The following is a 72,089-nucleotide window of genomic DNA, read 5'->3' on the forward strand; positions in this document are numbered from 1 at the left end:
TGTTTCATTATTGCTAAATAAAGATCTGGTTAAAAAATGTGATGGAGTTTAATTTTGGACCTTATTTTAGTTATAAAATTATCAAGTAGTAAGAGAGTGTCGATAAATATTTTGACAATAAGATCACCTTTGTCTATGCTGGTAAAACATGTAAATCTGTTCTGCAAGTAAAGTCAACAGCTTCTGACTATGTTCGACCATGTTTTTGCTCCTTCGTTATGTTTCTTTGTTATGCAAGATAATTACACACTGGAATTTGTTTCCCTTCATACACAGTTCTGCATATGGAGAATAACAATGACCGTCAATTTGACCTCAAACCTTGTGCTTTCTAATATTGAAAATGTGTAACTTCAATAGATGACTTAAAATAATGTATATTTTTGTTCAGTTTTGTTTGCTTTGAAATTTCATATTCTGCCATAAGACTGAAATTACTTATTAATCAATTCATGTGGCTGCAGAGCTATACAAACAAAGATCTCAGTCACTCTGATCATCCAATGTTTTTAAACTCCCCTGACTTTCCTTGCTGAGTACTGAAGCAGCAATGTTACATCTAGCCGGAGGTCTAGGGAGGACCAATAGAAGACATGTTCTGATTACTGAGCTTCAATGTATAACGAAACATTAAATGCAATATTTCCATTCGCCACCCATGGCTGAGTTATTTTGACAATATCCATCTTACAGTGACAATAACGTTCTTATCAAATCTGCTCAATTAACTTAAATTTTAAACAAACAAGATGGTGTGGCAGGACAGTTTATCACAATGGACACTTTCAGCAACTGAAGTAAAACATTTTTGACACATTGATTTTTATTAAAACAAAAATATCATCTTTTGTTATTTTTCATAACATTTCCTGAATGGCACCATTTAAAGGCATACAAATGGTATTATTAACTGCAATATTTTTGATGGATTTCCATTAATAGAATCTTTATCTTGCTCTATTCAATACTTTCTAAACTACATGGTTAAGCACAGTAATCCGTTGCATTTATTTACTTGGAATCACAGACAGATCGTTCCCCATAGCATCGACCCAAACACCATTTCTAATCACACATGGTTACAAAGAAAACAGAGGCAGAGGTGGACATGATGGACAGGACGCCTAATCTGGAAGACGAGCAGGTGGCAGAGCAGGACTGAAGGAGAGGAATCATGGCAGGTGCGTCTCAGTTACTTCTCCTTCATGGCTTTCTTCTCGTCCTCCATGGCTTTCTTCTCCTCTTCAATTTCTGTGTGAATGCAAAAGAGTCAGAGACAAGAGATGGGGTCATCCTTATACAGGTGAAGGTCATCATTCCATATTCATCAGTTTTAAGTGATGAATAAGCTTTATGTAAGCTTTATGACGTTACAAGGGTTGTTTTCTCAGATTTAGACAACTCCACGCAAGGACACAAGGGACAATTGCACAACAGTGCAGTGGTTTGCAGTGTTGCACCACATCGAAAAGGTTTCGGGTTTGATCCCAGGCTTGGGTCTTTCTGTGTGGAGTGTGCATGTTGTCCCTGTGCCTGCGGGCTCTCTGGGTACTTTGGCTTCCTCCCACCATCCAAAGAAATGCATGTCAGGTTTGTTGGGGATTCCACAACTTGCCCTTTGGTGTGATTGTTGTTTGTTTCTGTGTTGGGCCTGTGATAGACTTGCTACCTCTCCAGGGTGTACCCTGCCTTTTCCCAAAGTGACACACGGACACGGACACACAGACAGACAGACAGACAGACACACTGTGTAAAAAAACATGCTCCTCTTTTTCACTGCAACATAGCAGAGCTCTCCTGTGAAATGTCACAGTCTGAAGCTCATTTAAAGCAAACATGCACCAACAGTCCCACCTGCTTCTCTGCCTCCTCACTGACATCCAAGTGAGGGCTGCATTCAGATTAAGAAAGAGCAGGAGTCAGACAGCAGGGAGCCGCTGAGCCTCTGGAGGGAAAGGATGAGCATTCTGACACAATTTAACTCCCCTCTTCCTGTTGCTGCTTCATGTTGCACCAGATCTGGAGTGAGGCTTTTATACTGTACGGTTTATCACCTGGGTCTCAACTTCATTGCTCTATCAAGCTGCTACAGTTAGTTAATTTTTTTTCCCACAGTGGTAGATAGCAGGAAGCTCCATCTGCTCATTGTAGCCTCTTGATTTATCTTGTAAAGTTGGAGAGATCTTTTGATAAGTACATATAGGTGGAGTTATGTGTTGTTTTAATAAGAAGAGGTTGAACAAGAACTTGCTCTCAGGCCGTCATACTCTTTTGTCTTAAATACATACCCTCCTTGGTTGGGAAATAGGTCTTTTCTTGTGTGTTAGTCTTCCTTAGACTTTGCTTGTTAAACTTCGGCACTTCATCAGTGACTGGGTTGCTGTCGCCCATTTTGGAAGAGGTCTAATGGAGAGAAGGTGGTGAGAGAGAGCAGAAATGATGATCCTAATCAACACTTGGATCTTGAAATGAGAGCATTACCACAATTTATGATCTGATTGACATGATAACATGCTGTCTGCAGTACATGTCCACACAGGTTATAAAGCTGCAAACAAGACAGTACTGAGCGGAACTTTGGAGTTCTGTAAGCCAGTCACAACAAATAACATACTTCATAACCTACATCCCTACAATGAACAAACAGCTCTAATGTGATGTCATGTTACACTGCAGTTATTTACAGGTATTCAGAGCCACACGTGAGACCTGATAAAAAGGAAACATGCTGTACTTGTACACCGATTTGCATTTATGCAAGGACAGTAATCGGGAAAATACTGATTGTGCACCAGGGCCAACAAAGCACATTTTCAAAATGCAAAACAACTTCCTTTTTTTTTTTTTTATTTTATCTTTTCCATACACTATTTATCAGAAACAGATATACTTTATTGAACCTAAAAATAGAAACAACAAATAGGCCCTTATGTAAGAAAAAAAAACGAAAAAAAAAAACAGCCTACATAATGCTATAATATATAGCCTTGCAACAATATAGAAAACTATGTAAAAAACAGGAGCATTAGATTACAATATGATACTGCAGCATGAGGGGAATTCATTGTGGAGTAATGTGGGCAGTGCCTGGTACAGTTTCTCACGGTCCACACCTACAGATCTGCGTTTCTGAGGACTACACAGGATGAAGGCTGCTTATTACGTGTTTAACATCACAGTACGAATGTGACAGATACAAATATTAATCACGGCCATGTACAGAGCAAGTTAGCTCGTAGTATCCAAACAGTCCCACATGCAGAGCAGTTTGCGTGCGGAGCAGGTATCTACAACCTATCCACGCTCGCTGCGGCGTAAAGGAGTAATCAGCCTACAGTTGCTACTGTACTGGCATGGCTTTATGGCCTACAGCAAAAGGTTGCATAGCAATTATGAGCCTTTGCTGCATAGGAATAATTTCTAAAACAAATAATTGTGTTTACATTACAATTCACTGCCATGATAAATGCACCTTTGAGTGCATTAGCTGATAAAGAGATGCAATTGAGAACACTTTACCTGGGTGCAGGGCTGCGCGGTGAGACTTGTCTTTCACAGGTAAGATGCGCCTGTGTATTAACCGTGCAAAGCCAACGGTTTACATAGACACAATACGCCCTTCTGCACGCCAACATGGACACTGATGCTCTGCCTTCTCATTGGCTCCCAAAGCTCGGAGGAAGAATTTTAATTGGACACGCTTGGTGTCTCGCCGCCCTCCCCTGTAACATCACAGACTGCTCTTTGGACAAAGTTCTTGTCATGCAGTGGTGAAATCATTTGTCCCTCCTTGTACCTGCTGGTGAAATGAATGAGCGGCCACTGTGGCTGATCAGAGCACTGAGCTCCTGTCATGGTTGGTAGGGATGATTTCATGTGTTTATTTTTAACACAGTACCATCTACTGGACAAACCATTATGTATGAAGTATGTAGTATTAAAACGGCAAGTACAAAATGAAACACTGACCATGTATGACTGATAAGATAAATTTATTAATGCACATTGTAAAACAAATAAATCTGTAAATAACCTTCAGCAATAACCATTACATTATTCAGTATACAGGCAATATACTGTTTTTTCACATTAAAATGGATCCATGGTTTATTAGTTTATTGAGCTACACCATAAATAAACTCACTTGATAATGTTGGTAATGAATTGGTTGACAGTACCACAGTGCTGTAAAACAGTTACATTTCTGATTCATTCAACCTGCATTGTGAGGTCTATCTACTATGGCACTTAACTGAGATTTGCACAGAAGGAAATAGTTCAGCTACGTAAACAGCAGATGGATCAGATAGAGTTTAACATTTAGAAAACAACATTTAAAAAGAAATGACAATTAAAGATTTAAAAAGGCCAGTGGTGTGTTAATAACACAAAATACATACAGTTGCTTTAAATGTCCAGAACAACAATTAAATATCAGCAACAAAAGCATACAAATACTATGGCAAAATCTGTATTAAAAAGATTAAGAAATGAAGGCACAACAGCAACAGGTATCCTGGAGTAAAAATCAACTGGCTCATCATTTGAAATCAACAGTCCTGAGAAAACAAACCATTGTCAAAAAGTCTACCTGAGATTGATACTGTATACTCCCACAGCGTATTATACAAAACCAGAAAGCCCTGCAACACAACTCCGCTACAAAATACTGTTTAAAGCAATGTTTCAAAAACAGAAATGCTATTAAGGTAGAAATAAACACAAAATACCCCAAAACCTGAAGTTTGCACTTTCCTAAGTAGGCTTGGCCAGTGCATGGTGATGCAACAAACAGAGGTCAGTTTACTACTGTGTGGCTGTACACATAACATGTGTATTTTATTACAGTGATACTGTGGAGCGGTTTTCTGTGGCTGAGTCAAACTTCCTGTGACGTGCAAAATGACTTTAAAGAAAAAAAGGAAGTTATCTTCTAAAACTATGAAAGGTTGACACCCTGCACCTCAGACACCAGGGTTCAAATATTGGCTGTTGTGTTGTCAACTTACTAGTGCAGTTTGACATATAAAATTGGCACTTTGTTGGTTTGAACCAGGTGATGGATCATGTCCCTATGACTGCACTGATGTCTATTAATACATTTTCTTTCACTGAAGACATTTTGGTGTATAAGAGTGGAGAAACTCAGGTGTAGATAATGAATTGAATAATGTCTTAATTCCATTTAGCTGATATAGTTCCAGGGTACTCGATTTGCTCACAATGGCTCATTGGCACACATCAGAAACACCAGTGCTTTTCCTACTATGATAAGTCAAAATGTCTGCAGTGAAAACAGCTTGAAAAGAGGGCACCTGCACAAAATGGGGATGATATCTTTTTTGCAGACAAATGTGCACTGAAAGAGTAACATAGTTGGTAAAAGAATATAACGCATAAAATGCCAAAAAGTCAACGTAATCTAGTCACACCATCGTGTGTCGGTGTCTCTTTAGCCTGATCGCTTCTCCTGCCTGTCATATATAGCAGTGTTGATACCCCATGTGATGCACGATCTCAGAATAACCAGCGAACCTCCTCGGTACAGCAGAGCCAAACTCCTGTGCCGAGATTTCCACAGCATCCTCCAACAGGCCGCGGCTCCTTTCTCCTTCCCTCCGACCTGTGCCTGCATGTTTGCAACAAGCACAGACAGCGGGTAAAGACCCAAGCTGATTGCCATGGACGTCAGTGTACCCGTGAGGAAAGAGGAGGTCACTGGAGAGAGCCCCTGCCCTGCCATAACAGCATACATGGGCCCCTTCAGGCCAAAGTAAAGGGCGCTGCCGAGGGTGTTGCGGACCATGATGGGCAGGAAGGCTCTGTAGTAGCCTGAAGCTATCCTCTGTGAATTCAACCTTGCAAGAATACCCTTCAAGGAAGGCAGATGGCGGTCATTTTGGCTGTTCTGCAACACATTCTGAATGCGCTCAAAGGGAGTGAAAAACAAAGCTTCAACCATACCTGCACCGAACCCAGCCAGAGCAGAGGCAGAGATAACATGTTGAGATGATGGGGCGAGTTGGTTGAAGAGTGTGTCCTGGAAGCCAAAGAGCAGTGTGCCATTCAGGGTCCTCATCAGTAATGGGGGAGCCACACCCCTGTAGAGCTTTACAGGTCCCTCTTTGAAGAGCTGTCCCACTGCCTGGCGAACTGAGGAGTTGTGGATTTGTTGACGGAAAACAGTCTTATAGACAGGGAAGACGATGAGCGTAGGAAGGGTGGACAGCAAGCTCGAGATCCCTCCATGCAAATAGCTCTGGAAACGAAACACTTGATCCCCAACACCCGCTTCATCTTGTTTACGGGCAGGACTTCCTGTCATTCTTAAAGCAAAGAAAAATTCAATTACAAATCATGTCAGGCTTGCACTGACCCAAGACAGGTTATCAAGGAATGAAACAAAGATCACAGGGTGGAAAATCACAGCCAAAGACACTAACTTAATTTATAGTGTGTGATCAGAAACATTTACTTACCTTATCGGATCTCAGAAAATGAAAGCAAAATTAAAAAAAAAACGTTCAAGGTGGAGACTATTTTTCGCGGTTCATTGCAGAAAGTTGAAGGCAGCACATGCGTCTAATCCTATTTCAATACTGCACGTGGAGAGGATTTGTATTTAATCGGGTTACGGCGGATGTCTGTGGGGTCGGCGATGTGCAGCGGTGCTAGAGAAGATGGACTGAGCAGCATCTATCTGCCCGTTTCTGATGAGCCCACTTCGTCGAGAATAAGCATTGGTCACGACTGACTTTACGTCACGTCGTCGGGGATTGGTTGCACCGTCTGTCAATCAAAGCCTTCCCGTTCTTCGGATAAAAACGTGAGAATGTTTTTCTTAGGCGTATTTTCTCCAGATTATTAAGTGACAAACTATATTTTTTTCTCACTTTGCTAACGTCGTTATTAAAGAAGCAGTTAAGGGTCACGAGTTTAATGTGAGAATGTAAACTAATCCCAACTGTGAGGACTACGTTTATTTTTCCTTCCAAATATGATCCTGTTTCAACCGGTCTATGCATTGCTAGGAGTTCAAATCTGGTAGTAAAATAAAGAATCATTTTATTTGTATTAACTTATTTAATCTTTTTAAAAATATAAATGAAGGGTTTCTAATTGTAGATAAAGTTCTCCAGGTCATTTAAAAAAGGAACATTCTCAGGAGGACATCCCATCTTTTGTGGCCTCCACCAAGGGACTAAAGGTGTAATGTATCTAATGCAATTAAAAGTATTGTTTATTTTTCCTGCTACAATAAAAACAAACAAACAAAAACATGTATCTTGTAATCCTAGTTGTATGTAGCTTTAATAGTTTGCAAAAGTTAAACCTAACCAGAAACCAGAAATAAAAGCACAATGTTCAAGATTTTACACATATTTAGTTTTATTAAGAATGCATCCTCAAATAACTGGGGCATTCATCCTACTGAAAAAATAAAACACCAAGGTTTGGATTATGCACATTAATGACAAATCTTTCCTCCAAACATACAAAAGGAAAGAAAAATAAAATGAGCAGGTGATCATTTCTGAAGGAAGCTCCAGCCTGCAGAGACCCCAAGCTAAAAACCCAACAGCTTTTCTATAGAAAGATCTTCACCGGAGACCCTTGAGGGGTAAACACTGGGCAAACCCCACTCAATGAGGGCACCTCAAGAGTTGAAAGAAACACCCTAAAATATTGTTTACAGCCTGCCAAGACACATGTAAGCTCATGATCCAGTAAGAAAACAAACAGCACAACAGGAGGGAGGGAAACAGGACTGGAGGAAAAAACATCATTTCATTTCAGACTGTTGAGGCACTCTTGGTTGAGTGGAGCTTCAGTGGCACTGTAAACTAGCTCAATACACATTCACTTCATTCATTATAATCTCTCAAACAGCAGAGGATACAACAGCAACATGATAAACTACACTCGTTCATTGTAACAAAAAAGCACTGTAACAGCTTTATATGCCAGATGCTTCTCCTGACCACTGGACCCTGCCAGGGAAATTTATATAAGCTCAACAGACTGAAATTATGTCTGGAGGGGTAAAATGGTCAGGAGAAACTCTGTATCTAAATGTGATGAAAGAAGGACAAAGTTCACAGTGGATAAATACATATTTATCCATATACAATAAATACGCCAGCCTAAATTGGTAGCTTGCGATTGCTTTGGTGCCCTTGACATGAAAGGACACCGCATGAAGGGACTCAAGTGAGGTGGGGTCAGCATTAGTAACAGACAGAAAGTTCATTCATTTTCTTTTTTCCAACATTAATTATCATCTTTGTTAATGTTTGGATTGGGGAATTCCCTCTTTTCTTATTTGGTGTTAATAGCACACGGTGGATGGTGGATCTCATTTGTTACAAGGGAACATGGCTGAACAGGTACGACACGGACTCTCCATTGTGAGTTCTACGGATGGCCTCTGCGAGGATCATGGAGATGTCAATAACCTGGGGGCAGATTAAGAATAAATTGTTACGGATAGTTACAGACAGAAAAAGTGATCACTTGCGAGTCATTTATCATTCAAACTACCAGCTTCCCAAAGACATACACATCTCATACTGAGAATTTGCTTCTTTATTTTTAAATACCGATATTTTATATCATCATTCTGTATTTTCAACAAAAATTCTGGCTCTGGCAAATGTGTTAAGACACTGATAGTGCCACCTGACCTGTATTTTGGGACAATGCTTCATCTTCTCCTCCTGAGGGATTGTATTGGTGACCACCACAGCTTCAAAACAGGCATTGTTGATGCGCGAGATAGCAGGACCAGAAAAGATGCCATGGGTTAGGATGGCATACACCTTAGTGGCACCAGCAGAAATTAGTCTAGAGGAGAAAAACAGCAAAATGCATTAGAAGTCTCCACATGACTGGATATATCTGGTAACAGAGGTCTTGGTGTGGAATTCAGTAATCATTTCTTTGTGTTATGACACGTTAGCCCACCTGCCTGTGTCTTTTGTTATATGGTAAAGTTTCAAATGTATTAATTCCAAAAGGTCAATAAAAGGGCCTTACTTGTCAGCAGCATGGCAGACTGTGCCACACGTGTCAGCCATGTCATCCACTAGAATGGCTACCCGGTCCGTCACATCTCCGACGAGGACCATACGGTCCACCTCGTTTGCCTTTTTCCTCTCCTTGTGAATAAGAGCAAAGTCCACATTCAGCCTGTCCGCTATTGAGGTGACCCTGCAAATGGAAAAGTAAAAAGGTGCATAAGTTAAAGCTTATATGCATTTACAAAAATTATTTGTGGATGCAAAATTACAGCCCTGTCAGAGAAGTCATCAAAAAGATTCATGTAAAGTAACGAAGAGATACAGTGAGGCAAAGCTACGCTCAAGGGTCGAAGGCCTGTGACAAGCAGCATACCTCTTGGCTCCTCCTGCATCAGGTGAGACGATGATGCAGTTTTTCCATTCAGGGATGTTCTCCTTGATCCATTTCAGCACAGCCGGTTCTGCATACAAGTTATCAACGGGGATGTCAAAGAAACCCTGGGAAAAGATAATAAAGACATATGCACAGGGGTTACAGGAGCTTTTGTTGACATTTATGTAAACGCAGGTTAATGGAAGTCAGATTTCTAATGTACGTGCTCCATCTATCCATTTGTTTTGAATACACATCAAACAGATTATTCAAAGGATCGAGTAATGGCATGACAGTGAGTGGGATGCACGTCTGTTTAGGTCTGCTTTTGTTCTGCTCACCTGGATCTGTGAGGCATGCAAATCCATAGTGATTATATGGTCCGCGCCTGACACCGACAACATGTTGGCCACCAACTTGGCAGAGATAGGAGCACGGCTCTGAAATGAAAACAGATCTCTTCAGTCACATGGAATAAGCGTGATAACAAGCATGGCTCATTTCTAAAAATAACACTTAACTGAGAGCTTAGCAATTCAGCTAAATTGTACCAGTCAAATATTACAAACGTTTTTCACTCTAAACATTATTACTGATCATATAAAACATGACTGAAACTTTCAATTATTTAATACATATATGAAAAAATAAGTCCTCAGTGTGTGTGTGTGTGTGTGTGTATATATATATATATATAAAATGACAAAGCAAAAAGAGGCCTTTATTTTGTTGAAGCTAAAACAGTCCAATAACTTGAAAATGAATAACTTTGGCCCAACTGCCGACCTGGATACTTCATAGTCTTGGGTAATAACAGTGTATTTAACACACAATTATATTTTAGGAGATCAAAGTGCAACAAATTCCATTCATGCAAATATGATTGAAATGTTGAAATGAGAGTAAATAACAAGCGAATGGCTACACAAGAAAGACTGATATTGGAGCGTCAGTTATTTCAGCAAAGCACACAGAAGAGGGAAAGGAAAGCAAACAAAAAGAGAAAGCAAATATGCGTTGGAGAGTGACTGCTGATGGACAATGGCTGCAAGCTTCTTGTCATGATGCTAGACGGCGAATGGCATGACAGAAGTAAGTAGACGGATATCCCTCACCCCCACCTTGTCCTTCTTGTCTTGCCGAGCGTAGGGAAAGCAGGGGATGACAGCGCTGACCCTGGAGGCCGAGGCAATCTTGCAGGCGTTGATCATGATCAGCAGCTCCATCAGATTGTCATTGATCTCCCCACAGCCACTCTGCACAATGTACACGTCTTCCCCACGTACACTTTCCCCGATCTCCACACTGGGAGAGGAGAGGAGACCAAGACAAACAAGCACTTTAGAGGCATCGTGATGGCAGGCAGGAGATAGATGAGACAGAGTAAACAATGCCTTGTGACTAGGTGTGATGTGACCAGAACAAGGGTTAAATGGAGGATACACGAGGAGTCAGAAAACGACCGCGTCAGTATGGTCTGCGTTATAACTTTGTAATCCTAGTTTGAAGCAGCTACGGTGGCATTTTTTTTTTTTTGGGTGATAATTACAGGCCAGGTTGTTGACTAGCTAGCTTGAGTTGTGAGCCACGCGTGGACTACAAGTTCCCAGTCATTCACCGTCACCGCGAAACCACGTTTCACATTAATACATGTCGCTCGGGCACATTTGCGTTGCGCCCGTGGTTACAAGCTTCTTTAAAGTCGCCAACAGAGGGCAAACAACTCACCACGTTTCTTGGTTGCTAAATTTTTTCGTCACAACCTTCCCCAGTTCCAGACCCAGGCGGTCTGCTATCTTCTGAGACAGGTCCGGATGGGAGCTCCCGCTAAATATTTTGATATTCGGCATTTTGTGGTGGTCCAGGGCGTCGTTAAGTCCACGCGGGCTACAGCTGTCGAGTCAAAAGGGTGCGGAGAGTCCAAGATAACGACCGGAAATCAACCAACAGTTGATGAGCTACTCTTACCGCGCTTTAGTGTGTTCCCCTACCTATCCACCATTATGGTCTACACATCACGCGTGCGGCTCTTCCTCCCGGGGCGGCGCACACGCTTTAACCTACGTCCGGCCGTGATGACGTCATTTCGTCCAGACGCGCATGAAAAAAACACGGTCACGTGAACGCGCCAGGGAGCTGGTTTCACCGAGGTAAGTAAAAGCGCACAAAAAGTGAGTTAATACACGGTGTTCGACAAATTGAGCTGTCACGTAGTACTTTCCTTGCTTTACGTTGTACAGCCTATAAATGATTAGTTCCCAAACTGCTCAATAAAAATGTATTTTGGCATGAAGGACGTTTTGTTTGTTTGTTTGTTTGTTTGTTTGTTTACCGTCGACGCGACCTCTCTAGTTATCACCTTCCCTGGCATGTGCGTGCCTGCGTGGCACTCTCGTGCAAATGTCTCAGCCTACAGTAGGTCTAGCTACGGTTTTTTTTTGTGTGTGTGTTGTTAAGGATGAATAACAATTAATAAATGTGGCCTTTCAGTAACACAACTAGATATCCCCCTACCATGGTCATTAATCCTAAATCTAACATGCTTTCATTTTGGCAGAGACTGTGGGCATGCACAATGGCCATGTTCAGAGACCGTGGGCATGCACAATGGCCATGTTCAGAGACTGTGGGCATGCACAATGGCCATGTTCAGGACCCCAGAGTCAACATGGTGACCTCTAGGGGCTAGAGGCAAACGTGTCTCATCCAGCTGCTGTAAAGGTCATGTAGGGAAAGTATTTTCACTGCAGACATTTTTTTCATAATGGGCAAAGCACAGATGTTAATAATGAAATGAACAATGTGTCACAGTGAACTTTGACAGTGAGACAGTGGAATCAAGCTGCCGAATTGAATTTAGTCTTCATTAATTTTATAATGCACACCTGTGCTTTTTCCTTTGTGACATGTCAAAGTGTCTTGTGAATAAAGTCCATTAACAGTTACAACAACTTACTTTTAAAGGGTTGACTGATATTTCAAATTATAGATTGTTGAGATCTGACATCCACCAGCACTTTTACTTTTGCTCAATAATCCTGTGTAAGCCTATATAAAATGTCAGCAAAACAAATCCATTTTACTTTCAACCACTGGCATTGTGTCAAGTCAGTGAGGTTTGCACTGAGAGGGAAATGGTTAAGGCAACCACAGCAGTAAGAACCTGCTTTTCAGTAACAAGGCAGAAGTCTCCTGGTAAATTATCTTTCAGTTTTGTGCGTGTAAGGTCATTTCCAAATTCTCTGACAGAGTTTATATAATATGCTTTATTGCTCTTAAAACATGAGTTAACTTTGTACACAGACAGACGACCACAGTGACGACAAGATCATTGACAGTAAATAAAGACAAGAATGAATTGGTTGCACATAGGGAAACAATGGATCAAGTCATGGCAGGCTCATCGTGTGAATGAAACACAGACTAATCCACACAGTTTAGCAAAGCAACTGAGCAATGACAACCACAGAAAATGTTTATTATAATGTTGAAATGTTCAAGTGCTGATGAGAAAAACATTGTCTGATACTTTTGTTTATAAAAATAAACATGTCCCATGCTTTATATTCATAATATATTCTTTAAAATATATGTTTTGCTATTAGTTTCTATGTTACATTACTACTATAAATAATTAGCGTACAGACATGTTTTATCTCCTATTTACAAAATAGTGAAGAGTTTGGATAAATTTGAATGTTACAAGTAATGTTTTAAAAGTGTTTCTTATTCTTTCAAATGTTTTTTTTATTTACATTTGCAGTGTAAAATTATACATTTTCATACTGAATATCATTTGCAAAACCTTAACGTATTGCCACCAAATTCTCCCATTTTTGCTTGTTTTTTTCCCCTCTTTAGAAGTGGAAAATGACCTATACATCACCCTCAATGGTCCAAGTATCTGCCCCTGAAAGTCTATTGCGTAAAGGAGAACATGCAGTACAGTGAAGGAGAAAACTCTGGATATGGTGATGGAAATGCCACATCAACAGCGAAGGGAAAACTGAGAATGCTCAAAAACACCACAGATGTGTTCTGAAACCAAGACAAAAGTGCAACAAAGCTGATATCCTGATTTCCCTTTCATATCGAAGATAAAAACTCTCAGTATAAAATAAATATTATAAGTGTGCTATATTTGCTTTCATTGATGAATATTGTGAGGGTGATGCAGAACCACACAAAGGCATATTTATATCTATAAATGAAAGCTGAATTTATTTTGAAAAATGGACAAAAAAGATGGCTCAAATATATACTAGTGATAAGACATAATTTGTCTGGAAAGTATTAAATGGATTTAGATGAACACTACCATTGACTTTTATTGTTTGTCAAATATTTAACATTTAAACTATGTACACTTCGTGGCATTCAATATCCTAACAGTAGTCTTACCACCAAACAGTCATATCCCTGCCGGGAGGGTGGATGTTTACATCATATTTAGTATTTTAACAACATTTTGGTCAGGTTCATTGGAGTACCATGCTACCATACATCCCAAAGGGCTGACCAAAACATGTTTTGCAAGAAGTCACTGTTAATTTGGCTTCACAGCACTTTCTCTTAATAGTATATCCAGTGTACGTGTTAGGCCAGCAAAACTATAAAGCCTGTCTTATTAAATGTCCAGGTATAACAAGAGGATGAGACAAAAAGAAGATATCAGACAGGAAATAATGTGTTAGTTTTATTAAAATACATAGAAAACTACTTTGTGTGTTTCTTATATATTTGCTAGATTGCACAATGTGTAACAGCACATAGAAAGCAAATTTGTTTATATAGTATCTGAAAACCTGAATAAAAACAAAGGACTCTGTTGAAATGGGTCAGCTTTAGCTTTAGCTTTGAGGAGATGAATGATGAAAAACTAGTGGTGTTGACTCAAGTGAGTTTTCAGCAGCAGGGTGAATAAAAAACACTGAATCAAACAGTAAAAGATACATTTCAACTTCAGAACTAATTTCAGAGGTTGTGCAAAACTTCTAGTGATAAGCTTACTCACTTGCAAGTATATTTAAAACTGTAATTCACAACCAGTGAGATGCAAGTGAGCTATGGTTTAGTGGTGGTGTAAAATACACTCTGCGTTATTAAGTACATTGTGGGTAGGCCTTTCTCTACAGCTGAGTGAGGTAACAGCACTCATAACTGTACAGTGGATAAGACGGTGACTTGGGTCTCTGCTACATTGTCTGCCCTGAGCAGGTGCGTTTCATACCTGCACTGTTATTGTGAGATAATGGGCCTCTGTCAATCAGTGTAGTTAAGTATGTCATACTTGTCTTTCAGTGCTTTTCATTTTCCAACACTGTCACTTACATTTTGACTCTTGGCTCAGTACGTCAGACACTGTCAACAAAGCCAACACAGCCAACAGAGATCAGTTTTGTATTACAACAGTTAGAAAATTCAACAAACAAACACATCACCACCTAACCAACCAACCCTTTGGACCACGCAATTTACAGAAGTCGCTACTTGACAGGATCTCTGAAATATTTTTGTCCAAAGTATACATTTATTTCTGATGTATTATAATGTTTTTTTTTTTTTTTTTTTTAATAGTTCTCTTAATTCAATACATTTCAAATATATTCTTCACCTTTTTTCTTCACAAAACTTTATATTATTTGCTAAGTAGACACAACTCAAATATATTACATATAAAATATTCTACTATAATGACCTATGTATATTGTGAATATTGGTATGAGGTGATTAGCCCTGTATCACCCAGTCTGTTATAGGGTTCTTATTCCATTGTGCATTAGTTTGGTGTGTCTTTATATTTCAAAACAAGATCCACAAGGCTACCTCAGGGCCTGTAAACATGGGATGGAACAGTTGCATTGCAATTTTTACTGAGGATGGTTCATTGCACGTCTTGTAAAAATTGTAAACAATAAATAAATCATAAATTTGGATAGAGGAGCCGCGCACATTCTGGACTGTTCTGATCACATCCTGGACAGATTTATTCTTACTGGGCAGGCAGAGTTTTGATGGGTCGAGTGAGTGAGCTCATGTTATTGGTGTTGGAGGAAACTTGAGGATTCACTGTCTTTGTTGGCAAGCTGCTCGAGTGCCCCATTGACTCCTCTGCTGCACGCAGAAGCAGAGTGTAGTTGATAGCTACTTCCTCAACTTTTCTCAACAGCTGCAGCCTTTGGGTTTCTGAACGAACCCCTCTCACCAATTTGATGAAGGTCTGAGTTAATTCACACAAGACTTGAAAGCTCGCTGAGACGACAGCGAGCATACGTGTTGGGCTTTTTTCAACACTTGCCACTCTCCGACATGACGCTCTGAATTCTTTGAAGCGCACTGCCAGCTCCTGCTTGTACTCTGCAATCCGTGAGGGCTGAAGACGGGCCTCACCCTCTGCTTGTGGGCTGTTGGCACACTGACGCAGGATAGCTAGCAACTCATTAGCATCCAGCTGTGCGTTTAGGAAACCGTCAGGCAAGCTGAAAGTTTTCCCCTGTAGAGCTTGCACCCGTGCTAGGCTCCCCTCCAGTGTACCACAGGCTCTCAAGTCGATCTCCTGTGTCTGTGGCTCCTCCTCTTCCTCCTCCTCTTCCTCCCCACTGCAGTCCTCTGCATTAAGAACCTGGAGTGTTTTGCTTACGACAGGAAAGGTACGCGAGTCCAACTCCATGCCGGGGAGGACCTGAAGGGGTATGGAGTATGAAAGTTCATCTTTCTCGCTGCTTTCATCTGCAGCCTCACACTTCCTGTAGCAGAAACAGAATGAGCAGCATTTATCCTTGTCATCACTGTCTTCACTGGGCAGGGTGAGCAACACCTCCGCCGCCCCTTCTTTGCTTTCACGCAGTAGTTCCTCTCCCTGAATGAAAAATACACCTTTTTTCCCTTTCCCCTCTGCTTGGTGAGACTGACTGTGGACTGGCTCTACTGGGGTGGGGAGCCTCAGCCCCGTGGCTCTCACTCTCTCCATCTCCTTCTCGAGACTTTTGGCTTTGGTCTTCACCTCAGCATACACTGGTGTGCTAGTGCTGTTATCCAGCTCTCCAATGCTGTATCGCCTCTGGAGCTTCTTATATTGTGGACCTCCCATGCAATCTGTTTGAGAAGTACAGGTGGGCAAGCAGGAGCCCTGTTCTCCTCTGGGCTCTCTTGACTCCAGGCTGGTAGATCGTATTCGTGTAGTCTTGATCTCTAAGGTCTGAGGTCTCCTTGTAGCACCTTGGGTGTGAGGGGCTTTGGAGACTGGTGGAGGAGTCTTCGAGATGGTTCTCTCTCTGCCTCTGTTTTGTGTCTCAGTCGTGGAGCCAACTGGTGTATCTGGTAGTCGCATGCCCCGACACATTCGTTTACAGTCACAACTGCGCCGTTGCTCCCTGGAGATCCCTGGGGCCTTTAGGACAGGACTGGTGCGGAGCTGACAGGCACAAGGAGTGCCTGAGGGAACAGGAGAGGATCCTTGGGGCAGAAATTCTCCCTGCGATGACTTGGGTTTCAGCAGCTCCTCTAAGAACTCTAGCTCATACTGGCGGACCTTCTGCAACTGAGCCCTTCGCTCATCTGTTTCTCTTCCGCATTCTTGCTGGAAATGTAGCTGAAAGAAGGTTTCTAAAGCTCAAGAATGGAGCACTGCGCTGGGACTTCCCCTTACCACTGCCTTGCTTCTTTGATTCTCTGGCTGGGAGAGTGGATACTTTATCTACAGAAGGGATAGGGGTTGTTGGATCATCTAAAATAGGTAAGGATTTTATGGGGCATTTCTGTGATTCAGGGTGGGATTTGCCCTGGACACTCTCAGTCTTGCTTTCAGATGCTTCTTTTCGCTCTGCTTTTACAGGCAAACGAGGGGAGTACTTGGTTTGTATTTGTGGGTTAGGCTTTGCCAAACTAGGATCTGCTCCTACTCTCACTGCATTTTCTTTGCTGTTAGCCAGCTGGAGGCCTTTGGCCCGTAGACGCTCATCATCAGTGGGGGAGGAGGATTGAAACACTACTATCTTCTGAACCTGTGGGTCTTTTAGTCTTAGTTGAGGTGCAGGCTCCTGTTGCACTGGACATGTGCAGAAAAGATCATCAACTGGCAGAAGTTCTGTGGAGCTTGAAGGCTTCATGGTCTCACTAGAGGCAGTCTCGGCATCTTGGCACATATTAGAAGGGGAAATCTTGACAGAGGCAGTTCTGTCCACTGGCAAGAGAATAGGTAAGGCTTTGTTTGTTGGGTCTTTATTAAGAGGTGCTGTTGTCCTTCCCTTTTTACCATTCGAATGATTTTGGCTCACTGTTTCCTCAGAGGAGAGGGAGAACTTCTGATCTTTACTGACTTTAGCTGTCAGTGAAGCCTCAGCCACTTTAAGTTCTTCAGGCGGCTTAGAAGGGGGATCAGGGGTGTTTGCTTTGGTGGGCTCAGAGTTTGCTCTCATATTTGTTTTTTGTTCAGTCTGAGTAGTGTCTTGATTGCCCCCCTGCTCTGTCACAACACTGAGTATTGCTGAGTCTTGGCTGGGACTGACTTTAAAGGGAACAGTTTTGCTGAGGATTACTTGCTTGGGTGGACAGCCAGCACGAATCTGACCCACAGAGAAGGCCCCAGTCCCTATGGTCTTTGCAGTGCAGCCCGGGATAGCCAAAGGAAAGTCACGGCGGCAGAGGATACGTTCCTTGTTGATATGGTGAGCCAGCAGGTAGGCCTGGTTCTGATTCTGCTTCATAGCCGATACCATCTCAGACACGTCTGTCAATTCAGAGGAGTTGGTCTCATGGCCTGAGTCCAATGACGACTCGGGAGTAATGGCAGCTAAGACAATCAGCCCTGAGAATGAAAGCAACACAATACACTGTTAGGATGATCAAGAAACACCAAATCTCACCACTGAAATCTACAAATTTGGTTATAGTGCTCTTCTGTAAAAATGTAACTTGGCATCTGTAATTGAGCATCGATTGTGTTCACAAAACAGAAAAAAAATGACTTTGGAATAGTTTTAAATGTTCTCCAAAATCTGTCCTTCACGATCAAATTGAAAGTCTCTCTCCAGACTGCATGTAACACAGGCCTTAACTCACCCAACATGAAAGTATTTCAGCTTTTACCTTTATGATATTTCATAAAGGAACAAAGAAGAGCAAATTTTCTTTTCTGATAACTAACTCTAATAAAAATGTTGGCAAATCTTTTAATAAAAAGGCTTCTTTTAGACATTTTGCAACGTTTTGTAATCGGCTATTGCTTCTTCTTTAAAGCGTATTGTTTTCAAGTTCTACGTGAACTTTATTCTAGTTTTGGACAGTGTTGTTTTGCTGCGAATACACATGCAGATTACAGAATTCCTTACAATTTCACAATTTTCATTTTTGTAATAATAAAAAGACGTTGTCCTGCAACCGTACTGTACATTCTGAAGTAGCCTGCTTTAAATGTGTACTTTGATCGATTAAAAGAGTAAAATTGTATTGAATAAGTACTGTTAATTCTGTGAGTGAGATGTGAGCCGTGGCATGACTGAGGTTGTTGACCTGCAGTCTGTGTTGGCTGTTGAGGGTGATGGGGGTAGTCCTCAGAGGCTGCCAAAGCCTCAAGCGCCTGCAACGTCGACACCAGAGCATCATCAAGCTCCTGGGCATGATCTCGGACTGTTCTTGTGGCCACATTGTCAATCATTGTCACAGGCACATCTTCCTTGGCTTGGGCTAGCTTCCCAGAGGCAACTCCAGCGCTGGCACTGGCCCGAGCCTTCCTACCTCTCTTAGGGTCATCCTCATCAGAACTATTGTCCCTGAACCCGGGTGGTGGGGCAGCAATAGCGGGTGGTGGTGGTTGCAGCTTCTCTCCTCTACCATCTACCTCCTCGTCCTCCTCTTCATTCCCGGGTGGTGGTAGGGCCATTAGGTCAACAGCACCTCCATTTCGGGAGGCACAAGCACTGGAACAATGTTTGCCCGAGCTCCCACTACTGTTCACTGCTGTTGACAGACCCTCTGCCCTAAGCCTAGCTTTGCAGGAATCACAGAAGTATCGTGAGGTTTTCTGGGATTGACCCATTGTTTGGGCTCGGATTCTGAATCCTGCATTCTCCACTGCTGGGGCCTCTAAAACCCCAGGTATTTCCTCTGTACTCTGCTGAATGGGATCTGACTTGGTGCGGGGCCGTCCAGGGGGCTCCTGAGAAATTAAGTTCTCATTGATGTCGAGTTCAGCTTCAGCCTGTGTTTGCAGCTCCTGAAATTGTTGTTGTTCTCGAAGGTGGACATGACACAGGCCTAGATGCAGAGGCTCTGCAGGTACTAAGGCCCTTGAAGACCCTGACTCCCTGTGCGAGTTTTCCCTCTCGTCCCCTCGCCGACCTCCACTTGGCAAGCTGGTTGCCCCAGAGCGTGGGTGGGCATGGTGGGAGCTTCTGTAATCTGAGGATAGAATTGTCAGAGCAGTGGAGAGTTTGAGGTGTTAAGAACTATTGGGGATGGAGAAGATCCATATGGAAAAGCAGAGGTGACAGCTGGTGGTCTCATGGATATTTGTTTCATAGATGGATGTTGAAAGTTGAAGTTTGAGGTTAGAGGGTTAAACCCTGGTGGAATGTGATGATGTGATGGTACGATTCTTCTTTAATGCGCACTACAGGTTAGTACAGCAGATGGCAGAGGAGCTGTTCTTATTTGTACAGTAAATGCTTATGATCACAGCAAAAAGTACAATTCACTGTAAAATTCCACAGTGTTAGTTATCTTATTCCATTCCAATGAGTCAAGATGGAGATGAGAGGAAAGACAGCAGAGGGCGCCATGGGATGGGAGTTCCAGGATAACCTGGTTATTATAGGTAATGATTTCAGTCAATGAAGAAGCAGTGTCCATCAATGTCCATGTAGACTGAACATATAATTAAGATCGCCAAATATTCCTTGACATACAGTGTCTAGTATGAAGCTGAAAGAAAGAAACTTTCACTTATACAACTCTAAATGTTTCACCTGAAGCTTTTAAGTTAACAGTATTATTTTCTGTAGATATACATTCATATCTATACATTTGATCTTCTTGTATTTCATACATTGATATTTTTACATTACATCACAAATTGTATGTCCATTGTCCAATCAGACCAAGTGTGTGTGTTATTAAACACCATAAGTCAAGTAGACTTACCTGCCTTGGTCAGCTGAGACTGACCGGGGGTCCGGAAGTAAATGGTCCGTTTAGGGTCTACAAACAGCTTGTAGTAGCCAGAGATGAGGCATGCAAAGTTACTGGCATCAGGCCATTCCATGAGCAGGACCAGGGGCTGTAGTGGATGGTAGGGAGGGGAATTAGGAGACTATTTAGGGGACAGGCAATGAGCATTGCCTGTTCATTTCGTAATGACCTGATGAAATAAAACTTATAAAACTGTACAGTAGTTTCTAATATATAATTCCATCATTTATGAAGTTAAAATGGAAACTTTAATGAAACCGCATTCAAAATGTATCTTGTCATTATCAGAGGAGTAGTCTTTAGAGACTCTGCTGTTGTACCTTCGCCTCATGAATTGTCACCTCCACTCGAGCCACTCCTTGGCTCTCTCGGTAGAGCTGGATCTTCGAAACCCTACTGAACTCGGCCAGAACTGTTGTGAGGTTGTTTTTCAGGTCAATCACATGACTGATGCCATGTCGAGGGCCCACCAGTAGTGTTGTAGCAGATTGTTTTTCATCCTGCAGAGGGACGCAGAAGGTTTTAGAACTATTTACACAGTATACAATTAAACCTAAACCTTTCGCAGTCCTCTTTTTAACCAAGTCCTTTAGAATGTTAAATGTGTGCATTTAAAAAACATGCTCTTTTTGTAACTACATGCACAGCTTTAAAGACATAATAAAACTGAACGCAGCAAGGGATGAAGTAAAAGAGAAGCAGATGCTCTCTTGAATACAGAGATTCAAAACAATATATTACCAGTCCAACAGTGTGGAACAGTATTCCACCAAAAGGTGGGAGGTCATTCAGTACACGCATATACTGTAGCTTTCCTTGGAGTGGAGGGACCTGTCAACAGAATGATAAAGAAGAAACGGTCATCTTTGAGAGAAATCCTCCTACTGCACTAACAATGTCCACTAGGGGGCACTGTTGAGCCACAGCTCTTGCTCATAAATTCTTATGCAACTGTTACATCTATAGGGATGAAGGGCTTGTCCAAAGGACTGGTTATCATGTGACATAACCAGACAATACAATAAAGTAATTTATCCTCTAAAGACACAGGAAAGTGTTGAGAATTGCATTTTTATTTGTAATCAATAGTATGGTAATTTGTCATACTGTTTGGTTTATATTTTCCATTCCTATAAATGTTTCATGAAAGCAGTAACCAACGTCAGGGAAAACCTTCCACACAGAAATATTTCAATCATGGAAATGGTTACAGTTGTTAGTGTCAAAATGTTTTATATGGAGAAACCTTGTTGCCGGACGGTGGTGGATGCTGGTAGGTCTTCAGCAACTGAGACAGTGTTTTACACACATTCTTCTCCTTCACTGTTGGAAGTAATGTGAGCGGAAGGAAAGGCTCTAGTCCCCACTCTTTTCTGTGACCGAGAGCAAAGAGAAAGAGCAGAAGTATACACAAAAGAGAAACACAGTGGAGTGCTTAATCAGGAAGATGTCTGTGGAGACAAAGGCGTTTTTTCATCCTATGGGAAGACACAGTGAGCCTAGGTTACATGCGCTACAACTCCTGACTTGACATGGCCACCCTAAGTCTATTAGAAGCACAGAGAATCTGTTCTGCTTCTGTGGTCGTGATAGCAGAAGCTAATTACTTGCTAGGTTGAGGTTTTGAAGAATAAATGAGCAAATTGAGTGAGAGATGTAATTTCACCAAGCAATGGATTTCTTTGTCTCATAATGACCTAGGGAAATGGTCCTTGAGTAATTTGAGTTTTTAATACTATTGGGATTAATTATTAATCATTTAGATATTATTGCATGAACAAACGTCCCTTTGGGACTCACTGATATGCTTCTCAGAATTGTTAATGAGGTAAAAAAATGCAATACATAAATTTTTGTCCACAATTTCTCAAATTTGTTTGAAGCCAATTTAGTTTGAGGACTTACTCGACATGCTTGAGAGAGATCTTCTGATTGGGCCTTGCAGAGGACACAGTGATGTAGATATGAAGTGCAGCCAATCGTAACGTGATGTCAGATTTCCAGTCCGTGCCAAAGCGCTCCTTAATGACGTCATTGCGATTCTGTGAGGACAATGAAATTATAAAGTGTTGTTTTGTACATACAGCTGATTGCAAACAGCTTTTTTAAAGTATGGAGTCCTTCTACAAATATGATAATCATTGAAAGCGATGGGCTCCCATTTAATGAGACTGGATATCTGCAGTTAATGTAAAAGTCTTTTTGGAAAGCTTGCAACAGGGCCATTGTGTCTAAAGCCTGACTATGGCATATGTACAAATTTTAACTCTAAAATTGATCAAAGAAGGCAAAGGTAAACATTATCTTATAGAAACACTAATATGAAACTGTCTGTAAGAATTTATTAGGTTTAGCTCCCCCCTCGACACCTCCTGCTCTTCGAAGAGACAGCTCTCCAACAGTATCATGAGATTGAATGACATCTGATTAAACACAGCCCTTTACCTGTATATAGAGGTACTCAAATGCAGCAGGGTCCCTTCTCAGCAGGTCTGCAGGGTCCTTGGGGAAGAAGCAGATGCGGAACAGACACTTCATCCCTTGGAAATAGGTTCTGTGCACCACCTGAGGGAAAACGACAGTATCAGCTGGATAACCACTACAACTTTGGGAGCTTTAGTCACATATCACAGTGTTGATTTCCATAAAGGAGCAGGGGAGACTGCATTCTGAATGCACCACGCGTCATCGCAATGCCTCCGTGAGTAATGTGTGAGTAACTCAGTTACTTTAGTGAAGTGAAGAATTAACAATTACATTACAACATGCATTAAGGCCCAAGTCTTACTATCAGGGTTGTCTCTGAACTCCTGGCTTTGATGTTGCCAAGGTATGCAGGCACAAGTCATACTAGTTTAGATATAAAACAGGTAGAGCAGGGGTTGTGGGTGTGAGTATTGAGGGGAGTAGTTTTGGACACCAGGACAGCCTTCCCTAGGTGTCCTGTGCATAACTTGACAAAACACTGGTGAGGGGAGGTGCCCACTTGATAACCCCAGTGAGATACTGCACACTCTCTTGTTAAGGCTTTGTATAAGGTAGTGTCTTACTTGGGTGTATGAGCACAGCATGCATAGTGTTATCATAATATCCTGTGAATTAGTGAGGCATTTGGTAGGTAAAGATAGGAAGCAATATTAATAAATCATGTGTTATTCTACAGTAATAACTTTGTATGGACTTTAAAACTAAATAGATTAAGTGTAAAATATAATATAACAGATAAAACCTGAAGTGTTATATATCCAAAATTAGTTTCATTCATTTAAACTGACACCTGTTTATGTGTAGATCAGTTTAATTTCAACTTGTAAGTCATGGTATAGCCTTGATACCAATAGTATGATTTACTTTGTTTTCATGGCAGCATGTGATTGCCACAAACAATTTTCAAAGGGCAAAAAAAACCAACCCACTAATAAAGGGAAAGCAATTCTAAAACTGTGAGATTGGATGCAAATTATAGGTTTTTTGGCATTTGGCATTTTAGCTTCCTGGATTAGTTTGAGGTGGCTGTTATTGGTTTCACATTGCTAATCCCTTAAACATACATCATTCAAACGTTTTCCCTGTTCTGGGTTTCTTACATGTGTCAGTGGCTGGTTCTCCTGCAGCAGATGCAACCTCTGATTCTGGTCCAGACCACCTGCCTCCAGCACCAAGGCAAAGTGTTCAATGTAGCGCAGTGAGAGACGGTCTTGCAGGGAGGATATCACATCCTAGAAAGCGAGAGATGAAAGCATATGAGAGACCGGAATACATTTCCACAGTAAGAATACGTTACACCACAACAAAAATATTTGATGTATGGAAGCTATTGTCACCCCAAATTCCCTACGTGTTTATGTTGTGCAGTTTTTCAAATCTATATCCATGTGAGTATTTTATGTTTAGGCTCTTCACTTTAATAATAATGTTTGTCATTTTGTGCAATAGAGCGCTTTTATAGATATTCTTTATTCTGCCCAGTGAGTGCATCCAATTTAAGAAAATAATGTCTGTATGTTGGGCTGTGCAGGGCAAACTTTTACTCTCGTGCAGATCACTATCTTTGAATGAGGTAGAGCTTTTCTCATATCCTCTTTCTAAAATGCACAGAGAACACAGAGGGGAAATTCATGGCTTATCACATTTTACCATAGGCTGTGCCTCAGGATAAGGTTTTATAATTTCTTTGCCCTGCCAGTATACAGTTTACAGTATACATTAAGAGGGATGGGCATTAAAAAGGATTGTATTGTAGTTACATGTTGCTGTATTTTAGCTATAAATCCCAATAAGGCGGCTCATTAGGAGCAGTAAAAATAATGCTTGTACACTAATGGTTTGCTTTCCATAAATAATTTAGTTGACACTTGCTGATATATTCCAAGCAATAGCTGTCCCTGAAAAAGTAGGACAAGCAGTTTTATCAATATTGACCTTTGCGGTTTGCATTAAATAAGGATGCCACACAATGCTATAGATCGCTACCTAAAACACTGCACGAAAGCCTCTTAGTTGACAGACAGTCTAATGGCCATACAACTGGGTATCCTATTGTGCCATTGATTTCATCTCTGGCATTGTATTATTGATCTGAGCTTTCGTAGTATGCTGAAATTCCATTTAATTAGGCTGACAGGAGAGAGCTTCTTCCATCTCTCCTTTAAAGTGCCTCTTTGTTTCTCCTTTTCTCCCTCACCGTGCATGAGCCGAGGAGAGATTTGTGAAATCTAATAGAGTCCATTTAATGAGTCTGCTCGGAGACGTCAGACTCATCTTTAGAGGCTGACATAGAGACAGAAATGACCTCTGTCTGACTGAATTCATTTGTTGCTTTATGACCTTAATCACATCAATGAGCTTTATCATTCCAGAAATTCAGGCTGAAGCATCATAAAATTTAAGCAGTTTTTTTCCAATGTATTTTCTAAAAAAAAAAATCAGATATAGACATTAAAGGGCTCTAAGGCTTGAATGATTTCTTGTTAAATTGTTAATTTGTGTGACAGACTTTGATGATGTGTAAGAAATCACGTGAGGAGGCTTGCCTAGATGATAGATAGATAGATAGATAGATAGATAGATAGATAGATAGATAGATAGATAGATAGATAGATAGATAGATAGATAGATAGATAGATAGATAGATAGATAGATAGATAGATAGATAGATAGATAGATAGATAGATAGATAGATAGATAGATAGATAGATAGATAGATAGATAGATAATCGCTCCACATGCAGCTTTAAACATATTTTGAGAAATTCTATTAGAAAGCTATATAAATGTATTTGTGTAATGGAAGACTCACCAAAAAACAACACAAATACAGTGTATACATTTTTCATGTATTTGTAATATGAGGCTAAATGGTAAACCCACAGTAATTGATTTCCTGAGAAATGAATTTGACGTTTTAGCAGATAAATACTCAAGAAAAGTTTTTTTTTTGCAGACAGACTACTAAGAGTGAAGCCAAAGTATGAAATTGACACTGACATAATCCACAGAGATGAGTGAAGTGTAGTTTATCACTACAGATGATCATTGCACATTTACAGGCAGTCATTTGATCCATTTTCGATATAAAAAAATATAGATTTTAGCTGCATTAAGTCAATATCACAGTGATGTTGAAATGCCGTTGCTTTTCCCATGTGCACAGCTATAGTGAATACTTACCCTAACAGTGGTACGGCTATCAAATGTAAAGGACTTAATCTGTCCATTCTCCAAGAACACCTTCAGCACATTTGGTATGAGTAGCAAGGAGTCGTCCTTGAGCATTGTCTGAAGGATTAAAGAAGAAAAAAATCCTTGGTTTAGTGAAAAAAAAAAAGTATTGTTGTGTGTGCTAATGTGCTGAAAAGGTAATCAAGAATTAATGCAATCAGATGTAATGGTTGGCCTGTGCTATTGAGTGAGAGGCAATAGAAAGTAGGGCAGAAAGAGGATGTAAGAAACAAAGATGTGTTATACGAACAATAGAGAGATACTATAAATGAACTCTGGACAGTCTGAGAAGGCGCAAAACTGTGCCCACCTCATGCATTGTATCACGATCAAAGAAAGGCTTATTCAATTTCTCTCATCTCCCCATTCAATATGTATGCCATGCAAAGAAAATTGGATGTTGGGATTGAAAGCATTCACCACAGAGTTGCGTTAGGGAAGGCGTAAGAGGAGAGGCCCGAATCAAGGTTACTGCTTTTACTCAGAGCACTCGTTAGAAGGAAAGTTATGATATGCAATTCACTTCTGTCTTGCTCAGATGTGATGTGACAGGCAGTCTCCCATCACGGTCTCCTTTAAAAAAAAAATCTTGCTGAGGGCTTTTTACGAAAATGACTTACTTCTCATTATGTAGTTTAAAAAAAAAAACACACAGTTGTGATCAGAGAAAAATAAGGTGTCTTTATGAAATAAGATAAAGCCGGCAATTTTAATGTGATATATGGCCGTGATACAGCAGGAAAAAAGCCTTGCGGCCCAAATGACCTCCATAATTCTTGGCCAAAAGAAAATCAATTTTTATCTCTTTCCTGTATTTCTCCTTCTTTTTTTTAAAATTTTTTTTTTTTTTTTAATCTGATGACGAGATTTGTAAGGGAAGTAGGCAGACATTGCTTATCGCTGCAAAGGGATGTGAATTTATTGCAACACTATATCTCAGAAGATGCATTTAGTGGAAATGGAGTGCTGTGTCCACAGCAGATGCCCGGCAGTCTGTTTTTGGAGAACTTAAGTTTTCAGAAGGCTCAACAAGCTGTTGTTCTGTGCAGATTGGAAGCGACTGAAGTCTGAGTAACGAGTAAACAGATCTCTCTCCACACTGCAACATTAAAGCGAGGGTGCACGAGTGAAGAGACACCGCAAACAGGTTTATCACTTTCCACGACAAGCCACTACCTTCATCCTTGTTAGTGAGGGTGAGTTGGGGCCAGTTTGTCACATGCAGACAAAGTATGCTGAGAGGAAAATCACAGCTCAATACCATAGCTTCATCTTTTCCCCACTTCTCTTTCTCATCAAACAGCGGGCTAGGTGGCCACCACTGATAAGCCTTCAGATGATCAATTCCTGCCTGTGGCTCCTGATCACTGAGACAGAGATTAACAAAATGTCTTGGCATCGGCTGGAGGATGGCCATTGAAACAGCTGATCGCGACCATCATCTCCTTCAACTACCTGCAACTGACTACTCGGAGTGTGAGGCTATTAAACGGTAAAATTAACTGTAATGAAAAGCAAGCTAGAGCTGGATGCCTAACACGCTTCATTGCTTTTATTCAAAGATTAGTGACTTGGTGGTTGATGTGATGAGCAATCCTGTTTCTGCTTTGCTCCATTAAATTCAGGTAAATAGAAAATAGAATGATAAAATATTTAGTTTAGTGGTTGTCGCCAACTTTTTTTTGTGATCTAGAGTTTTTTTTAAATATTAGTTCAGATATAACACAAAACAAAAAGGACACTTCAAGAAACACCCAACAACAACAACAATAACAACAAAAAAACAAGAAAAAACTAAGCAAAACAGAGCCCAGTGGTGACCCCCCGCCCCCTCCAACCCACCCTTGTTGATCTCCTTAAAGTATATACAGTACAAGCTTAAGTCCATCAAATGACATCAATCACAAAAGATAGTTATAGCAATTTCTTGATTTTGTCTGCAATCATTTCCCATGTCAAAATAGTACCAGCTTGAGCACCGTGGACTCTTTCTAATTACATTTCCATATTAAAAATATCAATATATGTGTTTATCCATTGAGCATTTATAATTTTATACAGAGTTTTCCATTTTACAGCCAGCATCTTTTTGGCGGCAATGATGCCAGTAAGTAGAATTAATCTATTCAAACAAGTTAAGTTTAATGAAGATGTATCGTATAAGAGAAGCACAGTGGGAGAGCCTGGGACAGTAACTTTGATTACATCGGATAGAATAGCACAAACCACGTCCCAGAAGAACTTCACGTCCTTGCATTCCCAATACATATGGATAGAAGTACCTGTAAGGTCATCCATGCACAAGGTGCAAATAGAGGATGACATGCGTTTCATGAGATAATTCTTCCTTGGTGTAAGATAAGTTCTATGAATGTAGTTAAAATGAATCTGCTGGTGATCTGGATTTTTAGAGGCAAGGACAATTGAAGACCATGTCGTTTTCCAGTCGAGTGAATCCTCTCTAGTGTAGTGCTCCAGCTCTTTAGTCCATACACTTACAATGGGGAGAGTTTTATAGGAATTAATCCAGAAAAGTAAATATAGTCGAGAAATCTGTCCTCTTTTTACTCTTTTGTTGTCCAGTATGGAGCGCCAGGGATGGGTAGTGAGTTCCATGGCACTCCATATGCTTTCATGGACGATCGCAGTTGGAGATATAGCAAAAAGGATGAGCTTAGTAAATTGTAAGATAATTCTAAATCATTAAAGTTGCAGAGTCCGTTCTCGTTATAAACGTTAGCAAAAGAATGGACACCTTTAGTACTCCAGTCTGGGTATGAAAATGGGACCCCCCCAGTTAAGAGAGAAGTTATTTAAGATAGGGGCATTAGGATCCCATTTACACATCCTATTGGACTCCCTCCCAGCAAGACGCCATAGTGATAAAAGGAAGGTCATCATGGGGCCCAGTTGTAGTTTGGCTCACTTTAAAGGGACTGCAGAGTAGATCATATCGTTGAGTCTATGTGGGTGGGCTTAATTACTTTCTATAGGCTTCCAGCTAGTAACAGAGTCAGGATTAAGCCAATCTGATGGTGGTCTCAAAATGAAAGACCAAAAATAATGTTTAAAATTAGAATCTGAAAGTCCATGCTCTTTGTGGCGTATGAGAGCTATCAACTTTATGCACTTTCATTTCCCATCCTAGATGAACTTAAAGACCAAAGTGAATTTCATCCCAGTAATCAGTTGGGGGTGATAAAGGTAACATGGACGAAAATAAATGTATCCTAGGTAATATGTCCATTTTAACAATTGACACATGAGCTTGCAATGACTTTGGAAGGTAAGAACATCGATGAAGATCAGATTAAATTTTATTATAGATGACCTGAAATTTTGTAATTTTGCAATACTAACTAACGATGGGAAAATGTCCACCCCCAAGTACTTAAACTGTTTGACAATTGGAATATGTTGAGGTAATGAACTAAGATCTAATTATGAGTTTAATGGAAATAATGCAGATTTCGTTCAGTTAATTTTGTAACCAGAAAGGGAACTGAATTCTGTAAACGTATCTAAAATATGAAGTAATGAGATGGCAGCTTTGTCAAAGTATAACAAAATGTGGTCAGCATATAACGATATGGAGTGAGTGGTGTTATTGAAAGTAACAGGGGTGATGGATGGGTTTTGGCGTATTTTCTGAGAAAGGGGCTCTAGGGATAAAGCAAATAAGAAGGAGCTTAGAAGGCAGCCCTGCCGCTAAGAGCGTGATAGGGTACCTTGGTTGATATAATACCATTAGCGTTAATCATTGCAGATGGATTATTATGTAATAATTTGATTAATTTAATGAAGTTTGTACCCAGATGAAAACATTGCAAGACCTCCCATAAGTACTCCCATTCTAGCTTGACGAAGGCCTTTTCTGCGTCCAGGCTCAACACAGCGCAGGGAGAAGCTATATCTTTAGCACTACGGATTACGTGGAGTAGTCGATGCATGTTATCAGATGCGAGCCGTTTCTTCATAAAACCTGTCTGGTCACAATGAATTAATTTTACTATATGGGGTTCCAAGATGTGAGCAAAGATTTTTATTTCAGCATTAAGAATAGATAATGGCCTATAATTGCTGCATTTCGTGCTGTCCTTATTGGGTTTGGGCAAAACAGCAATTAAAGCAGAATTGAAATCATTGAAAAAGGCACCCACTTCAATAGATCTAATAAATCATGGCTAAAAAATACTGTCCCATCTACTCCCAAAAAGTGAGATAAAACTCTGGGGGGGATCCCATCCCAACCAGGAGATTTGTCTGTTTTCATACCAGCTATTGCATTTTTCAGTTCAGTCAGAGTGATTGGCTCTCCAAGTTGGTCAGCTTCTTCATGCTTAAGAGCAGGAAGTTTTAAGTCCTGTAAAAAAGACTCACACTTAGCATTATCTAAAGTTATTTCAGACCTATACAGCTCAGAATAAAATGCACAAAACTCTACGTTTTTTTTTTTTGGGAACAGTTAGTAACTTCTGGTCCATCGTAATGGCCATGATATTCAAGTATTTTTCACATGTCTGCAAACTCAGTACGAGAAGGCGGCTTGGTCTGGAACCATTGTAGTAATAGTTTCTTCTCGTCCTATGAATTTGGAATTCAGCCCTGGTTTTGAATAGATTGTTAAGCTTCACTCTGAATGAAGCAATTTCCCTTTTCCTATCGTCAGAGAAACCTGCACTCAGCTGATCATGCTGTAGCTTTTGTAAATCATGCTTAAGTGACTTTATCTCGCCCAGTCTCATTCGATTTAAGTTCAAAGCTAAGGAAATAGTTGTGTTCCTTATAAAACATTTAATGCCCCCCCCCATAGGACTCGAGGATCCTGAATTACTGAATTAAGATTAAGATAATCAAGATTTTCTGAGATGAAAACCCTGAAAGTAATTCTAAAACATTTGCAATAATCATTATTTTTAAGTAACATGGTGTTAAAGCGCCACCTTGTGGCCTTGGCAGGCATGTTGGCTAGTGTAAACTGTGAGGTAATGACACTATGGTCAGACAGAGGGTTAGGAAAGAGTACCACAGAGTGTATTTCTGAAAATAAAGATGACAATAGATAATCAATCCTAGAATACGTTTTATGTCTGTTTGTATAGAAACTATATTGTTTTGAAGAGGGGTTTATGGTTCTAAATAAATCTGTGAGACTGAAATCACTTATCAGACCTTGGAATGCTACTGTAGAAGAATTAATCTGCAGATGTGGTGCACTGGATCGGTCTAGTAAGGGGTTAAGGATGTCATTCATGTCTGCACCACTAATGGCTGAGAACTGAATAAAGTCTGACTGAGTGATTCAAAGAAAGCTGAACTATATTGGTTTGGTGCATATATACAAAGAAATGCCATTTTCTGTGCATAAATGTTAGTTTTGATGAAGGCAATTCGACTATCCTCACTACCAAAACTTAATTATCATTAAGGATAGACTGCGTCTCACTAACACGAAGGCCCCGCAACTTTAGAGTTAAATGTGGCCACAGCTGCAGTATAATAGTGCCGGTTTGCCAAACGGTATTTGTCAGGATGTTGAAAATGCGATTCTTGAATGAAAGTCACGTCAATCGTATGTCTCTTGAGCCAATCTAGACACATTAAACGTTTCGTTGGACCATTTGGGCCGTTAATATTCCAGCTAACCACATGTGGCATAGTCATGAATGACAAATAAATCTGGGCAAGGTGTCATATATCTGTATATGTACAAAAAAACAATGAGGAGATCCAAATAAACCCAACCCCGTTTCAGACACTCGTAGACATGAAGAAGAAGAAAAAAAAAAGACAACAATAACAACAACAAAACATTTGAAGTTAGACAACTCTGTGGCCACTAAATAAAAGAAAAACGGCCACTAACTGGGCACCCGATCTAGGAAAGCTAGGTATAACATCAATTCTTCTAACTTCTAACTTTTTTATCTTGTTCGAGTTCTTTGTTGCTTCTGTTTGGATGGTGTTCAGGCAGCTCTTTAAACTTGACAAACTGCACCTCAATAAAGGACTGCTGCTCCTTAAGCGCCGTGTTTAGCACAGACGACAAAGCTATCTTCAGCAGCTGAAGTTTCTTGTCATCCTTTCAGGATTCGTGATAAGATTTCCTTCTCAAACCATCAGCCTTTGTTAGAAAAAAAATAAAAATCTTAAAAAGTTAGCTGTGAACAGGATGTTGAGTTAAAGAGGCGTGGAAGTGGATAATTAATTAGATGATGAGGGGAAGTGGCAAGAGCAATTGTGTTAGGCGGCCATCTTGTCTGCAGATCACACATCACCTAAAAAACCTTAGCCTGCCTTGTCTCCTGCTTTTTAATGTTGGTGTTGCCACTTGATTTAGAGTGTGAGCTCCTTTTCCCCCCATAGGTCCTTGAATGACCAGGTATTAGGGACTGTACAGAAATGATTATGGCTAAATTATGCCATAAACAAGAGCATGCTCTTTCAATTTAAGAGCATTTATTGAATATGATAAAATAATATATAACAATCTATAAATATTGTAGTATTCTCTCTCAAAAATCTCATATTGATTCTGTTACATGTACGTTGAGCGTGAGCATCGTCATCGCTGGCTTGAGTGTAATACAACCTCCTTTCTGCTTCGCTCTCGCCTATGTGTCTGTATACTTGTATTAGTGATATTGTGGTGAGGTGTGTTTGTGTGAGATTAGATCAACTCAGCTGAGGGGAGAGAGGAGGAGCAGGAGGAGACACAGGCAAAAATCACCACTCAGAGCTTGTTTTTAAGTGACAACATTAGTCTTATTTTAGCAGCATTTAACTTATTGTAGCTTCCTTCCCACAATCCCGTGACACACCTCACATCAGGTTCAGAGCTGGGGGTGCTCTTAGCCCTGCCACATCAGTGTTTTTTTGTAGCTTGAAGATGTTGGTAAGAATTTGAGTGCTCTGTCATCTGGGAAGCAGGATTGGACAATCAAAATAAACATTTATTGTGTCTGTTTTGAAAATGTTTGAGTAACTCAAAAGAGTCACAGCTTACTCTTGTGAGAATCCAAATCAGTCTGGAAAGAATATTTTCTAAGGCCAAACTGTTTGACCAAAGTGTCTCTCTGTCTCTCTCTCTCTCACACACACACACGAAGGAGAGAAGCAGTGACTGAAATAAGAGGATGGAGATACGATACTTGAAGGTTTTGATGGTTTTGAGATGACTGATCAAACAGAAAAAATGCACAGCACGAGATGGAGTGAAGGGTACCAGCTTGTGTTTGCATGCGCGTGTCACAGAGAGACTTGACAAGTTGAACTTACTGAGTCTGGGTCGCTGATGGACACTTGCTCTGAAAAGCGCACTTTTGGCGGGTTTGTTCGCAGGCGGGCCTTTTTGGCTGCACTTATGAAGGCAGACTTAGGTGACTGAGGATAAGAAAAGAGAGAGAGAGGAACTCTGAGGAGGAAGTCAGCTTTAAAGATGAGACATAAATGAAAGAAAAGCCCCTGTGACTGTCTGTGCTAAAGAGACATGTGTTGGAGAGCTGGCTAATGCTGCTGCAATGCGACAACTACAAAACTACAGACTTTAACATGAAGCTCACCTGCTGAAAGCTAAAATATGTAAAAATGTTGGTCTGACACAATAAAGATGTCAACAAACTCATAGTTATCACCATCACTTTGGCAAATCCCATCATCACTGTAGCATAATTTGTATGAATCATATGAAATCATTGTTTTGGTTTTTAGCATTTTCATGTCAGAATTTCATCTCTCTTTTTTTTTTTAATCTTCTCACAATATTGAGTTCAGTTCGTAGGCTAAATAAATGGTACATTTCAATTTTCTCCTAATGGATTGATGCATGCCAACTGGTTGTCATCACAGGGGGTCAAATATTGTAATTTTGTCACAGCCCGCTGCCGTCTCAGTTTCACACAAGGTGTCTTATAGGGTCAGGCACCAAAAAACACATAAAGTGAGGAAAAGATAATGATTTTGGTTCAATTTGACATAAATGCAATTTGGTGAGGTTTAGGCACCAAAACTACTTGGTTAGGGGTCGGATAAGATGATGGTTTTGGTTCAAATAAGTAATTTTACGTTAGCAACATTACATACATCATATACTTTATGTACGTCATATAAGTTAAATACATTACATTGTGTACCTTACGTTACTTAAAAGAAATCCACATTGACTTTTGCTTTTCTATGAACTTGAAGGGCAGTCTCCATCCAACCACCCCCAACCTCCTTCCTTGGCAACTGTGTCACTCTTTCTACTCCGTCACATTACCTCCTTTTTTGACCTGCGTGGTAATGATGCAGATGCCAAAGGGCACCTTGTGCGTATCTCTCTGACGCCAACAGCTTTGACAAAACAACAGTATTTGTTGCCCTGGGAATGAGAACAGGCGCTGCATTCACACACAGTCTTTATTTTATAAGTCACCTCATGATGATGATTATGTGCCCACTTGGAGTTGTTCTGAGGAGTTACTAGAAAGAGACTCCAGTGTGTGAAGCATAGCCCTGAATACTAATGTATGTCTGCATTGCATGGGTGTGCTCTGTTGGAGCAGAGCACCGTACAGTGTTTCTATATGATTCAGAGAAAGGAAAAGTGTTGAGACTGATGAGGAGTAACAGTAATCCTGAGGGAGAGGAACATGAAAGAGAGTGAGTGTCCCATTATACTACCTGATGGGGCTGCAGCACAGTGAGAACTATAGTGTCTTTGCAGCGTCTATGGAAAGATAACAGAGAGTGGAGTGGGTTAGATAATGCCGCGGACAGCATGGTATTTGGAGAGCTTCTACTGTTTATATCTGCCATTTTCTTGCCGTTCCTCAGCTGCAAAAAGACTGACTCATCCACAGGTTTGTAGTGATGTAAAGTGTCTCCAGCAATGAGAAACAGTTTGTTCTTTTTGATCTACCCCCTTTTACCCATGTCCTCTTTTTACTCCCCTTTGCCTGTGCTGCTGATCACCTGGCCTGGGACCCTCTCCTCCCCCCACCCTCCCTCCTGGGACAGTAAAGGATGTTACCTTACAAGGTCTATGACTCTCTCTCGGGGCGCGTCGCTCACCGTCTCCTCGTTAATGGCCAAGATCTGGTCTCCAGGGAGAAGCTTGCCAAAGGAGGGGCCGTCTGCAGATAGAATACAAAATCATACACATACAGTAAAAAGGACATTTTAATTTGAGCCATCCTATATTCTCCTTTAAGTGCCACCACTCTCTTTGTATCCGCTATCTATCTTTCTCACAGACACACACACACACACACACACACACACACACACACACACACACACACACACACACACACACACACACACACACACACACACACACACACACACACACACACACACACACACACACACACACACACACACACACACACACACACACTAACCAGCAGAGACGGAGCGTACGATGACAGGCCGCTGGCTGCCTGCAATGAAGCCAAAGCCTTCAGTCGGGTGGCGCTGAATGGTGACCTGTCGAGCTGAGGCAGGACTCAGGGTACCACTGTCCATTCCATCTTGGCTCTCCTCTAACATTGCAGTGCTGTAGAGTACAAACACACACAGAGCAGAAGGACAAATAAGCCACATGTTTTTTTTTAAATTCAGAGAATGATGAATGTGCAGTCCGTGCATAGAAAAACTAGTATCCAAGTAGCACTGTGTACCTGTCACATGCGTTCGTGTGTCCATCCTGGACCTTGGCCATCCCCTGATAGGAGGGTGCAGCATGGGACGGGGTTGCAATGCAAAGGCTGCTCTCTGTTTCGCAATCATTCACCTGCTCAAGAGAAGGGAGGCGAGAGGGGATGCAAGCAAAGGAGTGAGATGCCCTGCTTTCCCAACAGTAAAAGCACTGTTTTGTTTTCCTTTGTTGAGTTTGTCTAAGCACATCTTGAAATGCTGCTACACAGAAAACCTATCATAAATGTGAAGCTGCAAAATGTAATATTGAAGATTACGATTCCACACGTCTGCCACTATCGACGAGTTGCATTTGACTCAGCACCAGGTCCTTTATTGTATTGAGAAATGTGCAGGATTGAACCAGAAATTTAGGCGTTTACGTTGAAATATATTTGCTAAAAGTATCTAGCATTTGAGTCATGCCTTCAGAAAAACTGCAATAATCAAGGACCTGCAACTTAATGCACACAGAGGATGGAACACATTAAAACCAAACTACTGCTGTGAGCACACTCGTGCTCTTTTACAGATGCCTGTGTGGGAGGCAGTGAAAGCAAGATTACTGAAAGACTGAGTGCAAGTGTGGATGTGACATGTGGGTTTCTGTGTTTGTGGCAAAAAAATTGAAATGGAAATTATTGTGTGAGGGAAAGAGAGACAGATTTTTCTGTTCATAGCTGCAATCTAGGACTTTGATGATTGCTGACTAAAGATGAGAATCTGATTGTGCTGCAGATGGGCTAAAATAGGGAGAGGCAGATAAAGAGCATGGCAATACTGCTCAGGATTATTATGCAAGGATGCACTGTTGAGGGCAAATACCTTTCTGAGTGCCACAAGCACAGAACAAACTGTCAGTAACGGGAGGTTGAGTCACATTAGTCAATAGTCCAGATTCATATTCTTGTCACTTCTTATTTCTGATAACAGTGGCTTATGGGGGAGCATGGCTCATTTACAACTGCAGTGAGGCATTACTGATCTCTACCTTGTGTCATGGTATCAGATGAGGGTTGATGTATCAAAGATAGGCTTCATATTGAGCTCAGTCCATGACTAAAATCCATTACATTACATGTGCTTTGATTTTCAATTATACTAATAATTTAAAAATATCAGATTTAAATAAAAAATGTCTGTTTTCAGTATTAAGCTGACTTACAAAGGATCATCTGTCTGTATCAAAGGTGCACAGCGGTGACAAATGATACTGCACCACCGGGTTCTGCCTCTAAAAAGGATTACGTGTTTTTGATTGAGAATGATTATTTTCTCCTTTGATTCTTCCAGTGGATTCTGACAGCGCACTTCCGTCCCCATTTATTATTCTTTTCTCTGCCCCTCTAATATGTTACTCTTTCTACCATCTGTCTCCTTTCTCCAGTTAGTGGAAGGACACCCATTGTGTTCGGCTTTTTAAGGAGGTTGCCTCTGACTAGCTCTTTGCCAGGTATGTGTGCTCTCTGTGTGTTGTTCTAAATGTCAGAAACACATCAGTGCCTCTTCTCTAGTGCAGAGAAGGCGAGATTTATGACCTAAGCAAGTAGACAATACGAGTATCCTTGTTGTTATCTTGAATCCAGTATGACAGGAAAGTTAAATTGTGACAAAAACAAACTTAAAACAGAAAGCAGAAGTGGAAATATATCCAGACATAGGGCTGGATACTGAAATTCAATACTTTTATGGCGACGACCAAATTTGTTCGGTAGAATCCAGTGTCAAAAAATGTCTTGTCAGTCGGTACAACGCTTTGATACCTACACTACATCCACACTATCACATTTTTGTTTTAAAAAGCATTAACATTTGCTCTGTTTAAGCAGAAGTAAATCTCATCAGTGTCAGTGAGCCACAGCAGTTAACATTCGTAGCCTTTACGTGGGCGACCTTCCTACGTAGATAAAATCCCTAGCTTTCAGCTTATGGTACTTAAATTTGACATTAGAACATCTTATTTCACTATTTTCAAAGTCATTTTTTCACCATATGCCTGTCTGAGTTGCTTGTGCTGCAGTAAGGGTTCCCTGTGCTCAACCAGCAAGCTACCCTTGACATCTGTAAATTGTAGCGTCTTGCAAGAAGTTGCATGTGAGATGTTTTGGTGACATCTATTACGTTGCACTTGTAGCTACAGAAAACAACCAGGGTTACAATTCTACCTTCTAAAATGCATACAAATTAAATACTTAATGTGTAAGGTAATTTTCTTTTTCTTGAAAGAAATTTTATAAAATTGTGAAGAAAAAGTAGACGTACCAAAGTCAAGGTATCAGTATTGGTATTGGTGCCCGTTTTGTTTTAGTAGAGTCTCTACTGTAGAGTCTTTTAAGATCAAACAGAAACTGAAAGGATGCTGAAATTGTGCATTGCCACAAACCTCATTGTTAAGCAAGTCAAAGTAACTGTTATTTAATCAGAAACAGACAACATGTCCCCGTCTGTCTTTTTGTTGGACCTGCGGTTTTGTGAATACCACACAGGACTACAGATTTTATATAATTTAGACATTAGTTTTGGCATTCAAATTAAGTGGTGAGGAAGAACTGAACAGAAGGGGAGCGCGATGAAGGTAGTTGACGCACACTGAAGCTTACATGTCTGTAAAGATGAACAGTCAGAGGGGGCAACCTTTTACTGAGAGAGGACACCGAGAAATTCTGTCAAGAAATGATCCCCAAGGGCATCGGCAGGCCTGCCCGTTGCTATGACTACAGCTCTCGGTAGCTTGTTGAAGCGGATGGAGGGATAGTGGGTGGATGAGAATAGTGATGTGGTCGCTGCAAGGGGGAGCGGGCTAGCCAGACGCTGTCCGATCACCCTGCAGCCACTGTGGCTGGATGCCAGCATGTCCTCGGGCACCAGAGGTCAGGTCATCATACCTGCTCTGCTTCAGTCTGCAGTCGCTCACCAGGCCTCAGGGTGTGGAAAGAATGCCCTTTTACTTATTATTCTCCCAGGCCTCCTCTCTAAAAGGTTTATCATTAGCTTGGAGGGGAAGTGAATTTCCTTATGCTGAATTGTTTCAGTTCCAATGTGATTTGTGGCTTCGCTGCCACAAGGACAGATACAGGAGATCATCCCTGCCCACTGCAATAAGACTATACAATAAATAAACCTCTGGCCAAATCAATCTCACAACTATAACACTGTTGCACTGTTGTTTGTTTGTTGTTTGTTTGTTTAAATCTTTGCAATATTGTTTAGTTAGTTTAATTTAATATTATTCTATTTTTTATTGTATATATTATTGTGCATCGATCTATCTGTCTGTCTGTCTGTCTGTCTGTCTGTCTGTCTGTCTGTCTGTCTGTCTATCTATCTAAAATCACAGCGTATCCAGCCAGTCAGTCATTCAATCCTCACCAACCTTTGAACCAGTCCATCTGCAATCCAATGAAATCTTAATTAAGTTCATCATGTCATTTTCCTCTTTTTCTTGCTTTCTGTTGACTTTAAAATTCACATTTTCTGGGCACTTTCTCCACAATAGCTGAAGTGTCTGTGTGGCAGTCAGGAAACAGTTTGCCTAGTTCATATCAGGAAGGGTACAGAAACTGAAACATTTCTTGTTCTATAAGCATATAAAAAGGTCTTGAAATTAATTATTATGCCACATAACAGTAGAAACTATGAACTCTCTTTCTAGTCCCCATTAAAATAAAGCAGCAGTTTAATGTATTGTTGCTAATCCACGTCTGTTTATTGTTTAAATAAGAGAGGAGATCTTTACAGTAATGCGGGCAGATAGTCTGATTAAGTCATGAATTGTCTAAGATTATATGGCTAAAAAAATAAATAGTAACTGGATTAAATGCTCTGTATTATATACAGTATAATTGCATAAGTGAGGCACAATCAAAAATATACTAAGCATCACTGGAAAAAGAGTAACATAGACAGGCTCTGCAGAAATTTGCAGGACAAAAAGGCATATTAATTTAGTCTGAGAGCAAAGATGAAGGACATCTTAGCTATTGTGAATACAAATAGTAAAGGCTGAAAGCAGCAGTCCTGTTCAGGGAAATTAGACATACCACTGTGAGCCCTTGAGGAGAGGGTAAATCAGTTGCCTCTCCTGTTATTCAGTGTTGTATGAGGCTAAGAGCATTCACTCCCAGTCCCTGCTGACACACAATTTAGTTACTCAGGAGTTTTTTGTTTTTTTGTTTTAAATTCAATATATTATCTGAATTGGACTGAGACTGTCCAGTGAAAGTTGCCTCTCCTTATTAAAATAACCCGTATTATCCTAGGTTAATAGAGGATGACGTAAATACTCAAGAACTTAATTAGTAGTCACTGTTTACCATCAGAAAAGTCAGAAAATGATTTGTTCAATATTATATAAATCCTTAAAGACAAAAATCCCTTTTAAATCATGTTTAGGCCTTAACAATCCACATTTAAAGAGGTATACAGTTGGTTGACAGTTAATTTCATGTCACATTTCACAATACATCTGTGACATTTTAAATTAGATGCTGAAACGTAAATCCCTCACTTGGTAAATTAAGGCTTTATGAACACCACTAAATGCATTTGTTCACCACAAATTATGAGATTTTATTGTTACAAAATGAACAACTGGGTTTGTAGACTATGTGTATCCAAGTTCATAAAATAGGCAACTTGTCAACACACATGCTTAAAGAGGAACGTGAGCTTGATAATATTGATTAATGCATTTAGAGTAAATGAATGCAACATTCTTTCTGCTTGTGCAACATTATTTAGACCTAATTAGTTCAGGCTATTCTTACATGCTGTAGTTGCAGCTTAGCCCTGTGAATGCTGCATCTCCAATGTTGATTCGTAATTATTGTTTAATTGTTGTATTAATTATGGAATTAAAGAGTCCATTTCAGCAACAATCACCATGGCCACTTCCACATGGCTCTCTGAATTACTGTTGATGCCTGAGGAATTTTCACTTACTTTACTGTTGTGCTAATTGTTAATCTCTCTGATTAACTGCGTCTGATAAATTGCTGAATTATAAATTGTAATGTGAATCAGAGATAGAATCAACCTCAGAAACTTGGGACTTGCGCAGCACTAATTTGAAATTGAGGAAAGCCATAAGTGGCTATATATTATTGGATCACTGCCCTGAGAAGCCAGACAATAGGTGAGTACTAACACTGTGATTATGTATGAGTGACAGACAAGCAGACCTTATATCCTCTGACTGACTAAATAATTAAAGAAAGTAAAAGCGCTGAGCATCAGCAGTGGCATTTAGTGAATTTAGGGCTTAGGGATGTGTTACTTAGACTGCAGTAACTCTCCATCTTGTTTCTACAGCACTGGAGGTCATTGTCAGTGTTTAGTGATTTGCACACACACACACACACACACACACACACACACACACACACACACACACACACACACACACACACACACACACACACACACACACACACACACACACACACACACACACACACACACACACACACACACACACACACACACACTCACACACACTGCATTCTCACATGAAAAATTCAAAGCAGAGGAGTGATCCTGAAGTGAGCGTGCTCTCTCCCAGATGTTTTCTTCAACTGTAGTCCAAATGACAAAAATATTCCGAAAGTTATTCTAAATGTTAGACATATGTTAGGAATGGATTTAGATGTAATCACACCTGTGTTATATTAGACATAAGAGAGTGGAACATAGGATTATTTTCTTCGTGTTGAAAAGTTATGGAAAAAACTGACACGGAAGCAACTTCTTAATGTTGCACTCTGACGATGATCCATCTTAATGATGTGAAAAACACCACAGCAGCGATAACGAAGCAGAAAGATTATAGATCCTATTTCAATTATTACTATATCCAATTTTACATGCACATGTATTTAAAGTCATACACATATACTCCCATTCAATCACAGAGAAATCCTCTGTCAGCCTAGAGTGCATGCTGCCAACATTTTGTATCAAATGTAGCAAATCCTTGATTCTGGAGAAATCCTGTTCGGATTATGAAAGAGGCGACAGAATAATCTCCCTAGTGTACTGTGAAATGAGCCTTCCCAGACAAAGATACTCTGCCTGTCACATGTTTGGCCTCTAGGAAGCTGCATCCATGAAAGTCATTCTGGCAGCGAAGTAGCCAGTGTCTTCAATCTGTTTTCAGTTGCAAGCTGCGATAAAACTTCCCCTAAATGTCAATGCATTTGTTGTTTTTTATGGGATTTGAGATTTGTGACTTGTGGTGACAGACAGGCCTTTGCATTGAGAGAGCCAATCAAATAAAGCCATCGGCACTTGGCCTAATCCTTTTTGTCAATACAGGCTGCCCCATCCAGACTCACAGAAATACTGCAGGACTACACGACCAATTAATTCAGAGGGGGAAGTGAAGGCTGATATATGAAAGTCACTCCTGAACATCCTTTCTGATAAACTTTTCATTGTGTGTTTTATCTGCAGGATTGGATCTTTTAAAACCTCAGGCAGTCCTTTCTCAACAAAAATTGGAAGCAGCTCATTTTGCTTTTCCATCTTTATCTTTTAAGTTCCTCCTCTCCCGTCCTTCACCATTACTACACAGTTCCTTTCAGTCTATCAAAAAAGACCTATGAACTGTATCATGTGACATCTATTATTACACACTTTTTTGTACTCACAATGGCAATGACTTTAGTCTTTCCTCTCCCACGTCCTCCAACCAGCTCCTCTCATCCCTGCTGCCAGGTAAATAATAAACATTCAATCTTTGTAAGCCTCACTTGACATGTCCCCACAACTGTAATTTCTGTCCTATGATATAACTATAGAGACAAAAAGACTTGTGCTGCTGCAGGACCTACTCCCTGTCTGCCTCTGGAAGTGTTCACCTGACAAACATCACTTCATTGTTTCCTCTCTTTACACAATTGGCCTCCCAAGTTGGAGCAGATGGCATCCATTTATCAAGCTATGCTGACTGGTTTATCACTTTCCCTCCTTAAGTTGTTGCCCACCCATCGGCTCTTTGGGCTGTAACTAACCTGTAAAGTTTTTGCCTTTCAATGACAATCAACGTTTTTAGTGTCATTCAGGTCATTCACTTAAATCTTGTAGATCCGAGGAGTTTTTAAAAATGGGCCGGGGTTATGTCACCATAACTTGAGCCTTCTATTTTTGTAGGAACATTAACAGGCCCTGATAGTCTTGACCTATTTGGAGGTTACAGTGTAGAACTGTATTTGCTGAGTGAATTATGCAAGAATTAATAATAACTAGCAGCTGATAAACCCGGCTAGCAGCTCACAGTTAGTTTTGATGGCAGACAGGCCTCAATGAACCAGTTGAAGTCAGACGGCCTGGCCGACATGTTACAGAAGGTCTGACAGGTAAGAACTATACTGGGGATCTCTCCAACCAAACCGAACCAATGAGACCAAGCCAAAGCACTTTTATTGAGAGTAGCTCGTGTTTAGTATCTGCTCCGTCAACACAAACAGAATAACAAACTCAGAAAATTATCTGGAGTTGAACCTATTCTGGCTGGGGTTTTTTTGCGCACTTTGTCCTTTTTTTGTTCCCACCTTTCGTGCCCAAATGCATTCCAAAATTAATTTACATTCTTTTAATCGGCCTCTGAGACAGTTTGTTATAAGCTCTGTTGGGTAAAGGGACTCTACAGTAGTAGGTAGAATGCCAAAGAAGACCTGATTTTAGTTTCATATCTTAACTTCATCTTCATCTTCATTGTTTTAACTACTTCAGAGTTTTTGGGTCTGATTTGTGTGGAAAATTAAGTTTTACAGACAGTTAGTTGAGTTGTTGAGTTCTTCACTTGTTTTTGTCTTGCCAAGCCTTCTGGTTTAGTTGCACAGATTTGTAACTGCATCCATGGCTTTTTACAATATCTGCCTTTGTGTGCCTAGCTGCACATTTGTCTCAGTTCTGCATTTCTGAGTAGATTTTTTTTACCACTGGTTCCCAGCCATAGGTTACTGTACTTAAGGGGCTCCTTAGAGTTTAAAGTCAGTGGAGCAGCACAATTTGAAGGAAGAGAAATGATGACATGGTTAAAAAAGTAAATAAAATATGTCCACATATTTGTGTTTAGGGGGTAGATTTATTTGTGTAGGAGTGATCTTATAGTATATTTATTGTCACGGTAACCAATAAATTACACAGAATGTGTATCCCATTGATTGGACTCAGTTATAACACAACCTAAAGTCATGACTTGTAAACGCCCTGTCTTTCCCAAATTGTTTCACCCAGTTAAAAAAAAAAAAGATGATCCAAACCTAAGAAGACAATACTAAAAAAGACCAAACAAAAAAAAAAAAATCAACACATCCTGGACCACTGTCTTTTAGTAAAGAAAAAAACATTATGAAAATATCCAGAGCACATTGGAATAAAACTATTCAGGAATATAAAATGCAGTGCTTGCTCCAACCTAGTGATACGTCGTTTAGATTGCAGCCCTGGGAGAATAACAACTGAAAGGTTGTGCTTTTGATATAATAAATAGTTTTATGAAACCTCAATTAACATCAGCTCAAATGAACATATTTGGAATCTGAAAGATTTAAGTGTATTTGAGCTCTGACCGGACAGTGGGAGTAAAGGTTGGGAACCTGTGTTGGTTTGTTGATTTGGTTTGAAATGATAGATTACTGAAATTTACTTTACCAGGTTTTGTTCCTCAGAACTCCCACTCAACCACGATTACCCAGTGAAATAGCTGTAGATAACAGACTACACACGTATCTGGATTGAGACCCAAATCAAGAGCCCAGTGAGAGCAAGCAAACCAGGGGTGCTGAACTGAAAAGTTTTGGGGGAAAACAAAGAGTTGTACATGCATGCTTTGCTCACATGTGCTTTTGTTTGTCATGTGTCTCCACAAGGTATTGTCTTGGAGATTGAGATATTAGATATTGTGAACGATCTGAAAAAGTGAATAGGATTTTGAGGTGGGACTTGACACAACCTTGAGAAAGATGCAGCTCATTACTTTGATTTCTTTTCCTAATTGTATCAAGCATTGTTTTAAAGAGGGAACAAATGTACCTCTAAAAATGGATTTCATTGGAAGCTGTTAACACACTGACATCGTTTCATTCTTACCTGGACTGAACTCCCTTTACATCTCTCTGCCTCCTCCTCACTGACTCACTTTGTTTTTAGTAGCACCTCGACCAAGACAAATGAGGATAAATGATAGTGACAGCCTTTATCATACTATGTCCGACGGTGTTATCTGAACAGTATAAACAGATTTATCTACCCATGTCACACACCAATGATTAATTTACATGAATTCATAGTTCACACTTGAAGATTTGTCTGTTCCTTTATCATGTTAGAGGATAAAAATCTATCTTTAATTACACATTTTTCATGGAAAGGACAGATGACAAGATGTTTTTGTGCCAGTATCAGTTAGATTTATAACCCTAAAAACACAGGCAGACCATGCAGGCATTGGATAAAAATAATTTGGCAACTTGCAATTCTCAGTGATAATCCCAGGAAGAAAATCTCCATTTGGCACCTCCTGATGTAGAAGTATGATGAAAAAGCTACATCTGCCAGGCCAAATATTTGAAGGGCTCTTGGTTCCACTTGATCTGACTTGGCTGACCTGTTGGTCTTTGGCTTTACTACCACTCTGACTCACTCCTACATGTTTACAGTGATCATCGCTCCACATGCCCTTCACCACAACATGGAAATTGATATCCCACCTTCCATGAGTGCTAAATCTGCAGGCCAGATTAACTCCACGACCTCTCTGCTAAAGAGCAGCCAAGACTGTCACTCTGATAGGACCAAAGTTTAGATCACTACCACCCTGCTCCTATGTCTGTCTGCCTTCTCTAAGTGTCTTACATTAGTCTTTGTTTTGTTATGATAAAAATATTTTTCACTAAAGCTGAACACATAGATGACTGACAGAAAATTATTCTACAACTATTTCTGTTATCATTCAGTTGTTTTAGTCATTTACAAAACAGAAATTGCTTCTCCAATGTAAGGATTTGATGCTTTTCTTTCTTTCTTCTTGTTTCCCACAGAAATATCCAATTTTACAGTACAGTAGTGACTACAATAGTGACTACAGCAGTATTCAGCTATTTATGGTTATGTTTGAGCCCTCACAGCACTTAAGGTTTAAGGTTAGTGAAAGATGGTGATCTACATTTAATGAAAAACACCATCTTTCACAGATCTTAACCATTAACCACCGGTCTGTGGTGTAAGAGTCGAGTGTTTTGTACACCAACTGTCCACCCCGACCATCTCCTGTTGACTCCCATGCAGTCCATAAATGTGGAGCTTTGTTCAGTCAAAAAAAAAAACAACCAACAATACAATTCAACAGTGCCTCTGAGCATAATACAGCCATTGATTTCACCTAAACATATTTGGGAATAAATAATGTACATGTATAGCTGTGAAACTACAATCAATTCATTGAGAGAATAAACGGCAGATGAATTTCTAATAAAGTTAATGGCATTCTCAATTCCCAAGAACATCTAATCAGGAAATAAACTCTGGAGTATTCTGATTCATCTGTATTACCTTATTATTTCTATTATGTTTAGCCTCAAGTGTAGAGCACAATGTTGTAAATTGAAGTGAAACAATTAATCAATTAATCGACTAGTCAATCAGCAGAAAATTAATTGCCAACAAATTTGATTACCACTTAGTTGTCATTTTGTCATTGGTTAATCTTTCTCAATGTTGATAATTTGTTGATTTTCTCTGGTTGATATCATTGTAAAAACATGTTTGGCTGTTGGACCGAGTGATGGACAAAACAAGACATTTAAATAGTTCAGCTTGAGCTCTGGAAAATTGGGATGGGCAGCTTTTACTATTTTCATACATTTTTGTAGACCAAATGAGTAATCAGTTATTTAAAAAGATAACTGCCAGATGAATGAGTTATAAAAATAATTGTTAGTTGCAGCCCTGGACTCTGAGCTCCGATAGTAACACAGTGCCTTGTACCTACTATACTTAAGATCAGCTGTTGTTGACCACTTTCACAGTCTTTGAGTGTAGTTCAGAGTTTTTTTGTGTCTGCACCATTAGTAGTGACAGTTGAGCCCCCACAGCTCAGCAGAGACCATTTCTCACTGTGGCAAAACTGTGTCTCAGCGCAGGTTTCGCCTAAAGCCAGAGTCAGCTAAACACATAGTACCTTTGCTGTTCATCGAGCTGAAGTGTTTCACGCAGACAGATGTACAAATATGGTTTGGAGAAGAGGGACAGTGAGCTGTGATGGATTAGCATGGTGATTAACAGCCAGTCTGTCACAGAGAGATAGGTGGCAGAGGTTAGCCAAACAGATGTTTGTCTTCTGCAGGTCACTGAGCAGGATCCTCCTTGATAAAAGGTGGATGAGGTTAAGAAATGCCGCTCATCTATGAAATAGCTTGTTAGGACTTTCCCTTACTTCCCTGGCCATAAAGAAAATGTTTGTAGAGGGCATGGGGCAGACTTTAATGTATCCCCAAAAAGGTCATAAATATGATGGCAAATGTGACAGTTCTGTCTGAGGAAAGCCAAAACAATGTAGGCATTTTCCTTCATTTATCTACATTGGACTCATAACTCCATAATTATAAGTCATCTTTACTGTGAACAAGAGAATTTGCACATTACCGCCTTTTAATTAAAATTGAGAATTTTGAATGTTTTTTGAGGGTGTTGCATCCCTGTGATATATTACATAGTGCCATATAGTATTAGCTGCATTTACTGTCTAGCAGCAAGGAGAGGCTTTTAGATTGAGGGAACCAGCCAAGTGCAGAGCTGCATCTCCATAACACTGGGGTTTGATGACTATAGAGGCAATCTCTTTAACCTTCATTTTGAGTCCGTTTTATATCCATCCATGAAACAGCACATGTGCTGGTTTGCTGAAGGTCAATTACCTACAGTATCTATGAGAGGCAGACACACAGAAAAAACATTACAAAAAATGACCCTGCGTGATGTGCTGAGTCAGACGTTTGCTTGTTACTGCAATAAATATAAATCAACGTGAAATGAAGAGGAAAAAGAGCAAATAATGCAAACCATGCGGAGTTATTGACAAAAAAAAAGATAATATCCTTACATGTGAGAACCACCAATCTGTTATATAGCTTCACACTGACAGTTCTGTTTGTCTGTGTGCATGAATGTAATTTAATGTGCTTGTGTTCTTTTAAATTATAGTGCGGTGGTGCGACAGAGCTGGAGTAGAGAATTAGTTAAAACAACTAAATGAAGCTACAGGGCAGTAAAAAAGAAAACATAAAAATATGCCAAATTAAATGTGGGGGCACAGAAGTAAGCGATGAAGAATATTTTCTAAGTGAAAACAGCTCATATTCCAATAAGCTTCTTCAAGGAGGAGAGGCAGTTTCCCTGGCTGGTTATTTTGAATCTATGTTCTCAGGCTGGAGAGGTTCCACTTGACTGCATTTGATTCATCAGTCAGGCTGAAAGGAGAAAGCCAAGTCTGCATAGCCTTATTCTCTCCTCAAAGTTTCACAAGCTGCCTGCGCTCTGACAGGACTCTGAATTGTTACTCTACCGGCTGTGCGCCTGCGCCAACTTTCATCCCTGATCTATTGCTTGTTATTTACCCCCCTCTAACCTTTCAAGATGTATAAATACTGTAAATAAGAAAGAAGTTTTAAGTTTTGGCAGTGAGACCAAGTTACCACCAAAAGCTAATATTCCTGACCTTTACAAAATCAATTCTAGACTCCATGTTTTTTTTGTTCAAAGAGTCTGTAAATGAGACCATTACAGTTGGCTTTGACCATAGCTTTCGCATGCACAGGAAAAATGGCATGATTAGCCGCTCAGGTCCAGCAGCCTGTAGCCAGTTATACCATCCATTTGCCCACAGCTGAAAACTGAGAGGCATAGTGGCTGTGACAGCAGCAGAGCGGCTCTGTCTCTTTGCTGTCACCCTTCAGTGAAGCACACAGTTCTCAGCAGCTCGCCTGACAGCGGAACGACACAGACTGACATTCTTCCTCGACAAAATACAGCATCGCTGCTTCCTCCTCCTCCTCCTATCGCTGTTACCCATGAGATATCACCCACACGCCCCTTCCAACTCCGCCCTTTTGTGACTACCAATAAAGTGGTCCTCTCCCGCAGTCTGCAGCATGAGGCTCATTTCCCATACCCTCCACGTATTTGTGTATCTGCCTAATGTTCATTTCACACAGAGTAAACACATTTTCTGACTCAGGCACACTTCTACAAACCCTCTTTCTGTAATATTATTTTTTTTGATTGTGCTTAACTGCGCAAGTGATGTTACCAGCCCCTTTGTTCTTTTCCACACAGCAACATAAGAGGCCAACTAGAGAATATCAAACAGCTTGTCTGGCTGGCACAACACTATTTCCCTTAAATTTCATTAACATGTAATAATGAGAACTACTGGACACACCAGCACAACTTTTCACTAACCCCAATATCTAGTTTGACCTCTCTTCTCTGCCCCATTATCACATTACTTATTGAAGTGCATCTTCTGTGCTGCTTTCCCAACAACTTTTAGGCCAAGAGAGTGCTTGTGTGTATTGATAAGGCCCCACGCTCCACTGGGGATTGTTTCCAGTCGTTGCATTCCAATTGGCGTAGACTTTGGCGTAATTTTGAAAGTATTGGAGCGGCATTGCCCACCATATACTTTTATGTTTTACGTCAAAACTCTAGCACTGATGCTATTGTTGGAACTGCTTAATGCCCTCGCACTGTTTAGAGTGGCTGAGCAAGCCTTAATGCAAACAGGGTTTCCAGACTATAATCATGGCAAAGACTGAAGCGGTGAGTAACAGTGCCAGGCTAAGTGATTCTACCTGTTCTGAAGATTATACATCACTTGGTAAAATGTAAGAGTTGCTCCATGAGTGGAGCATGTTAGTTGTGCCTGTCATAGGGCTCTACACCTCAGGTTCAGACCACGGCAAGGGGTTGATTTGTAACCCAGGCTCCCCGCTGTCTGACTCTGGCTGATCTCGGAGCTTCTGTAACAGCTCTCCCTTACTTTCTTTCCTTCTGTCTCTGTCTCTCAAGGCTGAGTTATCTAGTGGTGGTATGTTTTAGTGGGTGCGCAGCGAATACCAAGTGGCTGTGCCATCAGGGTGTGTAATTATCTAGTCTGCTGAGCTACTGTGCTCCCGCTGCCTGCACACTTGTGTCCAGCAAGGCCCCACTCCTCTCCTGCCTCTGCCTTGGACCAGAGTCCACTGCTGTGCAGCTGTTTTGAGGCTTTTGTTTTAATTTGACAGTATAGTTTTCAGCTCCATTTCATATTTAAACACATTACCATAGAATGAAATCCAGACAACAATGTTTGCCATTACATGTTTGTCAATGCAAATTAGTTGTATGTTAATGTAATGTAGGAAACAGGAGTGGAGGGATCTCCAGTGACAGTTAGGAATCCGAACAACTGAGTGACTGAACTGAAACACACAAACATATACAAAAAGAAAAATCGTAGAGTGTCAATTAACTGAGAGCTACTCTTTAAACTCTGCTGCCATGGTAACAATAGAGATTTGTCATGCTAGTACACTAATCATGTGTCTGAGTTGTTTGAGTATCATTTTGTTGTTTACAAGACCCCCTTGAAACATGATTTATTTGAAAGGGTTTATTCTAATCAAGGTGATTGATAGTGGAGAAAAACAGCCAATCCTCATCCTATATACACAACACAGGCCTACTCTTCGTTTCAAAGTTACGCCAAACTTTAACTGATGCCGTGGAACCATCATCAAATCCTGTCTCGAGGAAAAAAAGTAAATCTTTCTGCCCTCATCAAAGTTTGTTCGTCGTTATATTTTGATTCATTCGTACCGATTAGGTTTTCACATTTAAGTATGGTAACGGGTACTCAAAAAGAAAACAAACACTGTTGCATCAAAGCTGCTTGATAAGGAAGATTGTATCGACTCAAGACGATTTTAATCTTATCTTTGATTTGGAAAAATGGTCCAGGGACTTTGTTGCTCTCCATAATATGCTGTCTGCTGTTTGCTGTTCTCACCCTCAGTGTGGAGGAAATGAATAAATGCTTGGCTGCTCTTTGTGGTTTAATCCATTTAATGCACCCTGGGCAAAGGAGAGAAGAGAGGAATATGCAGCCTGCTGTGGTGCACACATCTAAAAGAGCTTGACTATTGCATTGAAGCAAAACCGCTGACTGCATGCAATTCTTGTTGCGGTTGTCATTGTCATGTGTAATTCGCTTGCGAGCATTGGTCAGGGTGTTCAATCTTTGAGAAAATGGCTCCTTGATATCACACAAAGAATAAATAAGTATGCGTAGTGAATTCCTCTAGGTGCTAGTCGACTGCTTTCCATCACCATGACACTGTTCCGCCAGAGCCATGATATACTGACCATTTCACCAACAATCGTCCAAGGGCAGCCCCCTCGAGAGGCAGTGAGTTGAATCGCCAGTCAGAGACCTCAGTTTACTTTTGGTTCGGTTTCGGTTTCAGAATTTCGGTTTTGGGTTATTTTACACACTGACAATAGGCACCAGAGGCAAAGTTGGGTACTGTAGGCGCTCAGAGGGCGACCAGGGCGAAGCTGCTGTACCACGCCCAGGTTAAGGATCCAAGCGATTGGCCAGGAATAGCCCTTGCACTGGCCTCTCCATACACCCTGACGTTAGGTACGTCAGCCCCTGGACCAGCCTGCCGGGAGAGTGTCGTCAGTCGGATACAGTTGGGCAAAGGCTCGTCCAGTTGGGAGCGAGGCCCAGACTAGGTTTTTTTTTTAAATTTTTTTTTACCACAAATGTCCCCGCCAGCCACAGCCTCCACCAAGGGAGCTATGCGGGTGAAGATGGGGGCGACAAGAGGCCCATGTGGTGGCAGACTCACGCATCGGGAGACCTGCACAGAAGCCACAGAAGCAGTAGTGAAGGGTGACACCTCCACCGTGTGCTGCTGAAAGTAGACCGGGCAAGCTGGAGACAAATATGAGCGCGCCTAGGATTTTCTGGTTGCCAGATAGTGTAAATAGAGCAAAAAGAGGAACAAATTATCGAATATTCGTATTGGGCGGTCAAATCTGATTTGATCCTCGTCGGGTATAGCACCAAATTGTCTATGTCTTGTGTCCAAAATGACACAGTATTAAGCCCAGTCGTTTTTGAGGAAGAAGCTTTTTATTTGCCAGTATGTCATATATACCAAGTTTTTACTCCCTGCACTTTGACCTCTGCATTTTACCATTGGTAAGCTGTAAACACACACACACATCCAGTGCAATAGACAGCTGCAGCGTCCGGGGAGTAGTTGGGGGTTACGTGCCTTTCTCAAGGGCACTTCAGCTATGGATGTTTTCCTTGCTGATACAAGAAATCGAACCTTCGGTTCCAACCGCTGGTTCTCAGCCTTCAGCCCTCTTATAGACTCTAGAAGCACCCAGGCAGAACAATTAATGGAGAGAGTGCAGTCTATGTATTTTTGGAAGATAGCGTGTACTATCTTTTCCTTATGACTCCTCCCTAAATTGTACATGCATATGAATTGTGCATGCCCACTCACAATTCAGCTCTCCTCTAGTGTTTATGCTCTAAACTCTGTGAATTAATTTTTGTGGAAAGTACCTGGTGGAAAGTGTACCTGTGGAAGGAGGTTTATTTCAGTTGTAAGTGTAGGTGGTCCACTGAGTGATGGCTTTGCCATGATTTGTGATGAATCAGGCTGCAACTGTGCTCTTCTATCTTTGTTAATGGGGTGCGATCAATAAGGTAGCTCCGTATCAGCAACCACAGAGTTATAACTGAGTATGAGGGAGGGGGTGAGGGGTGGGTGGGGTGGGGGGGGTGGGGGGGGAGAAGGAACTACATGACAATCGATGTGAATGTGGAGATAATCAACAAGATTGCAGGTAATGCTCTGGGCGGTCTGTCAAATCGAGCCTTTTGCAGGACCATTTCAAGGGATCAATCTCTATTGCTTAATGAGTGTCACACTGTACCTACAGCACATTTGGGAACATTTGTGTCATGATGGTAAAGGAGAGAATAGGAGAAAAATGAATTTTGTTATAGATAACAAGCATAGGTTTCTTTTGTGTAAGCTTGTCATTTTGTATAAATTTTAGCTATAATCAGGTCCAAAAACATTCATACACGAAGGCAGAAGATGTTGCTAATGGGTCCTTCAACATTTTCTAGTAAGTTTCACTTGTGTCTTTGTGGTAGTGGTGCAGTCACACAAGAGAATGTCCCAAATAGGTGTCGAGTGGCATCAAAGTGTTCACTGGCTTCTCCCTGTCGTTCTCCTTGAGGCCCTGTCTCAGCTAATTGTCACAGCTCGCCTCCTCTCCCTTTCACCGCTGTGATATCCTGTGCTCAGCCATGTGTGTGAAGTTTGACAAAGCAGAGTTGATTGCAAAGTGGTGGTGTTGTGACGCGCTGGGGGGCTTGTGCAATGCAGGGTTTGTTTATGGGCGGGGGTGAGAGGGGTTTGGATGGACGGAAGGTTGGTGGTGGTGGAGGTGGAGGTAAACCTACAGTTAAGAGTTAATTGGACACTGCAGATGGTGTAAGTGGAGAGAGACTTATTTGTAGACATTTAAGTTTGCGCTGCAGTCTTTGAACCTAGGACAAACAAACGTCTGATTGCATTAAGATGATTAACAGCTGCGCTTTGTGGCGCTGTGTATGACATTTACAGACTTCTTTCTGGTGCTCTGTTGCAGACACAAACCAAACACTGCACGAAGAGTGCCTACAAAGACAGATTATGTGCTTATGAAGCATACATGGTAAAAAGGTCAGTTGCCAGAGGAAAGGCAAAATATATTTACAGTGTATTCTTTTTGACTGTGCATAACAGCTACTGTATGTACCAGGGACATATGATGAGAGTTGGCAGGTCCATTAAAGCCCAGGTAAAACAAGCTGAAAGGTGTGTAACTGTCCTGACAGCAGCTAATCTGTCAGCAGCATTACTGCAGCTTTTCAGTGCACAAATGTAGTGAGGCTTGTGGGGTTCAGACAAAATTGTTTTTTTTTTTAAGACTAGGAGCATCATTAGCTTCAAAGCTTTTGCCTTCCTGGTCCTATGTTGAAATCAAAACAACAAATGATGAAAAATAAGTTTCTATATCTACATCTACGTTTTCTATTTGAATGTGGTAAATTGTTGTGCCAAAGATGGAGAAAATACATAATTGGTAAAACTGAGCGTTCACATCAAACTTCATTCCTCATTACAGCTTCAGTCAGTCAGAAGACAGGCAGACAGATGCCGAGCATCGATATGTTTCTTATCGTAGAGGTACCTCCTCTTGGCTCATCACAGTCCAGAGAACATAACACACTTGCACACCACACACAACATCACACATCCTTGAGTGTGATATAGAGGTGGAATAAGTGGAGGGAGGGGAAGAGGAGGAGAGTAGAGAGGCTGTTTACCTGTTTTGGAGAAGAAACTCTTTGGAAAATATTCTGTTTTGACAGGCATGATATTTTTTTTTTTTCAAAATTTTATTTTTACACATTTCTTTGAGACAAGAAAATAATGAATGACTTGTTGTGGCTCCAGAGCTCTTGCCTTACAGTACCTTATTAAGAGTATGGTCGAGTGCTGCATTACTCTGACCACATCTCAGCATTTCACTCAAGAGCTATAACCAAGAGGAAGGACTGGAATGGTAGCCAGCAGCACTGAGGTGACATTTACAATTTTAAGATGAGAGCTGTGTGTACTTAATTAAGAAATAGCAGGGGACACCAGCCACTCTTTTCTCCACTGTTCCCTAGGAAAGCTTATTTCATGCTCCAGAAAGCCTTTACATCACACACATGCACAAGCATGTGTGGGTGTGTATCTATCTGTCTGGGAGAGTAACAGAATAATGAATCTCTGACAGAAAGTCTTTAATAATGTAGACGTATGCAATACGATTTTTTTTTCTGTCCTATACGTGAACAGTCAAGTGTGCAGATACATTAAGGATCATTACGCTACTGGCCGTTTTCAGGATATACTTTTACTTACTTAACACTTAACACCTACAGTATCTTAAAACCAAGCCTGAACACTCAAACGGCCTTTTGAAGTTATGTCAGAAAAGGGAGGACCGCAAGACTGTCCTCTCTCCGAAGGATCTCACAAGGATAAATGTACAATACAAATCTAAACACAAACACACACACACACACACACACACACACACACACACACACACACACACACACACACACACACACACACACACACACACACACACACACACACACACACACACACACACACACACACACACACAATGAATATGTTATATGACACAGAAGTCAGATCCTTGATCCTTGTTATACCAGCAACTAACATTTTTTAAATTAATTAATCTACCATTTGTTTTTGATTATTCTGTCTTTTCAAACAGTCCAAAAACTATTTGGAGTTTGCAAACATTGTGACTGATAAATTGACATAAAAAAAAAAGATGAATCAATTAATTTGGACTAATCTAATGATACCAATTACACACACTTAGTCATCTCTTTTCATTGTCCTAATCACCCGACACATTTTCACACTGTTATCTGTCTGTTATTCTACAGAAAGTAATGGCCGCTCTTGTGTTTGCTAACATACCTGTGGACTCTGTGATTTGTTATTTACAAATTGCTTTGGTCAGTAATCACCATAGCAACCTTCAAGCAATTCGAGCAATGATTGTCTCTACCGTGCATCAACTGTGAGCCTCAGGGATGAGGAAGGAAGATGATGCACAAACCCTGACTCTACATCATCATCATCCTCCAATTGCTGCTCTTTAAAAGTCTCTCTCTCTTGCTCTGTAACCCACACATCTTCTGTTTCACATAAATACACACTTTTAAGATGACTGTCTGTATAACTGAGAATACCTGGAGGCTCAGATCAATCAGTTTAACAGATGCCAACAAATACAGTGATGCACTAGAGCCATTTATTGCAGTGATTAAGGATTCATACAAAGCTTTTACTAATTGTGTTTTATGTATTTAATAGTTCTCAACACATCCAGTAACAAACTGATGGTACTACTACTAATAATGCTGTTACTACTCCCCTCAATTTATCAATTTATCTTTCACCTGGTGTCACTCACAGTGTGTATGTACAGGTGTATACATGTGTGTAAATGCACCTCTGTTCCTTTAACTTCTCTGTATTCTGCCACAAACCTCTGGGATTCATTTTTTCTGCCTCCACTTTACTTCTCTCTCTGGCTGTCTGTGTTTATGTGCATGCACATGCATATGATTGTGTTTATGTTGACGTGGGTGTACTTGCCTGCTGTCAAGCTGCTAATTTCAGAGAAGTTGAATAAAAATCGAGGCACCAGTTTCATTTGGCAGGTCTGCGCGCCAATGTAAACTGTGAATTAGTTGTAGTGTTGTGTAATTTTAGATACATTTCACTCAAAATTGGAATTAAGAAAAAAAAGAGTGTAAGTATTTGATTATTAGAGCTGCATTTAGATGTTTTGTTTTTTTTGTCTTAAATTTGCATGCTGACATATTATTACAAGTATCATCTCAAGTTGTATCAACATTGAACCTCACACGTTAAGATTAATCTTTTGTCCATGATAGCTAAATGATTAAGAATGTTAACCGTCTTTTAATACATTTCAATCTAGGGTTTCCAAAGATGCTGCATGCCAACTTAAGTTGTTGAACATATATTTCAATAAATCAAAACTGTATTTATGCACACCAAAACATCCCTCCGTCCACACACAACACTCTCACCCCCCCCCCAAACTTCAGAAAGGTGCAGCGGCTTCGCCCTCCATGTGCCTCTTGTACCCAACTTTCCTCCCTCAGGGGCAGAGGCGGGGGGTGTCCTATGAGTATGTGTAAGACACCACAGCCATCAAAAGACTGCTTGACTTGAAGAGTCTCAGTCGACTGAGGCGTTCGCATCCAATGATTACACTCACTGACTTTCATGGGGCAGCCTTACATGGCCGACAAATCATCTAAATGCAACAATCCAACAACCTCAACAAATCACCACTGAAGCTTCACAAATGTTATTTATTTCAGGTTGGAGTTTGTATTAGATTGCATTACAGGTTCATGTTATTGAGGTGCCACATTTCAGGGGAATTTAGCATGACAGTATTCAGGGGCTGTTGAAAATTAATTTACTGATGGCTCCCTCACTTGTGTTTTTCCAGCGCTTCAAAGTGACCTCATAAAGGAGAGTTTTGGTAGGGCTTCTGCTGAGGACACAATTTTACTAAATTCCCTTTCTCTTTTTATCCAATTCAGCGTTAATATCTGATGATACGGTAAGGCTTTATTGTAGCGTAGCATTTGGTGTAAGCAGACTAAATGGAACTGCTCACTATCTGATGCGGATATTGCATCAGTAGTCTGAGAAACAAAGGATGTGCACAAGCAAATGCCGTACACATTGGTGTTATGCAGCCCATGCTCAATGCAGTTAAATAAGTTTATTTTAGGTTTCAGTCTTGCATTGTTTTTGAGAATGTTACTATTTTACAGCCAAACATCACAAAAACAAGTGCCAGCCACACAGAGCAGCCTGCACTCTTTGATTCTAACTATAATAATGAATGGATTTTACTGTGAATGTAACGTCTCTCTCTCTCTAGGGTAAAAGTGCCACCAGCGTCTTTGTTCTTGAACCCATTAAAATAAAAGGCAATAGAAAAATCTTAATTTACATTTGAAACATACATTGAGAGATGGAGTAATCAACCACATCCTGTTCCGAGTGAAATTTCACTTGTCAAACTCCATTTTTGCTAATCCTTTACCATTATGGTTTAAAGCCTTTTAAGTGTATTTGTGTATCAGACTTTTCTTTACTTGGAAAAGTGGATGTCAAGATGAAACTCTCAGAATACATAATGACTTCATTAGTCGTCCTTCTCTGTGATTAATTGGAGTGCTGTGTCACCCAGCGTGACAGAGCTGCTCGTTTCCAGACAGTGTTGTGACAGGAGACGAGTACCGTGGTGATGAGTCTGGAGATGATCACCCACTGGTCTACACTCTTAAGACACACACACACACACACACACACACACACACACACACACACACACACACACACACACACACACACACACACACACACACACACACACACACACACACACACACACACACACACACACACACACACACACACACACACACACACACAAGAGTAAGCAGCATCATAACACACATCCTGCCTTACTGAAAGCATGCAGATCCCTACTGTTATCAAGAAAAGGTTTTCACAGAGAGACCTAGCCTAATTTCAGTCAATTTTACAAAAGGAAAGGAACATCTACGTGTGATTGGCCGATGGCAGTTTCACAGCTCTGCCAGTTCCGATCAGAAACAGCAATCTCTGCTTCAATATTTACTTCTTTGATCAACCTACTGGCACAAGCCCAGCTGTGTTATTACCCCAAAGATGTTGGCATCTGTCTGTTTAACAGGACAGGATAAGTGGCCACAGATACATAAAAGAAAATCCACTGTGTTTGATGGCTGCTGTAAGCTCACCATCACAGAACAAACAACAACAAGGATCAGGAGAAGAAAATACAAAACTTGTATACACAAAAGTGAAGGAGGGAGAAGCAGAGAAGCAGGAGTTGAAGAAAGCAGGAATAAATAGTAAAGTGGAGTGCAGGAGATAAATAGAAAGGGAAAGGGATGAAGCGAGGCAAGGGTCACATAGTTTAGATGAGAATAAGCTACCAGAGGACAGACAGCCTGGCTGCTGGTTTTGAACTGGTAACGGCTCAGCACTGAGAAATTCAGTCTGGCCTTTGATGAGTTTGTCTGACTAATGTTGGCTGTAACGATTTTGAACTGGGTGTCTGGAGTCGGTGCAGCAAAGAATGCATCGTGGTCCTTCAGCAGAGCGCACCTTGTAAATAGATCTCCACTGAAATGGCAGACTGTTATTTAATCTGTTTTTATCAATACAACCACTGCATTGGATCAGCTGTCATATCAGTAATGTAGCAAAAAAGTTAAAGAGACCTTCTAACTGGAGGGGATTGCAGTTTGAGACCAGGTTTAAATGTCGGTATTAAAGACCATCTATCCTTGATGAAATCCTTTGATAAAGGTTTGATACAGGCTGCAGGCTCAGAGCAGGTCTCTAACCTGACTGTGGGTGGTTCAAATGGTTCAGTGTCTCTTTGGGGCCCTAATTAGTGTCTGCTACTTTCAAATGTTGCGACATCATAGAGAGATTTTTGCAGGTGAATCTTACATCTATCCAACGACCAGTATCAGCCAAAGGATCATTTCGTGAAGAAATGAGATGCAGAAAGTGTAAGAGTCCAATAAAATCCATCTAAGCTGTGTTCACATATTATTAGGTGCCTGTGAGCTATTCTTTTCCACCAGCATGCACTCAAAGATGGTTGAAGGCTGAGCAATAGATCGAATAGGAATTTTCAAGCAAAAGCATCACCGTTTATACCACGCACCCAGAGAAAAACAAACTCCCCTCTCCCTGCCTGTGATAGCAACACCTTCCATATGCTTCAGTAGCTGCTTATGTTCCCCCCAGCACATCACAGAGGGTGTTTTTGCTGCATCTATGTTGTCTATCCCTGGCATGCCAGGTCCTTTGTGGCCGACTCCACTCATCACAATTTGCTCAAATCTCTGTGAAGTGGCGAAGGACACTGGCTTCTCTCCTCCAGCGGCAACACTGAGAAATATAGGAGTCGCATTTTATTTGTAGGATATAACAACATGCAGCTACACAGCTAAGGGAAAATGTCAAATGTGTTTAAGTCTCATTTAAATGAAGCCTTTTGGTCATGCTAGAAGCAGGCGCTTTTGGTCCATCTGTCTCTCATTCATTCCACCACTTTGGTCCAGACTATAATATCTCAACAACTATCGCATGGACTTTGATTAATTTTAGACAAATGTTTGTGCTTCCCATTTAAGGGTTGCTAATAATTGTGGGGATCCTTACATTTTTCATCTAATACTATAATAATGTTTCACGTGTATTTGTTCCCATGAGATTTTGCACATGAGAAATTTGTGTAGTTTAAATTGGTCTAATTTGATTTATGAAACTTGATGTCTCCTGTCACTCGGGGCTTATTCTTTCAGCTTTCACTCATTTGATTGACCGTGAGCCGATCTGCAGATGTTAAATTAAATTTACGGAAAGACACGTCTTGACTCTGGCTTTTGTTTAATCCAGGAGTAGCCACAACACCAAATAACTGCAGAATTAATTCCCATGAGCCTTTGTGTTTGATTCTGAACATGCTAAACAACTGGCACACATCACCATGCTAAAAAAAAAAAAAAAAAAAAAAAAAAAAAAAAAAAAAAAAAAAAAAAAAAAAAAAAAAAAAAAAAAAAAAAAAAAAAAAAAAAAAAAAAAAAAAAAAAAAAAAAAAAAAAAAAAAAAAAAAGCATCATTATCAAATCAAATCAAATCAAAATGTATTTGTATAGCACATTTTAAAACACAACAAAGGTTGCCCAAAGTGCTGCACATAGACAAACAGCCATACATTCGAGAAGACCGGATTAAAACTAACACAAATCACACAAAAGTGCCGAGGTTAAGATCAAAGTGGATAGGCCAGTGAACATAAATAGGTTTTTAAACGGCTTTTAAACTTTGGTAAGGTGGATGACAACCTAATATAAAGGAGAAGGTTGTTCCAGAGCTTAGGGGCAGCATCAGAGAAGGCACGGTTGGCCCGGGTTGTCCTTTTTGTTCTCGGAACAACTAAAGACTGTTGTTCGAGAGACCTGAGTGAGCGCGGTGGGGTATCGGGCTGCAATAGGTCGGACATATAGGCTGGGGCAGCTCCATTTAGACACTTAAAAACAAACATTTAAATTTTGAAATTAATTCTGTACTGGACTGGTAGCCAATGAAGGGATTTTAAGATCGGTGAAATGTGTTCATGCCTGCATGTACCAATTAAAAGTCTAAAGCTTAAAAGATTTTTGCCGATTCCAGCATTCAAAGAATTACAATAGTCCAATCTAGAGGAGATAAAAAGCATGAATAACTTTCTCCAGGTCTTTTGCGAAAGGATTTGACCTTAGCTAAAGTTCTTTGCTGAAAGAACCTGATTTTGATAACGGACTTAACTTGGAGATCCAATGTAAAAGATGAGTCCAAAATCACACCCAGATTCTTGACATGGAAATTACAGTGGGTTTCCATGGAGCTAAGACACAATGAGGGACATAGCAGCTGAAAGGCGAGAGGGATTGATTAGCAGGATCTCTGTTTTACCTTCGTTGAGGCATAGACAATTTAGCGAGAGCCAGCTTTTGACATCAGCCAGGCAATTCATTAATTCATGTATAGAGGCAGTTCCAGATTTGAGGGGAAAGTATATTTGAATGTCGTCGGCATAGAGGTGATCAGAAATGTTTTGTTTGGGAAAATAGATCCATGTAGAGTGAAGAGAGTAGTGGACCCAAAATGGGGGCCTGTTGAGAGGAGCAGTTGCCCATGTTGAGACAAAACTTTTAAAAGGGCAGATTCAGTGCTGTGAGATGTTCTAAAACCAGATTGAAAAACATCACAGATGCCATTAAAACGGATAAAAGACTGAAGCTGTTAAAATACAACTTTCTCAAAGATCTTGGACAGAAAAGACAAGGTGGATATTGGTCTGTAATTTGATGGGTCAGAGGGCTCCAGATTAGGTTTCTTGATGAGAGGAATCACTCTTGCGTGTTTAAAAAAGACTGGGACTGAACCAGAAGACAGACAGCTGTTGATAATTGACAGTATACATTGTCCGATTTCAACAAAAACCTTCTTTGAGAGGCCTAAGGGGATGATGTCAGAGTGGCACATTGTAGTTTTTAGTTAATCAAGAATTTTAGTGAAAGCTGTGAGGGAAACGGGCTCAAAGTGGTCCAATGTAATGGGATGTAACACCAGACCTAAGATTTAAGATTTTATCCTGGAAGAACCTAAGAAAGGTGTCACACTGTCCCAGAGACAGAGTTGAACATGACGGGATCAGGGGGTTGATAACAGAGTTAATGGTGTCAAAGAGAATTGCAGGCCTGTGGCAGTGGTTTGCAATTAAGTCAGAGAAGCATCTATTTCTAGCTGACTTAACTGCATTCTGATAGTTTGTGAGGGAGTTCCTTAAGATTTCAAATGACACATGGAGTCTGTCTTTCTTCTATTTTCTCTCAGCCCTCCTGCACTTCTGCCTGAGTGCCCTAGTGACTTCATTTAACCAGGGTTGAGGTTTCAGTTTGGGGAAGTATGTCCTCAGGGGGGGCGACACTATCAAGAATTACAGAGCAGGTCGAGTTAATTTTTTTTTAAATATCTGCCGGAGAAAGATGCCATGGGGGAGTTTGATTAGAAGAAAACAGTGGCATGTCTCTAAAAGCATTTAAAAACTCTTGTGCGGTGTTGGAGGTGATAAAACGAGAGCAGCGAACAGCGGCAGGAGGGGGAGTGTCTGAGCCAGCGGTAACAGCTTCAAAGACAACAAGGCTTGTGGTCCGAGAACGTTGCGTCACACATTTCACTGGTGCATACAGAAATACCAAAAGATAAAACAAGGTCCAATGTATGACCATGTTCATGAGTGGGACCAGAGACTAGCTGCTCAAGATTAAAAGAGTCAATCAGGTTTAAAAAGCCAATCACCATTGGCTTAAAAGAACAACACACATGAATATTAAAATCACCAAAAATGTAAATATTATCATATTTTGGGAAGATTTCAGCTAAAAATTCAGAAAACTCCTGGATAAAATCACCATTAGGTTTAGGAGGCCGATAGACGAGTATGCATAAAGTTCTGGTGGACGGTGAAAACTCAAAGAGTTGAAGCTCAAAGCTGGAGAATGGATCCATTTTAACCTGGTGGAAACAGAGACTGCTCTTAAAGACAGTGGCAGGCCCACCACCTCTACCAGTCAGCCTGAGAGAATTAATGTCTTCACAGTTAGTAGGGACAAGCTCTGAGAGGCTTTAAGCCAGGTTTCTGTCAGACTCAGAACATCCAACTCGTGGGAGTTAAAAAAGTTATTTAAAATGAATGTCTTGTTGGTCAGCGATCTGACACTAGCTAAGGCCATTCTAATCTTCAAGCAGTTCCCAGCCGCTTTGGAGGCACGGCTGAATGAACAAAGGTTGGAAAAGTTCAATCCACCATGGTGACGAAGGAACCGGGGTGGTGTTGAGCATGTTGGCATGGTGACATTAGCATTTTGCTAAATTCAGCCTCACAGAGCTGCTATCTTAGCTATACATTTCTTTGAAATATGACATGTTTCATCAATAATGCTGGAAAATTACAGGTTACTGAATGTGGAACTAAGATTAGTTCAGGAGCAGGGATTCCCCCTCTCTAAAACAATAAATTGGCCCATAAATTGATTATAATCCTAAAGCGCTGTGGGGATAAACAACATGTTTTTGATGTTTGTGAACATTGTGTTTCATATGCTAATTAAAGAATGCTTCCAACTGCTGATCACTATTTCCTTTTTGCAAAACACAGTGTTTGTTACAATGAAGACTTTATGCATAAAATCTGTTTATTTTAAATTTTAGACATATTTTAGTTTAAAATTTTTAAAAAAAATGGTATAATCCTATTGGTATTTGAATTGCATATACAGTACATTGCCTCACAATTGTTTATGACTGCAGCAAATTTAATTACTGTATTGACTGCAGACTTTGCACTCTGCAGCATTATTATTCTCACTCGCACTCATTCTGCGATGGCAATAGCCACGGGATGAGGTACCTGGCTATAACAGAGAACCCCCTCTCCTCCCCCCTCACCACTCTGAATCAGCTCTCTGCTCACTGGAATGGAATCAATGCAGAATTGCAAATGTGAGCAGGAGCTGCAGAGGCCATGCACACGCACAAACCCGCTGCTGCACGTGAGATCACACCTTCACTGCAAGATCATAACAATAGAGGATTCCCAACCAAGACCGTTCATAAGCTCTGACAGGATATATGTAATGTTTCTGAAGAAAGACAGGGACTGAGAAGGTTAGAGGATGAAGGCACGGAGAATCATTATGCGTAACTAATTTTAAATGGGGTTATTATATCATGATCAGTCAGTCAGAAGGAGGTTACGCATTTAAGTAAAATTTAACTCTATAGCTTTCGCCTGTGGCTCATTGATAAATGATTTAGCGTTTGTAAGATTAGGTTTTAAATGCTTTTGTTAGCTCACACTGTAAGAGAAGGAGTTAGAGCTCTTTCGTCACATAATTCATGTTGTAATAGTCAGTGTAGCTTTGAATTATTTCTTTTTTTTGTCCTGTATAAACAATCCCACAGTGCAATATTTTTAACATAGGAATTCCTCAGGAACCATGTGCAGCTTTGGTACATTGAATGAGAGAAAATGGAAGGTAGAAAGTTTACTTACGATCCTGACTGGTGCTGACCGGTGGACGGAAGGTTCTTTTTTTTAAGCAGGGATCTGCCACAAACACACAGATGTGTCAGGAGTATAGTGTGTGTGTGTCTACCTGTTCAGAGACACAAAAGCAAAGAAAGCCTTGTCATACTCTGTAAACACGGAATAAGCCGCTGATACTTAGCCTCAGTTTTTGTGCACAAAATGGCCCCTTTGACAGAAATCCACCAACATATCATGAAAAATATAAAGTAACATATGAAAAGTAATAATGTAAATACAGTGAGACATCTTTATGTGTGAAATGACTCATACTGTAGGTGTTATCTTGCTAAGATCATGCTTCCTAAGATGCATATATTCATATTCATCCCCCAGCAGTAATAATGCATGACACGCTGATGCAGCCAGTAAATGACCATGAAAAAACAGTTTATGAAGACTGTTAACGACATCCGTATAATGATGCGCTGCAGAGCAGTCGGAAGGAGTGGTACAAACAGTGGTTTGTGTTATGAGACGGTGACAATGACAGATGTGATGTTCTGATTCTTCAGATTTGAGATGAAATAGAAAAGTAGGCTTTGATAAAAATGAATAGTAAGAAGACCAGAAGTGACATCAGCTACACAGAAAACCAGTGCATTCCGTGGTATCACTGTTAACTTCATCCATGCACTGTAGACGTGAACACGATTTAAGTTGTCACTGTAGTACAGCAGCACCAGATTCTATTTGTGAGGGAGAAGTAGTCTGAAAATGTAATATTAAGAATATTAAGCTCACATCTGCACAACTCAGCTGTTTTGATGAAACTCGTATTGTTGTTTGTGCTGCTTCTGTTTATACTTTCACCTTTGATAATGTGATATCAGCAATTTAAGCATCACCTTGTTTCACACCCTTTTAATTAGATTTATACTAACACAAAAACGCAGTCTTGTGTTTTATAGTCAAATTAAAACCAGAGTGTAAATGGAGTGACAAGACATTTAAGTTTAGTTTTTTTTATTGAATGATAATAATCTAATAAACCAATTATTCATATGCACTTTTAGAAGTTTATGTGCTTATTTTTCCATTTGGTCTTATATTTTCTAATTGTACCTTTTCTGCCAATGTCTTATTTTATGTTTTCTTCTACATAGGTTTGATATAATTACAGTTAAGATTATGCCCTCTAATAAGACTGCTGACCCTTCCTTGGGTAGCTCATCCATTGAATCACACCATTGCTGAATCTGTTGCAATCATACCTGTGACAATGTTCTTCACCAGAAGTTGAATAGATATTTCTGAATCCATCCCCCAGTTATTCAGAGCTGTGGCCTCCTGTTCACCTCCAACCAACTGGAAAACTTTCAGACATTCCTGATATCGGTTTTCATAATCTTCAAGGCTTTGTAGAAACTGCTGACAAACTAGCCCACTTCCTTTTCCCATGTCCTGCTTGGCTCATCTTGACCAGCTGCTGTGCACAATCCAGATATAGACGTTACCTCAGCACTCAGCATAGTGCTCTGAAGGTCTGGGTTTATGCTAAAGCTTCCGTATTGGATTTGGCTTTCTGGTGTGATGTTGAAACGGGAACACACTCAAAAACTGAGAAGGGAATTTCAAAATTTAACATCCATAAATCTGATATCTTTTAAATAATTTTGAAACCTTCCTCATTTATATCCAACTGTATTTGCTAGCTTTCGTGATCTTTGTCACAACTTTTATTAGCCTACTGCTGCATTTCGGTCACCTGTAGGAATGTGTGATGTGTCACCCGTCAGCTTGTGTACGTGACTCGTTCTCTTCATATACTCATGAACACGCTCACGTTTTATCATTATTTTACCGCTTCAGGCTCTTGCCAATGTAAGTTTAGTTTTTTATGCACCATTTTCCTGGTCTGTGTGACCCTCTTCATTCATTTTGCTGCATGTCTGTTTGTGTGAGTGGGAGTATGCTAATGAGTTAGTCTGCAGCTCCTGGGTTTTCTTCCTGTCTCCTTTCAGGCGGTGGCTGCAGTTGGGCAATTGGGTTGACGCGTTATGTTTCCAAATGTCAAAGGTGATAGCTGCTGTCCATAGTGACTGAAACATTATCCCTCTGCACTGGTGATAAATCCCGCTGACAGAAATGATGAAGACTTGATGAATTGATGAGTAATATTTTATACATATCCAGGTATTTTAAGTGCTCTCATTGTGTGTATGCATTTTGATTCTTGTCAGTATTTGTGTGTGCACTCGCTGCATGTTTGAAGCCCTCTCTAGATTTCATCAGTTTATAGATGTCAAATATGATATTGAGCTAATGACACTCTAATCACTGAGACATGGTCTAATTTAATATTTCATCACACGTCTCTAAAGATAGATAGACAGACAGACTCTGCTCTTATTAAGTACAGATTTCAACTTTTAATGGACTCAAGACCATCCACATTCAGTTCATAATTCATTTCACAATGACATGTTTCAAAGACAAGCTGCCTTTAGCTTTGATCACATGACACTAAAAGAGAGGGCGGCTCAAAGGAACCTGAGTCTCACGTTGCTTCTTACAACCGGCACAGGAGTATTTTTAACCTGTTCAACGTACAATCCAAGATAAGAATCAGATCTGACATGAAAGTAGGTGGATGTTTATTAGCACCAACAAGGCCCAGCGGTGGTTCCTCTACCAGGAGGGGCAACCGTTTTTTACACATAACAGGGAGCAGCTTCTCCTACCATGCACTATATTAGTCTCAAACCACTGTGTTCTTTTTTTTTTTTTTTAGCTAGAAGTGTCAACACAGCACCTAATCTGACAAAAATAGTGGAAAGATTTAGTAGAAACAAGCAGGGCAACAATGCAGAGATTTGTGATAATTTGAATACATCTCAACTTCTCACTATTCACGTCTTTTGCCTGAGTCACATTCAGTAATCCACAGATAAGGATTCAAACAGAGCAGACAAAGAAACATTTAAGTTTATTGAAAGATATAAAAGAATCACTCCAGAATATGATTTTCATTTTAAAGCCTTAAACGAGCAGTTTGATGCACTGATGTACACTCACGGCTGACATACTGGATATTTCACCTCTCAGGTTGATATAGTGAATGTAGATTACTGTATATTAAAATGTATATTATTTACACACCCAGCAGACGCAGAGCCACATTAGTATTCATTTGGAGTCTTATTTTCTGGTCTCATGACAAATTTCAGTCTAATAGTCACTCTGTTTTACCTCTAATTTTGATCCCCACCAGCTCCTGAGGGAAATATGTGGCACTTTAGCTGCTAAATGCTCCACTATCTTTACCGGTCACTGTGTCTGTCGGCCATTTGTTGCTCAGCAGGTAGTGTGTAGTCAGTTTATTCGTCAGTTTATTTTTTCAGGAAATAGCTGTCTGCTGTGGCTGAAAATGACTGGTGAGAGTGTGTAGCTGGACAGCTGAATAACCTGGAACTGCACTACAAAGCTTTGTAAAATCACCTTTTACGTTGTCACATTTAATTCCATGCTACCATTTGACACATTGTTATCAAACCTTAACTGCAACCACTTTAAAATATATACAAAATTTAAGAGGATTGAATTATTCATTTGTTATTTTCATTTATCATTACATCAAGATTGGAAAGTAAAAGTCAGAATTTCTGACACAAAGCATCTGAATACTGAACTACTGAGAGGATACAATGTATGAAGCTCTGCATCAGAACTGGCATGCCCATTTTAAATTTAAAAAGCTTAGACGTGACTTTTACCTTATAGCTCACATTTATTTCCTGCCAGTCATTGCAGTTGCATCACTAGTACCAACACTGTTGTTGTCTAAACATCTATGAAATTGTATTTGCCAGTGGAAATAGTCACACACATGTTCATTATGGAATAACCATCTACTCCATAAATCATAACCACAGACTTTGTCTCGTAAACACAAGAATCTGTAATTGTTCCATTTGGGTTCATGTTGACACCGGACTTATGGACTCTTAAGCATGCAGCCTCTGACTGTTACTGATGGATTACATTGGATTCCTGTTGGATTGTGGGCGTGCACACAAATCTGAAGGTTAACTGAAGGCATAGCAATAAAAACGGTCTTGGTCTGGTTTGGGTAATTTACAAATCTTTAGGTTTAGGATTAAGATCAGGAAGGTAGTTCTGTCTATGCGGATAATAACTACAGTGGGATTAATTATAACACATCTCTAATTTAGCTGGAGTCAAATCAGCGCAGAGATTTTATTAGGCCAATAAAACATATTGGGAAGTTATTTCCTACTACTCTCCATGGAAAAAAAGGGGGCTGGATAGTTTGGAGACATAATTTAAAACCTAATATTTTTTGTTAAATAAATGCTACATTATTACCAGTAATTAAATGTTTGAATTTGTATTCATGCAAATGTATACCTCAAATTAAACTGCAAGCAGAGTGAAGCCAGTCGGCTGTATAACACTGCAACGATTGAGTTTAAATAAGTGAATGACCTCAACTGAATATTGACTTTAAGCGAATCCTTTTTATCATTTGCAAACTCCCCACAATCTCCAAAGCCACATATTTTTCAGCTTCATTGTTTTGATTTTTTTTTTTTTTTTTTTTTTTTTTTTTTTGTATCTCTGGCAGATTACTTTATTGCTGTATTGTTTTTGCCTTCTGAAAATAAATTTTCTTAAATCAGGTGGATAGCAATTTTTTTCAGGTTCAGTCAACTGATTTTTGAGTCTTGCAAGGTTAACTGGTGCTTTGCTTTGTAGAATTCTCAGAGATTGTCTGATCCTTTCACCATTTGCTGCCATGAATTTGTCAATATCATAATCATTAGAAGGTTCCTTTATTTCACCCCCTAATGTTTCACACTTTCTCTTTCCTCACTCATCTCCGCCTCATTTTAACCTCATTTCCTTCCGTCCTCCATCCATCATCTGATTCCTATTTTCAACAAACAGAGCCCGGCCCTCTGTCCATTTCAGCCAAACTATTCTTTAACAAAGCTGTGTTCTCCAACCTCCCAGCTCCTCCCTTCTTCCTGGACAGACACATTGTAGCGCTTCTTATTTGTCCTGTGCAAACAGTGTCTGTCTGCACCTTCTCCTCTGCGCCTCCTTCACGCCTCTCCACAGGGGTTGTATGTGGGACCAGGGCAAACACATCCCAGAAGGATGATCATATCATGGACACCAAATGCTTACTGTCTGCTGTTCATTTGAACCTTTACACTCAAATGTTGGTGTGCTAGGTTGTGCACAGCTGTTAAAAATGTAGACATTTCAACAACAAAACATTTTTTTGTTCCCGCGCTTGCAGTTGTCTTTCAAAATATCAGTTTCACATTTAATTAGTTGGCAACATATTGTACAGAGCATCCATATATCAACACTACACCCACAAGGATAGCACCTACTGTGTTACTATGGTAACATCATGAGATGTCTCATGGCAGGTACAATTAGTCATCATCAGTAATTAGAGCTGATTAGCCCTTAGGCCTAAACCTTGATTTTTAACCAGAACAGTGAAAATAAAGAAAATAAAAATCCCTGCCCTGAATGAGTGGTGAGGAGGACTGATAGGACCAGAAAGGACACGAGAACATGTCTGTCCACACCAATTACAGTAAAAAGCTTGAGGTATATATCAGCCGTCTTTTATTTTGGATTATTTTAGCGCATTAGGTTTATATCCAGGAGACGATAGCTAACCATTTGTAGCCAAAAATTACATAAACCATGTGAGTGTTTTTTCTGCCAAAACATACAGTTCTACTCAGTTCTCAAACAAGCCCATCTGGAATTTGCTGTAATGTACTCTGTTTGCATGTGTAAATTCTTCCTGTCACAAAAGGATAAATCGATAGATAATCCAAACTGTAATCTCTAATATTGGTTTTTTTCCCCACACAATTCGGCTTTAAAAAGAACCGATTTTATTTCTAATAATTGTCATATACATGAAAGAATTTCAAACCATTATGCATCCTGTTTTCCCGCATGAGTCAAGGTATTACTTTTCCCTCCACCTCTGCATCGTTCCGCGTTCTTTCTTCAATTGTCATTCACTGCATCCTCTGACTAATGGAAGCTTTAAAAGGACTATTAAGGAGGAAAATGATGGTCAAACAATTCAGATATATTTAATAAACCTCTTAGCCATTTCATTTTCTCCATTAGAAGTGATGATTCAATGGGGAGGCTGAGGTAAGGTGTCAGCTAAAAGCCCATAATGAAGCAGACTGTTTGTCAGGCAGGAAGATAAGGCTTGTAATTGCCTAAGGTCCTGTATTGTCAATATGCATCCTATTGCCTTCAAAGGCTCAGTGGTTATAAGAGCAGGTGCTTTGGCTTTTCACCTGCTAGATAAAACATGGCTGTGGCCCATGTAACTGTTTGATGCATGTTTGCGTGAAGAAAATAGACAGCTATTTGAATTTGGATCTCCATATTAAACCTTCTAAAGTGGTCCAGCTGTTTTTAAAGCATAAATGATTTCGATTTGATATAAGCCTACACGTTTGTACAGTATGGGTGTAGGCCTCTGCACACCTACACACACATATGTTCAGTATGTGTGTGCAATGCTCATTGATTTGTGTGTTCTGTCTTTGATCACCCCACTGTTCGATGTTCTCGCTGTAGCTCCAAACCCAGTTAAGCTTTTAATGGAAATCTGCGGGTTGGCCTTCACTGTGCCCTCTGCTATGCCATGCTTCACTTTAGAAAAAGGAATACTTGCTAATTAAGATAGGCAGTCCCCAGGTGTTGTTCTCGGCAGCCAGCTTTTGCTCACTGTGGGAGTGACAGGCTGATAGGTCTGCAGGCACAACATGTGTCCACCGAAATTTCGGGACTGGGCAGTGGACTTCATTTGTGCATGCAGTTGAGGAAACACTCAAGTAGACAACTAAGACTGCGTATGTATGAAAGCATACTGTAAAATAATAACACCTGCTAACATACCATTTGTTATTTAGATGTGACAGTAAAGTAGCTGATCCAACACAGTTTTATAGTCTGCACAATTTTTTGAATAGGTCATCCTGATTTCACTGCATGGCATAAAAGTAGTAGATCCCTTTTTCAAATATTTTATTGTGAAGTATCCTTATATAAGTGACACGCAACGAGGCCATACATGCAAACAATCCCGCACAAATTCCACTCCTACCATATAATCCAATAACATAATAAGGCAATTAAATTGCATCTCGATCCAGATCTTCATCATAACACCCACTGTGACCCCAGTCACTGCTGACTGGCATATGGTGGCCAATGAATTTTGTAATAATAGCATCCATAGTGTTATATTACAACTATAGCACTAATACATATTTATGTATTAATATTGGGTCAAGTTATTGTGTGTGACATGAAAAGTGTTGCTCATGGTGATGAACCCAAAAAGAATTATTATGCGACTCTACAATCCTATTCATCTTTAAAAATGATATTTGATTTATTCTTCTTTTCACCCGTAGACGAACCAAACACAAAAACTGCATCCCCACTCTCCCAGAAAAGAAATGAAAAGAGAGAAGAAGAAAAATGGATACATTGCCTGGCAGAAAACCATTGATTCATTTGATGATGTTGTGCAAAAAAGACAAAATTACATTAATGTCACTCTTATTTCTCGTCCCACATAGAAAAAGGCTGCAGACATTGAAAGAAAATTC

General features: G+C 40.3%; 4 protein-coding genes across 5 annotated transcripts; all 4 read right to left on the reverse strand.

The window, feature by feature from the left end:
- Positions 1-803: 803 nt before the first annotated feature.
- tmsb1 (thymosin beta 1) lies at positions 804-3,629 on the reverse strand. Its single transcript, XM_069697017.1, has 3 exons — positions 3,520-3,629; positions 2,289-2,403; positions 804-1,251 (listed from the first exon to the last, which is right to left on the reverse strand). The coding sequence occupies exons 2-3, from the start codon at positions 2,389-2,391 to the stop codon at positions 1,193-1,195; spliced, it is 162 nt and encodes a 53-aa protein (XP_069553118.1). The 5' UTR covers positions 2,392-2,403; positions 3,520-3,629; the 3' UTR covers positions 804-1,192.
- Positions 3,630-3,975: 346 nt separating this feature from the next.
- On the reverse strand, positions 3,976-6,695 carry LOC138620078 (solute carrier family 25 member 53-like). The gene is made up of 2 exons (XM_069697018.1): positions 6,480-6,695; positions 3,976-6,326 (listed from the first exon to the last, which is right to left on the reverse strand). Exon 2 carries the CDS (start codon positions 6,323-6,325, stop codon positions 5,453-5,455), a length of 873 nt encoding a protein of 290 aa, XP_069553119.1. The 5' UTR covers position 6,326; positions 6,480-6,695; the 3' UTR covers positions 3,976-5,452.
- Positions 6,696-7,364: 669 nt separating this feature from the next.
- prps1b (phosphoribosyl pyrophosphate synthetase 1B) lies at positions 7,365-11,438 on the reverse strand. 2 transcript variants are annotated; one of them, XM_069697026.1, is made up of 7 exons: positions 11,122-11,438; positions 10,515-10,698; positions 9,735-9,833; positions 9,394-9,518; positions 9,037-9,210; positions 8,685-8,844; positions 7,365-8,456 (listed from the first exon to the last, which is right to left on the reverse strand). In XM_069697026.1, the coding sequence occupies exons 1-7, from the start codon at positions 11,241-11,243 to the stop codon at positions 8,364-8,366; spliced, it is 957 nt and encodes a 318-aa protein (XP_069553127.1). In that variant the 5' UTR covers positions 11,244-11,438; the 3' UTR covers positions 7,365-8,363. The 2 variants fall into 2 exon arrangements, with proteins under 2 accessions (XP_069553127.1, XP_069553126.1); XM_069697025.1 differs by having other exon boundaries at positions 10,509-10,698.
- A 2,638-nt stretch (positions 11,439-14,076) lies between these two features.
- Positions 14,077-36,073, reverse strand: frmpd3 (FERM and PDZ domain containing 3). Its single transcript, XM_069697019.1, is given in 16 exon segments — positions 14,077-16,957; positions 16,959-18,199; positions 18,904-19,791; positions 20,533-20,668; positions 20,901-21,080; positions 21,322-21,411; positions 21,827-21,953; positions 22,486-22,622; positions 23,026-23,145; positions 24,168-24,299; positions 26,251-26,358; positions 33,580-33,684; positions 34,966-35,011; positions 35,315-35,417; positions 35,688-35,842; positions 35,967-36,073. Coding segments are annotated over 16 exon segments (5,181 nt in total). The 5' UTR covers positions 36,008-36,073; the 3' UTR covers positions 14,077-15,385.
- Positions 36,074-72,089: the final 36,016 nt, after the last annotated feature.

This window comes from Brachyistius frenatus, unplaced genomic scaffold, assembly GCF_029030835.1.
Source record: "Brachyistius frenatus isolate BFR_SWC_R1_liver_20210118 unplaced genomic scaffold, ASM2903083v1 Contig_22, whole genome shotgun sequence".
Classification (NCBI taxonomy): domain Eukaryota; kingdom Metazoa; phylum Chordata; class Actinopteri; family Embiotocidae; genus Brachyistius; species Brachyistius frenatus.

Coding starts and splice junctions, on each gene's coding strand:
- tmsb1 (XM_069697017.1), bottom strand. CDS start 2,391: ATGGGCGACAGCAACCCAGTCACTGATGAAGTGCCGAAGTTTAACAAG. Junction 1,252..2,288: donor CTATTTCCCAACCAAGGAGG/GTATGTATTTAA, acceptor GCATTCACACAG/AAATTGAAGAGGAGAAGAAA.
- LOC138620078 (XM_069697018.1), bottom strand. CDS start 6,325: ATGACAGGAAGTCCTGCCCGTAAACAAGATGAAGCGGGTGTTGGGGAT.
- prps1b (XM_069697025.1), bottom strand. CDS start 11,243: ATGCCGAATATCAAAATATTTAGCGGGAGCTCCCATCCGGACCTGTCT. Junction 9,834..10,508: donor ACAAGAAGGACAAGGTGGGG/GTGAGGGATATC, acceptor TTTTCATTTCAG/AGCCGTGCTCCTATCTCTGC. Junction 8,845..9,036: donor GTCTGCCATGCTGCTGACAA/GTAAGGCCCTTT, acceptor TTTCTCCTCTAG/ACTAATTTCTGCTGGTGCCA.